This window comes from Antechinus flavipes, chromosome 4 (assembly GCF_016432865.1).
Source record: "Antechinus flavipes isolate AdamAnt ecotype Samford, QLD, Australia chromosome 4, AdamAnt_v2, whole genome shotgun sequence".
Taxonomy (NCBI): Eukaryota; Metazoa; Chordata; class Mammalia; order Dasyuromorphia; family Dasyuridae; genus Antechinus; species Antechinus flavipes.
The window spans coordinates 264,839,036-264,911,124 of NC_067401.1; positions in this window are offsets into that span (position 1 = coordinate 264,839,036).

Here is a 72,089-nt window from a genome sequence, read left to right on the forward strand (position 1 = left end):
CTTCAAACAGCCCTGTGAAGTAAATGTTTTTATTATCTCTATTTTACAGTTGGGGAAAAAAAACAATCTGAGGCAAAGAAGTTAACAAATTGCCTAGGGTCTTAGTTCTTAACAGTCTGAAACCAGATTCGAATTTAGATCTTCCTGATTCCAGGCACTGTCCTTTATTCACTATGATCCAACTTGAAAGAGCTGAATAGAGACTAAAAAGTATTTTTGTTGAGGAATATGGAAGTAATTCTTTTGTTGGAGGTAATTATTTTTTAGAATTACAATAATAAATGATGATGATAACATCTTCACCAGGCATGTAACCAGAACAAGATGAGCAACTTCACAAAACGTCAGACTTAATGACTATTTAATCCTTCTCCACTGTTCCCAGATGGATAAATGATACTTCTAGAAGAAACCTAGCAAACATTAGTAAGGTTTATGAAATCTAGGGCACAACACTACTTTCATCAATCAGGTTGATATAAGAAATTAAATGAGAATTCAAGGGAGTTTGTAGAAGTCAGAGCTGACATGAAAAGGCTAATAGATGATGTTTAAATGTTTAAAATGATGTTTATGTTTAAAAACTCAGAAATGTGTAAAATAGATATATAATACCAACATATTTTATCTTTTAATACACAATAATTCAGATTTCTTTGGTACAAAGAGAAGTCCAAAAATTTTTACTTGGATTTTCCAGATAACAGGGGTGCTGTACTCCCAACCTTCATCATGTGGAAGGGATAACTGTATTTAACAAGTTCTGATAGCACACAGAACATTTGCCTTGATTTTTTAAAATTTATCCAGAAAGGTTTTAAAATACTTCCAACAAACAGTTACCACAGACTGTAACTATAATATAGCAAAAAGAAAGAACTAAAGAGACACAGAAATTCACTTGGGGGAAAAATCATTAAAATTGTAGCCATCAATAAAGCCTATGATGTTGGAGATGGCTCTAATGCCAACTTTCTCAGTTTGGGTTTGATGTTGAGATGAAAGAAGACACTTTAAAATCATCAAGTTCAGTTCAAACAGTTACCAAAAGGCAGTTTACTTTGCTCTAGCACAGCACAGATATGCAGTAAAGATATATTGATACTGAACTCTTGATATAGCCCCCTTAATCTCCAACATTGCCATATGAATCTATTTTAAGATAATTTATATAAAAAGGTACTAAATAGAGTTTGAGAAACAGATCACAAACCTGCCACGCAATCATAATATAGTAGGGATATGAAACTTTCATTATTCAGATGACACTCCAAAAGAAGTAGATTCCCTATTAATCTAATATTTTCTTTGTTTTAATAATGGCTCCTTTCAAAGGACTTATTCAGTGTCCTATCAATGAAATTACAAAAGAATTTATAAATATATAGGGAAAAAACTCATCTGGAACAATAAGAGATTACAACTTTACCTAAAAAAAACAAAACAGGAACAAAATTAATATGTAAGGGAGCCTGGCAAATAGCAATTTATTCTACAAAGACATAATCAACAAGAGAATTTGATGTTGGTTAAAAAAGAGAGAGGAAAAATGTGGTACCAATTATATAGAAGCAAACAAATACAGTAGGTGAGTAGATGTCAAATCTTAAGACTTTGTCTTTTTTTTTTAAATAGCTTTTTATTTATGAGTTATATGCATGGGTAATTTTACAGCATTGACAATTGCCAAACCTTTTGTTCCAATTTTTCCCTTCCTTCCCCCTATCTTCTCCCCTAGATGGCAGGATGAGCAATACATGTTAAATATATTAAAGTATAAATTAAATACAAAATAAATATACATGTCCAAACCATTATTTTGCTGTACAAAAAAGAATTGGACTCTGAAATATAGTACAATTAGCCTGTGAAGGAAATAAAAAAAAAATTCAGGCAGGCAAAAATATAGGAATTGGGAATTCAATGTAATGGTTCTTAATCATCTCCCAGAGTTCTTTCGCTGGGTGTAGCTGGTTCAGTTCATTACTGCTCCATTGGAACTGATTTGTTTCATCCCATTGCTGAAGATGGCCAGATCCATGAGAAATGATCATCAAATAGTATTGTTGTTGAAGTATATAATGATCTCCTGGTCCTGCTCATTTCACTCAGCAGGAGTTCATGTAAGTCTCTCCAGGTCTTTCTGAAATCATGCTGTTGGTCATTTCTTACCGAACAATAATATTCCATAATCACATACCACAATTTATAAGACTTTAAGTCTTAAAACTCATTGTTTGACTAAAAAAATAAGTAATAAAAATTGGTCAGAAAACTTGAAAGGAGTCTGACATACATTACTAAATACCAATTTTTCAAATCATAGAGCCAGACCAACCAAATAAAAAAATAGAAGTAAAATTTAGAAATGAAAGATGAAATCATAAGAAAAAAATTAGGAACAATAAATTACTTTATAGATACATGAGTTTATGAACTAACAAATGAATGGGAGAATTGGACAATTGTGATTACATATAATTACAACTAAATATTTGTGCAAGGAAAAAGCTAAATCAGCTAACATTAGAAAGGATAGAGGTTATTGGGAGAAAAATCTTTGTAGCAAATAACTAAAAGAGATTTCATTTCCAAGATAATGTAAAAGATTGTATCAAATTTGTAAAAAAAAAAAAAAAAAAAAAAAAAAAACAGAAAAGAAAATATATCTTAATTGATAAATACTAAAAATATATGAATAATTATCTAAGGCAGAAAGCAAGTCTTTAATTGTAATATTAAATAAATATCCAAATCTTTAATATTTAGAGGATTAAAAGTTAAGATACTTTTGAGGGTTAACTTTATAGCTATTGAAAACTTATGGGGCTATTGGAAAAGATTTGTAATGATGCCCCTGATAAGGTAAAGTCTACTTTTTGGAACTCCCTATCTGGGAACCAAAAATATGATGAGGTTTAGGTTTTTAAATTCCCTTTTGTAGGGAACCAAATGATAAGGTCTAGATTTAGGGAACCAAAATGAGATTAGGTTTTCTGGTGGTCAAGGAGTTAAATGATAAGGTCTAGTGGTAGGTTCAAGGTTTATGGAACCAAATGAAGAAGTTTGGCTCCTCCACCTCTTGGGATTCAATGCAGAGTTAGGGGAATCCTCTTCTGGTAACGCAGGGATTCTCTGTAAAGGAATTTACAAACCCAAAATCTAGATTGATAAAAGATTTTTATTATAGGGATTGTAAAGTAAGGTTAGAAATCCTGACAGAGAGACATAAAGTCTCCTTAGAGAAATAGGTGAGATAAAGAGTGGCTAACGCTGGAAAAGAATATTACCCAGTGGGCAGAGGCCTCCTTGGCATGATATGGCATAGCATAGCATGTTGAGAACCTCTGCAAAGAGAGGATTTTAGATTGTCTCTTATATAATAGGAGCTTTGGCTACAAGCTGAAGGGGGCTAGTGGATAGAGTTCTAAGTTGGTTTTATCTACAAATTGGGTTTCAGCTTGAGCTGGAATTTGAGTAGAATTGAATGAGTTTCTTTAATTGAATAAGGTTGGAATTCTTTTAGCTCAGGACTGAACTAACCCCACCTAGATAACAGAATGAAACTGTTTATCTTATTTCCCTCTGACAGAGTCCCTGCTGAGGCAGGGTTGAAGGAGATTTTCTCCTTCAAGGAGTTTTAGAGTTTCTGGGTCCCTTCTTCACCCCTATTGTTGGAGATGTACTTTAGTCATTTTGTAAAGCAATTTGAAAATATTCCTCCTCCCCTCTCCCCACTGATTCAGATTTACCATTTATTGGCTTATATTTTTAAAAGAAGAAAAGAAAAAGAAAAATGACCTATGATTATAAAAATACTTATATCTCTTCTTTTTTAGAAATATATAATTTAAAATTGCACATTGTTATCATCTGAGCAAAGACTAAACAAATCATTGTATAAAATAAAGAAATACAATTATAAGAAGCATTATGGCCTGATACATAATAAAGTAGAGATTAAAGTACAATTTATGAAATAACAACATTCTAAAGACATACAATAAAAATCAATCTTGCTTTGCTATGAATATTGGTTATTCTCTATTTGGGATGGGTATGGAAAAGATTAAAGTAAGAAAATTAATTTTTGTTACTAAAATAAATAAAAGAAAAATATTAAGTAATCAGTAAGAGGAAGTTCTCTTTTAGACCTTATACTCACCAATTAGGAGGAAAATGTTGTAGAATATAAATGATAGGGACTTTGTAGGGAAACTGACTAATACTTAGAATGTAACAAAGAGAAGGTTTGGGAAAATAGACATAGTATGGAATCAATCCTAAATTTTCAAAGAGTCAAAGAAATAATATATACTGAAGGTCCACTTTTCCTAAAAATCTGCTGGGAAGTCAGCCCAAAAAGCTCTTCAAGGTGAAATTTTAATTTTTTTTTCCTTTTTCTTCCTCCCTCTCTCCCTCCCTCCCTCTCTTCCTCTCTTCCTTCCTTCCTTCTTTCCTATTTTTCTTTCTTTATTTTTCTTTTCTTTCTTTCTCTTTTGCTGTAGTTGTTCAAGATGCAAGTAGAGAATCAAGGAAAGTATATGACCCATTGTTCCAAGGAAATAGGATAATGAATAGTAAGTTATAGGATCCTAGACTAAGATCAGGAATAAAACCTTAAAGTCATCCTCTCTAATTGCTTCCTAATATAGATTTAAAAAAAAAAAAAAAAAAAAAAACCTCAAGAAAAATAAAGTGACTTGCTTAGGGTTACTGAAATAGACAGAATTCAAACCTATATCAAATCCTGCTTTCCTAGCAAACCACTCTGTTCACCCAAGTTCATCTACATTCTTAAACAATACTAGTCCTGTCTTTTAGTGAATACATATTTCTTAAGCATCTAATGAGGGGCAAGGGTGATAAGGATTAGGATTACAAATAGTGGCAAAACAACCCCTGCCCTCAATGAGTTTACAATTTGATGGGAGAAGATAAAAGCAAACAAATGCATGCAGACAATTTATATATAGGATGAATAAGAAATAATTTAAATAATTAATACTATATTTAAGAGGAAATGAGAATGGCTTTCTCTCTCTAGAAGAAGAAGTTTTCATTGGCATTTGAAGAAAGTCAGGGAATCCAGAGGTTTGAAATGAGAAAAGATAGCATTCTAAACATAGGGGATCAAAACATTTTTTTGAAACTTATAAATGGTGTGTCTTGTTCATGGAATGGAAAGGAAGCCTGGGTCAATAAGTCAAAAAGAATGTGGCAAGGGAGAAAGGTGGAAAAGATCTGAAGGATTGCTTGGAGTCTGTATTATGAATGGTTGAATATGCACTTCAAGAAAATTACTTTGGTAATTGAATGGAAGGAGTGAGCATAGGGATTGGAATAGAAAAATACTCAAGGTAGGCAAACCCATCAGGAAATTCTTACATTCTTACAGGAAATCCAAGCATTGTTTTGCCACAGTTCTCTTTTATTATCCTGACTCAGTTTCCCTAAATTGTCCTGCCTGGGTTTCCCTAATTGTTCTGCCTCAGTTTATAATTGTTCTGCTCAATACAGTAAAACCACCCTTCCCTCTTAATCAGAATATTTGGTAAGGATAAAGATCTTATATTTTAGACTATCAAGATGCCTCTCCCCACTTTGGGGTGCCTTCCCCCATTATGCCATCCCCGTCTCTGGTAGCTCCCCTCACTCTGTCAGAGTCTAGTTCCTGCTCTCAGCACCCTGACTGTGGCCCTGCCTCAGTCTACCCCCTGTGTCTGAGTTTATAAATAAATGTGTGTATATGTCATTGAGAACTCAGATTATTCGCTGGATTCTTAGAGACCATAGTTTCATTCAGCCCTGGGACGGAACCATGGATCCATTTGATCCCAGTAAACCTCTCTCTTTCAAATAAAATATTAAATACTTTCTAATCTGTATCTCGCCTCAGTTTCTCCAGCATTACAGCATGACATGATGCTTACATAAGGGTGATAGCCATATCAGAGGAAAGAGGAGATGGTATAAAGGTGAACTCAAAAGGCCTTAGTGACAAATTGGACAGATTGGATCTGTTTGGGGATGGGTTGAATAGCTGAGAGATAAGAGTAAAGAATCTCTTCATGTGGAGGACTCAGTAAAATAGTCATGCCCCTAACAGTAATAGAAAAGTTTGGAGGAGAGACTTGTCTGTGTTGAAATTTTAATTTCAGACGCAAGTTTAAAATGTCTATAAAAACCAAGTTAAAATGTTTGAAAGATGGAGTTACAAGACCAGAGGTGAGAAGAGAGGTTAGGTCAGGATAGGTAGATTTGAGAATCATCAGCATATAGATACATTAAATCTATGGGAGCTGAGGGGATCACCAATGGAAATAAAAAAGAGGGAACAGAGAGAGCTCCTGGTACAGAATCTGATGGAAAACGTGTGGAGGGCAAGACCTGAGTGAGAAGTCAGTAAAGGAGACTAAGAAGAAGTCAAATAGGTAGAAGGAAAGCCAGGAGAGATGATGTTTAAATTATAATAAGAAGAGAGTATGAAGAAAATAGTGAATAGTCTCAAAAGTTGTGAAGTCACAAATAAACAGCATTGAGAAAAAGCCACTGTATTTGACCTTTAAAAGTTTTTTAGTAAGTTTGAAGAAAACATTTTAGTGGAATTATGTCAGAAACTGAATTGTAAAAAGTTAACAAATATGAGAAGAGAGAAAGTGAAGGAGCAAATTGTATATAGGCTTCTCAAGAAATTCAACCAAAGAGGGAAAAAGAAATAGAAAATGAAAGCAGGCAGAGAAAAATCAAATGAGAGGTTTTTTTTTTCTTTTTTGGGTGGGGTGGGTGGAGAGAGGGGAACAGGCTTATCCCTACCTTCATCTCAATTTCCAGGCATCCAGGTGGTAGTGTGGGCAAAAAACTGGTCTTGAAATCAAGAAGACCTGAGTTTGAATCTTGCTTCAGGCACTCATTAGTTGTGTGTCTCTAGGCAAGTCATTTAATTTCTATTAGTCTTAGTCCTGTCATACATAAAATGGAATGATAACAGCACAGAGTTATTGTAAGGATGAAATAAATTAAACTTCTTTGTGAACTTCAAAGCACTATATAAATCTTATTAAATTCCTAAATAACTGTTTATCGTATGGATGTATGTTGCTTATTATGTGTGTATACATATATGTGTATATATAATTCTCTACTCTGTGACACTGGACAAGTTACTCAACCCTTTTTGCTTCTGCAAAATGTTTAATTATAAATAAGTATAAAATTACAAATCACTCCAAGAGCTTTGCTAAGAAAACCTCAATTGTGGTCATGAAGAATCAGACATGAAGAAGACTAAAACACCTGAAAACAACAAAAATAAAAATGCTTGTCAATTGTCTGATTGACCAGGAAAATTATACTATACTGTAACTCTGTTGTGATCAGTGCTCTTCCCAAATATTATGTTCAGTTCTAGGAAGAACATTTTATTATTTTCATTTTTTTCTTATTTAGTAATTTTATTTTCCCCAATTATGTGTAAAAATAATTTTAAACATTTCTTTTAAAACTTCGATTTTTGGAATCTCTCCCTTTCTCTCTCCCAAACTCCTCATTAAGAATTCAAATAATTCATTATAGGTTATATGTGTGTAATCATGCAAACCATTTCCATAATATTCATGTTGTGAAATAGAAAAAAACAAAAATGAACTCAAGAAAAATAAAGTTAAAAAGTATACTTCAAAAGTATAATTCAATATTTTTGACATTTACTAGCTTCATCCCTTCCCCTTCTCCCCATTCCCCTTGTATGAATAGTATTTTTCATCATAACTCCTTCAAAGTTTTTTTTGATCATTTCTAAGAATAGTTGTCACTCAGAGCTGATCATCTTACAATACTGTTGTTATTTTGTAGTACACAATCCATTTCATGGAAGACTTTCCAGTTTTCTCTCAGAGCATTCTGCTCATCATTTCTTATAGCAAAATAGTATTCCATCAAAATCATATATAACAATTTTTTTAACCATTCTCAATTAATGACAGTTTCCAATTCTTTGTTCGCAGAAAAGAGCTGTTATATATATATATATGTGTGTGTGTGTGTGTGTGTGTGTGTGTATGTATATATTTGTACATTTGTTGATGTACATTTTTTATCTTTTTTCTTTTTTAAAAAAAAATTTTGGGGATACAAATTTTGTAGTGGTACTACAAGATTAAAGAGCATGCATGATTTTTATAGCTTTTTGGGCATAGTTCTAAATTACTTTACAGAATGGTTGAATCAGTTCACAACCCCACCAATAATATATTAATGTCCCATGTTTTCCCACATGTCCTCTATCATTTATCTTTTTCCTTTTCTGTCCCATTAGCCAATGGGTATGTGATAATTTGACTCAGCTCTCCATATGTTCGAGAAATAAGACTTTTATCAGAGAAACTGGCTTCCTTTCTACACACACACACACACACACACACACACACACACACACACACACACACACAAAATTACTCTTGCTAATTGTATTTCCTCCCTATTTATTCTATTCTCTCTCTTCTTTCACCTTATCATTCTACAAAAGGGTTTTATTTCTGATCTCCCTTCTGTCACCCCCTATCTCCTTTCCTTCCTACTATCTTAGAGAATTAGATATCTATACCTAATGGAATGTGTATGCTATTCCATTTTTGAGCCAATTCTGATGAGAGTAAGTTTCACTCAATCTCTTTTAGTTCCTCTTACTCCTTCTCCGCTTAAAAAGCTTTTTCTTGCCTCTTTTGTGAATGATCATTTATTTCATTCTATTTCTCTCTTTCCTGGTCTCCCAGTATTTTCCTCTCTTACCCTTTAATTTTTTTTAGATATCATCCCTTCACATTCATCTAACACCTGTGACTTCTGACTATATGTACTCTTTCTAAATATCCGAAAAATGAGAACGATTTTAAGAGTTACAAATAGCATCTTCCCAGGTAGGAATGTAAACAATTTAAAGTTATCAAATGCCTTTTGACTTCCCTTTCCTGTTTACCGCTTTGAGCTTCTCTAGAGCTTTGTATGTGAAAGTCAAATTTTCTACTCAGTTCTACTCTTTTCATTAATATCTTTCAAAGTCCTTTATTTCATTTAATATCTACATTTTCTGCTGAATAATTATACTCATTTTTTTTCTGGGTAAGTTATTCTTAGGTGTAATCCTAGTTCCTTTGCTTTCCAAAATATCAAATTACAAGCTCTATGATTCTTTGATACAGAAGCTGCTAAATCTTGTGTTATCCTGACTGTGGCTCCATAATATTTGAATTGTTTATTTTTGGCTGCTTGCAAGATTTTTCTCTTTGATCTGTGAGCTCTGGAATTTGGCTACAATATTCCTGGGAGTTCTTATTCCGGGAACTCTTTAAAGAGGTGATCAATGGAGTCCCTCAAATTCTATTTTACTTTCTACTTCAGAATATATTAGTTTCTTTAACAGTTTCTTAAAAGATGGTGTCTAAGTTCTTTTTCTTTTATCATGGCCTTCAGGCCATCTAACAATTTTAGAATTATCTCTCCTGGATCTATTTTCCAAATAAGTTCTTTTCCAATGAGAAATTTCATATTATCTTCCATTTTTTTTTCATTCTTTTGCTTTTGTTTTATTGCTTCTCGATTTCTCATAAAATCATTAATTTAACTCAATTATCTTTTTTAAGTAATTATTTTCTTCAGTGATCTTTTGTATTTTCTTTTTTATTTGTACAATTCTACTTTTTTAAGGAGTTATTTTCTTTAGTGAATTTTTGAGACTTTACTTCCATTTGGTCAGTTCTACTTTTTAAGGGATTCTTTTCCTCATTGGTTTTTGGTACTCATTTACCATTTGGCTTAATCTGTTTAATCTGTTTTTTAAGTTATTTTCTTCTGTGTGTGTATGTGTGTGTGTGTGTGTGTGTGTGTGTGTGTGTGTGTGTGCATGATTTACCAAGTTGTTGACTCTTTTATCATGATTTTCTTACATTACTCTCATTTCTCTTTCCAATTCTTCCTTTACTTCTCTTACTTGATTTTCAAATTTCTTTTTGAGTTCTTCCATTTCCTGACATCAATTCATTTTTTTTTTTTATTGGAGGTTTTGGATGTAGGAGTTTTGACTTTGTTAACTTCTGAGTATATGTTTTGATCTTCCTTGTTACCACAGTAACTTTCTATGGTTAGCACTTTTTTAATGTAATTTACACATTTCTCCAGCCTATTACTTGACGTTTAACTCTTTGTTAAAATAGGGCTCTACTTCCAGGATAGAGGGTACATTGTCCCAAGTTTAAGGGGTTTTGCGTAGCTGTTTTTAGAGTACTTCTAAAGATGTGTAAGGATCTGTTCATCCAAGGTGATATAATCTAAGGAGGTGTGCATTTACTTTTCTCCTGGCCTATGCTCTGGTCTGTGAATAATCAAAAGCATTCTTTTCTACCCTGGGATCTTCCTTACATCATGGCTGCAAACTCTAGTGTGCTAGTGCTCTTCCTCACCCTTGGAATGCCACCTATGACTATGACATGAATCGGAGTATGTGCAAAGCAGCAAAGTCCTGCCTCAGTACTAGCAAAAAGAACCCTGTCACTAGTAGTTTGACACCATTATCTGCTGAGAGCTTGGGAAGCCATTGCTGCTGATTTGATGGTTTCAAATGTTTGTTCCTGGTTTGCTGTTACTATAGCTGTGTTGACATGATCTGTACTAAATTGAGTTCCACTCTCACCCTGATTTGGCAAATCTTTCCTGCTAATCTTGCAAGTTATCTTGGGCTGGAAAATTATTTAATTTCATATTCTTATGGGTCCTGCTTCACTAGAATTTGTTTATAGTCGTTTTTAAATGGAGAGTTTTGGAAGAGATCTTGAGCAAATCCCTATCTTTACTCCTCCATCTTGGCTCTGCTCCTGGAAGCACATTTTTAAAAGTATCTTAATAACTGGAGATATCTAAAAGATGATAATCAGGACATGAAATGTCAGCTGCCTTTGAGAAATTTATTTGCTGATTTTATACATACTTACATACATACACACATATACATGTGTATTTATACATTATAAATGTATTAAATGTATTCATTATAAATACATATACATATGCATTTATATATATACACATATGCATTAGATTTGTTCTTCTTGACTGCCAAATATTTAATTTGGCACAAATGACTTAAATTCATTGAGGAGCACTTTCAGCTTGTCAAAAACAAACATATCTTGGAATTACCCACAAATGAAATATGCTACTTCCAGACAGTGAATTCTTTTCTTTATTGAGGTCTTCACATCCAGTCTGTGTGATGACTTGTTAGATATATTGTAGAAGGTCTAATGCTAATTTTAAAATTTTACCTTTAAATACCTGAACTATGAAATTTGAGGAGTCTGTGCTTATATAAAATAATACAGTGAAATAAAGCTAAAAAAAGTATCTTCAAGTTGGATTGTAAAGAATCCTACATGCTGACATAATGAGTTTGCATTAGATACTAAAAACAATAAGAAACCATGAAAAGCTTTTGAGAGTGATAGTGACATAAGTACGATGAACTTGACATTTTGTGAAGGACTGTCTGGAGATGAAACTGAAAGCAAGTTGTTATGATGAATGATGAAGACCAGAAGTAAATGTAAGAAGTATATAAGTAGAAAGAAAAGGTAAGCAGGACAGATATTTTGGAGGTAAGTTTAATAGAGTTTGAAAACTTTGTAAAGCAAATACTCATAATTGGTTTGATTCCACAAGTATTTATCAGGTTTCTAATATAAATATTAATCCATGCTCTGTTCTGTGCTAAGCTTTTCTAAAGGACAAAAAAGCACATGATAATTCGGCATGATTATAACATACTTTGGGAAGACAGACATAAGAGCACATACAATTGGTTTTAAGTTTGGATTAGTAAAATCACTTCCATAGAGGACACCTAATATGGAGCTTCTCTACACTGATAAAAATAGGCAACTTCAATTTTACCTACATTCTTAATGAATTTACTGGGTACAATGAAAAGTTTAATCATGTTCCCAGGATCACACAACAGTACAGGCAGAAATTAAGTTCATGTCTTCCTTTTTCCATAACTGCCTTTCTAAACTTAGTACTTTGCTACATTTAGTGGGGTAAAACTTCAGCTCCTTTGTTAAAATGCAAACTCTTTGGGAGAAGGTATAGCTTCATTCTTTGTCCTTATGCTTCCAGTAAAGTGGCAAGTAAAGTGCTTGGCACATAGTAAGTACTTAAATATTTATTACTTAACTGATATTTGCAAGTAGCAAAAACTCTGATATACATCTTTGTTGAATGAGTTTTCCAATATTAGGATTTTAAAGATTTTTTTAAAAGGTTTTTTTAAGATTTAAGATTAATAAGTATTTTTAAGATTTCAGAGATGGGAGCAAATAGTATGAATTGAAAAAGGGCTCCCTGACTACATAATTATTAGAATTTTTTAAGGTCAGAGAAGAAAAGGGGGATGTGGTGATTTTGTTCTTCTTTAAAATAATGGTTCTCTCTGGGAGAGAGCAGGTTTCTTAGGGAAGTTTTCTGGAGGCAGCCTTAGTTTCAGTTGAAAGTAATAATCACCTCAAAACACAGCCAGGTAATAAAAGTTCAGATCTTTTATTGTCTTCAATATAGCCCGATTAGCTTAGAGGCCTATCTCTCTGCTTGGTTCCAAGAGCTCCCTCCGAATGTCTCCAAATCCAAAGGTTTGTCCTTCAGCCTCTGCCTCTGCTTTCTTCAGCCTCCAGCCAGCACAAAGATGGAATGAATCTCTTGTCTCCTTCACTTGGGGCTCAACTAGCTTTCTGGCGAGTCTTTCAGACCAGGTTGGTCTCAGTGGGGGAAGTGCAGGAGCCCAGCCACCACAGTGGTGTGAGATGAAGATGAATTTGGTTGTGCCTCTGAGAGGGCCTTCTCAATCTTCAGCTCAGCTCTGACTCGTGGCTTCTTCTGACTATGACATTCTGACATCTCTATAGATATGCTAATTTAATAAAGAGAAAGAATTTGGCTGAATTCTCTCTGAGAGCCTCTGTTTCATATATAAGAGAGAGAGGAATTATGGCATACAAGAGAGAGGGATAATGGGTTTTCTCCCATAGTGCTCTCTGGCTCTAAGAGCTTCAAGGGAGGTGTGAATTCGGCTATCTCATACTAAACCCTGAAATCTCCCAAATGTGTGAACTCCAATGAGTAAAGGTACAAACACAAGCATTGCATCAATTAGTTCTACTTAGTACCTTGTTTCAGGTTCTGACCCAAAACATCAACTCTAATGACTTAGCAGTTTGTAAAGATTCCAAAGGGGGAGGGGATGAGAGAAGGGGGAAAATAGGTTGAGAAACAAAAATATACCTTTAGTACCCCAAAATAGTTTTACTTAAGTCATAAATTTACTTAACAATTAACTAATACAAATAATATCCTATTTTATGGATGTGCCCTTCCATCGAACTTTTAGGGACTTACTGATTTTTTAAAAGTTTTATTTCATCTACTTGCTGCTCTGCCCACCATCATCAAATATAATATACATATACAATTATATTCTTTTTTTTTCTTTTTTTTAAATTTTTATTTAATAATTACTTTATATTGACAGAATCCATGCCAGGGTAATTTTTTTTTTTTTTTACAACATTATCCCTTGCACTCGTTTCTGTTCCGATTTTTTTCCCCTCCCTCCCTCCACCCCCTCCCCTAGATGGCAAGCAGTCCTTTATATGTTGGATATGTTGCAGTATATCCTAGATACAATATATGTTTGCAGAACCGAACAGTTCTCTTGTTGCATAGGGAGAATTGGATTCAGAAGGTATAAATAACCCGGGAAGAAAAACAAAAATGCAGATAGTTCACATTCATTTCCCAGTGTTCTTTCTTTGGGTGTAGCTGCTTTTGTCCATCATTTATCAATTGAAACTCAGTTAGTTCTCTTTGTCAAAGAAATCCACTTCCATCAAAATATGTCCTCATACAATATCGTTGTCGAAGTGTATAATGATCTCCTGGTTCTGCTCATTTCACTTAGCATCAGTTCATGTAAGTCTCACCAGTGCTCTCTGTATTCATCCTGCTGGTCATTTCTTACAGAACAATAATATTCCATAACATTCATATACCACAATTTACCCAGCCATTCTCCCATTGATGGGCATCCATTCATTTTCCAGTTTCTAGCCACTACAAATAGGGCTGCTACAAACATTTTGGCACATACAGGTCCCTTTCCCTTCTTTAGTATTTCTTTGGAATATAAGCCCAATAGAAACACTGCTGGATCAAAGGGTATGCACAATTTGATAATTTTTTAGGCATAATTCCAGATTGCTCTCCAGAAAATAACTCCACCAACAATGCATTAGTGTCCCAGTTTTCCCGTATCCCCTCCAACATTCATCATTATTTTTTCCTGTCATCTTAGCCAATCTGACAGGTGTGTAGTGGTATCTCAGAGTTGTCTTAATTTGCATTTCTCTGATCAATAATGATTTGGGACATTCTTTCATATGAGTGGTAATAGTTTCAATTTCATCCTCTGAAAATTGTCTGTTCATATCCTTTGACCATTTATCAATTGGAGAATGGCTTGATTTCTTATAAATTTGAGTCAGTTCTCTATATATTTTGGAAATGAGGCCTTTATCAGAACCTTTAACTGTGAAGATGTTTTCCCAGTTTGTTGCTTCCATTCTAATCTTGTTTGCATTAGTTTTGTTTGTACAAAGGCTTTTTAATTTGATGTAATCAAAATTTTCTATTTTGTGATCAGTAATGGTCTCTACTTCATCTTTGGTCACAAATTTCTTTCTCCTCCACAAGTCTGAGAGATGAACTATTCTATGTTCCTCTAATGTATTTATAATCTCATTCTTTATGCCTAGGTCATGGACCCATTTTGATCTTATCTTGGTATATGGTGTTAAATGTGGGTCCATGCCTAATTTCTGCCATACTAATTTCCAATTATCCCAGCAGTTTTTATCAAATAATGAATTCTTTTCCCAGAAGTTAGGGGCTTTGGGTTTGTCAAACACTAGATTGCTATAGTTGTCTATTCTGTCTTGTGAACCTAACCTTTTCCACTGATCCACTAATCTATTTCTTAGCCAATATCAAATGGTTTTGGTGACTGCTGCTTTATAATATAATTTTAGATCAGGTACAGCTAGGCCACCTTCATTTGATTTTTTTTTTTTCATTAATTCCCTTGAGATTCTCGACTTTTTATTGTTCCATATGAATTTTATTGTTATTTTTTCTAGATCATTAAAATATTTTCTTGGAAGTCTGATTGGTATAGCACTAAATAAATAGATTAGTTTAGGGAGTATTGTCATCTTTATTATGTTCGCTCGGCCGATCCAAGAGCACTTAATATTTTTCCAATTATTTAAGTCTGACTTTATTTGTGTGGAGACTTTTTTATAATTTTGCTCATATAATTCCTGACTTTCCTTTGGTAGATAGATTCCCAAATATTTTATGGTATCTACAGTTATTCTGAATGGAATTTCTCTTTGTATCTCTTGCTGTTGGGTTATGTTGGTGATGTATAAAAATGCTGAGGATTTATGGGGATTTATTTTGTAGCCAGCTACTTTGCTAAAATTATGAATTATTTCTAATAGCTTTTTAGTAGAATCTCGGGTTCTCTAGGTATACCATCATATCATCTGCAAAGAGTGCATCTGCAAATGGTTTCCTCATTGCCTACTCTAATTCCTTTAATATCTTTCTTGACTCTTATTGCCGAGGCTAGTGTTTCTAATACGATATTTAATAATAATGGTGATAGTGGGCAACCTTGCTTCACTCCAGATCTTACTGGGAAAGGTTCCAGTTTTTCCCCATTGCATATGATGCTTACTGATGGTTTTAAATATATGCTCCTGACTATTTTAAGGAAAAGTCCATTTATTCCTATGCTCTCAAGTGTTTTTATTAGGAATGGATGTTGGATTTTATCAAGTGTTTTTTCTGCATCTATTGAGATGATCATATGGTTTTTGTTTGTTTGGTTATTGATATAGTCAATTATGCTAATAGTTTTCCTAATATTGAACCAGCCCTGCATTCCTGGTATAAATCCTACTTGGTCATAGTGTATTATCCTGGGGACAATTTTCTGTAATCTTTTTGCTAATATTTTATTTAAGATTTTAGCATCAATATTCATTAGGGAGATTGGTCTATAATTTTCTTTCTCTGTTTTCAGCCTACCTGGTTTAGGTATCAGTACCATGTCTGTGTCATAAAAGGAGTTTGGTAGGACTCCTTCAATCCCTATTTTTTCAAATAGTTTATTTAGCATTGGAGTTAATTGTTCTTTAAATGTTTGGTAGAATTCACATGTAAATCCATCTGGTCCTGGGGATTTTTTTCTTAGGGAGTTGATTGATAGTTTGTTCTATTTCTTTTTCTGAGATGGGACTGTTTAGGATATTTACTTCTTCCTCTGTTAGTTTGGGCAAGCTATATTTTTAGAGGTATTTTTCTATTTCATTTAAGTTGTCGAATTTATTGGCATAAAGTTGGGCAAAGTAACTCCTAATTATTGCTCTAATTTCCTCTTCGTTAGTGGCGAGTTCTCCCTTTTCATTTTTAAGACTAACAATTTGATTTTCCTCTTTCCTTTTTTTAATCAGATTTAGTAAGGGTTTGTCTATTTTGTTGGTTTTTTCATAGAACCAACTCTTAGTTTTATTAATTAATTCAATAGTTTTTTACTTTCAATTTTATTGATCTCTCCTTTTATTTTTAGAATTTCAAGTTTAGTGCTTGACTGGGGGTTTTTAATTTGTTCCTTTTCTAGCATTTTTAGTTGTAAACCCAATTCATTGACCTTCTCTTTCTCTATTTTATACAAATAGGCCTCTAGAGATATGAAATTTCCCCTTATTACCGCTTTGGCTGCATCCCATACATTTTGGTATGATGTCTCATTATTATCGTTTTCTTGGGTGAAGTTATTAATTATGTCTATGATTTGCTGTTTCACCCAATCATTCTTTAGTATGAGATTATTTAGTTTCCAATTATTTTTTGGTCTACTTCCCCCTGGTTTTTTGTTGAATGTAATTTTCATTGCATCGTGGTCTGAAAAGATGCATTTACTATTTCTGCCTTACTGCATTTGAGTTTGAGGTTTTTATGTCCTAATATATGGTCAATTTTTGTATAGGTTCCATGAACTGCTGAAAAGAAAGTGTATTCCTTTCTGTCTCCATTACATTTTCTCCAGAGATCTATCATATCTAACTTTTCTAGTATTCTATTTACCTCTTTGACTTCTTTCTTATTTATTTTGTGGTTTGATTTATCTAATTCTGAGAGTGCAAGGTTAAGATCTCCCACTATTATAGTTTTACTGTCTATTTCTTCTTGCAGCTCTCTTAATTTCTCTTTTAAGAATTTAGATGCTACCCCACTTGGTGCATATATGTTTAATATAGATAGTGCTTCATTATCCATGCTACCCTTTAGCAAGATATAGTGCCCTTCCTTATCTCTTTTAATTAGATCAATTTTTGCTTTAGCTTGATCTGAGATCAGGATGGCTACCCCTGCTTTTTTGACTTCACCTGAAGCATAGTAGATTTTGCTCCAACCTTTTACCTTTAACCTCCATGTATCTCCCCACTTCAGGTGTGTTTCCTGTAAACAACATATTGTAGGATTCTGGCTTTTAATCCATTCTGCTAACCGTTTCCTTTTTATGGGGGAGTTTACCTCGTTCACATTTATGGTTAGAATGACCAATTCTGTATTACTTGCCATCTTGTTAACCCCAATTTATGCTTTTCTCCCTTCTTTCCCCTTTCCCCCCTTCCCAGTATTAAGCTTGTGAGCACCACTTGCTTCTCACAGCTCTCCCTTTTTAGTATCCCTCCCCCCGCCTTAGAGTTCCTCCCCCTATCTTATCCCTTTCCCTCCCCAGTTCTGTATTCCCTTCCTCTTAGCTTATTCCTTCCCTTTTCACTTTTCCCTTCTCACTTTTCAATGAGATGGGAGAAGTTTCACCATAAATTGAATATGGCTAAAATTTTTCTCTTAAAGCCAATTCTGAAGGCAGTAAGATACCCACTATATTCATCCTCCTCCATTCTTTCTCTCAGATATAATAGGTTTCCCTTGCCTCTTCATGAGATGTAGTACCCCCACTTTACCCTTTTTCTGGTACAATGTCCTTTCCACATCTAATTTCTAGAACAAGGTATACATGTATTCTTTATACATCTTTATATCAGAAATATAGTTCCCAAGATTAATCTTTACCTTTTTAGATTTCTCTTGAGTTCCATATTTGTAGATCAAACTTTTTGTTTTTGTTTTCATACTTAATTAGAAATCACAATAAATATCTCATAATATTTCTTCTTTGATTTTAAAAAGAAAATAAGAAAAAAGTCTCAATGGTGGCTTCATTAAGCAGAAAAAAGAAAGCAGAAGCAGTATTGATTAGCAGAGACTCAGGCAGATTTATACAAACTTAAGTTATTTGCAGTGATTCTAATCAACACTTCAGTTAACCGTACAAATAATATTAATTATTCTTTTGTATTTTATTGAATTACTAAAATCTAGGAAAACAAAGCTATTTTAAAATGTAGATTTATACAATGTTATAATTTGGATTTAATTTAAATTTTTTTTGCTTTATAAAATTTGTGAATTTTATTTTCAAAATTATAAGACTTTAAAAGTCAATTGAAACAATTAAAATGTATCTACATTTGCAAAAATGTGTGTGTGTGTGTGTGTAAATAAAGCAAACCTAAGTCCTAAGAAAGGGAAAATTAATTGTTTTCAATTAATGTATCCAGGGTGGTTTTTTCTTCCTTTGTTCTTTTTTCTTTTAAATGAATGCAGTGAGGAAAACCTGATAAAAACCTTTTTTTTTTCTTCAGCATTGAAATCATCAGAAGAAATGAAAGAATGCATAACTAAAAATAATGAGACTTTTAGAACATTTTCTATTCAATAAGTAAGTGATGACAAATCCCAGTTTCCAGTATCTCTCAGCACCATCACCCCAACTCCCTTCTGCCCCATTCACATACAAATCATATACACACTTCCAGGACTAGATCAATCATAATATTGTTTATTGGAAGTATTTTAGAGTTGTGTGTGTGTGTGTGTGTGTGTGTGTGTGTGTGTGTGTGTTTAAAATCATTTTAACTATTTGAACCCATTCATGCAGTGAAACAATTTGCCCAAGAGATATGTCCCAGGATAAAAGTATAAAGAACATAGAATAAAGGGATTGGAGTTTCTTGGGAGAAAATATACTTTCTCTACATTTTGTATTTATGTAGCCGTTGTTTTGTTGTTTTTTATTTTTCTTCTCCTCAGTATTATGCAATATCTTGGATAGTATAGACAATTTCATTTCAATTTTTCATAATGAACATAGAAACAGTTTGTACATGATGGGCTTTTTTGTTTTTGTTTTGTTTTCCTTTTTTTTTTTTTTTTTTTTTTTTTTTTTCATCATGTTTACCTTTTCCAATTGACTGCTAACTGTGAGGTTCTTGGAAACAGATATTATTTTTTAACCTTTCTTTTGTCTCCCCAGAGATCAACACAGTGCATGTCTCATAATAAGTGCTTTATAATTGCTTGATGATGGATTGACTGTGGATTGATTGAGCAATTGGATCATTTCCCAAGAGTATTGTGATAGCATATAAATATTGAATTGCATCCTATTGTTAGTGCATTGCACTGTGTTGTGTCCTGTAGTTTATCATATTGATTTAGATTGAAGGGAAGTGAATTGAATTTAAGAATTCCGAAGGAAATAGCTACAGTTTTACCAAGAAAATATAAGGGGAAAGGATAGAGTACAGGTAGTATCCCCTTCAACATTATATTTTAAGCCCTTCACCTGATGAGATGAAAAAGATAGTTGGAGTGCCACTGCTGCTTCATGAATGCTGCACTTTTCTACTACTATGATTATTTTTTTTATCAAATACTTTTATTCTTTGTTTTTTCACTCTTTCCTATCTTGATTACCTCCAAGTTGTTTAAGGGATCATGAGAGAACCTAAGATCAAGCCTAAGAAATACACAATAGTGGATCTGCTGTGGTCATGAATTTGTCTTTGACTATATATGTAAATTACTTCTAAGACTACATGTAAATATATTAAACAATTATAACTTTTTCAGAAGGCATTATCTAAAATAATTATCTACTTAGCCTAAGGAAACAATTTTCTACAGAAAACATGAAATGTTATTTCTTTGTTTTTCAAGTGACTTTAGTAAGAATACACTGTAGAATCTCTGATGAGTCATAGCCCGGAATGAAAGTTGAACATAGCCTAGTAACCTCTGCAAGACAAAAACAACAACAACCAAAAAAAAATGGATTAGATGATTTGGGATATAATAAAGCTGGAGAAAAAAAAGGAAGTTACTTCCTCAAAACTGAATAACTGAGGCTAGTAAGAGATTCTTGGTATTCTTGGTAAAGCAAAACTAATTGATTGCAAGTTTTTTTTTTTTTAATTTTTTATGTAATTGCCTATGGTCATTAATAAAATGTTTTGTTTGAGTATACATTTATCAATACATATGTATATTTCTGAATTTAAGTTTATACAATGTATTACTTTACCAATACATAATGGGCATTATGCAACAAATTTTAAAAGACAAAATGCTACATATATTCAAATAGTCCTGTAATGAAACTTCCAATTTCTAATATGTATCAGGCTTTGTGGATACAAAGAAAGGTAAAAGATAGCAAAACAGGCCCTATTCTCAAGGATTTCACTATTTAATGAGGATGACAACATGTACATAACTACATATGAACAAGTTATATACAGAATAGATTGGAAATAATCACCAGAAGAAATTAATCAGAAGTAAGAAAGATCAAGAAAATTTTATGTGGAAGGTAGGTTTTTGGCTGGAATTTGAAGGAAGCCAGAGAAACATGAAAGGCCAGGAAGTGAATATGAGGAAGAAAAGCCTTCCAGACTTGGAAACCTCCAGAATTCAAAGATGGAATATCTTGGTTAAAATACATCACTGAATCAAAGAGCATTTTGGGGAGGGAAAGAAAAAGTATAAGAAGCTTGGAAATCTTGCCATTGGGAAGGTTTACAAGGGCTTTTAATGTCAAATAAATTTTCTTTTTGATTATAGAATTAATTATAACTAGATTTTTGAATAGAGAGAGTAACATGGTCAATTTTTTATTTATAATTAATTGTTTTAACTTTTTACTAATGGAATCATTGCTACTAACTTTAAGGAAATGAGTAAGTTAGCATTTATTAAGTAATTACTCTGTACCAAACATTTTGCAAAGTTTTAAGGAAATAAATACAAAAGCAAAAGCATCCCTTTCCCCAATGGAGTTTGTATTTTCATAGGGGAAAATAATATATATGGAACCAATGAGCAGGGAAAAGTAGTGTGATTTCAAGTTCTAGGCATAATGACTTGCCATAAGGGAATAGATTAACAGAACCAAGTGGCAATGACTATCAATTTAATTGTAGTTCCAGATCTGAAAAGGGGAAAATCAATCAATTGACAGGCAGAGGAAAAAACAGTGCAAATTAGGAAATAAATGCCCAGGAAATAAATTGTAGCATTGGTGAATCATCAGATGAGGCTAGTTGTGGCACTTATCAATCAGCACAGTTTAGGAAAGGAACAGAGAAGAAAGTCAATGGGAGTCCAGAAGATTTAAGGTCTGGTTGGTAAGGAAACTGGCTGCCAAGAAATTGGCCTAGAGGTAAAGCAAAGTGATTGAACTTATTTCATTATTTTCCAGAATCTTGACTTAACATTTTGTGACATAATATGTCATAATATGCTTCAAGTGATGGTACTACTTTTATCCCTTCTGTGTGATGAGGCATCCATTCTTCCCTCAGGATAAATTTTATAGAATGCATGACACAGGGCTATGTGACATAGGGCAAGTGAGAGCACTAATGTCAAATCTATTTATTAAATATTATTAATGTTGAATGTCTTTCAATTTTGTTTTTCTAGCATTTTTAATCCCCTCCCCCCCACCATGAATACAGGCATCAATCACACCTTACTTTTGTCGCAGCCTTTTAATTAGCAGTATTTGATCTGAAAGAAACAAACACAGAAGGCTAGTTGGAGCCTAGATATTAATATTGGCAGGTGGGTAGCATGGGGAGTGAGATAGCATTTCATTTGCTTAAAGAAGTCAAAGAACTAGAATTCTAAGCTAAAAAGAAATATTGATTAGAATGAACATCTTTAATTTATTATGTCAATTGTTGTCTGAAATATAGTGTAGTAACCTTGCTGGAATACTAATTTGTGGTGAACTTGTAAAATAGCTCCTTTGGGAGGACAGCATTGGAACAATGGCCTCTCTTGCTATATGTCTCCTTGTTTAACCAATCCAAAAAAACCTAAGACAACCCCGATTTTATTTGTTTATTTCCTATTTTAAGAAATTATATTATCCATGTTTTTAATTTTTTCTCTCTAACAGTTTTGGGGATTATTGGTGATTGATTACATTATAAGCTCTTTGATTTCATCACACACAATTTTATTGGAGAATTTTTCTTTTGACCTTCCTGTCTTTCTTAAATTTGTGGTGCTGATATATCTGGAGTGTTAAAGTTTCTATGTTCCTTTTTTATATGAGCATCTATATTTAGGAATATATCTCAGTCTTCATCTATAAAAGCCACATCTGGCAGCAACTAGAGAGTGATTTTATTTTGTTTTTTGATAAGCATTAAAAGAACATGATATTTGTCTTCCTTCACTTATAGTCTGGAAACAACAATTCAATTAAACTGTCCATATCATCTCCATGGTCAGTCTTTCGGCAAAGCAGTTTTAAAGATAGTTTACAGTCCACATGGAGAATTGAGGTTAAAAGAGGTACCTCTCACTTTTCCTCTGAAATTGTGAAGAATAACTTACAGAGCTAAATGTGACACTATCTGACCTCTTTGGTGATTTTTTTTTTTTTTTTTTTTTTTTTTTTTTTTTTTTTGCTGAGGCAGTTGGGGCTAAATGACTTGCTCAGGGTCACACAGCTAGGAAATCTTAAGTGTTTGAGGTCACATTTGAACTCAGGTCTTTCTGACTTCAAGGCTGCCTCTTCTCCCTCTCTTCTATCAGCTCCACTTCTTTGATCCTTTTCTCCTCCTATTTCCCAATTTGGCAAGTGTAGACTAAAATACTCAAATGAGTATTTACCTATAGTCTACTCCCCCCCAACATTTATCTCCTCTATTACAAAAACTTTTCCTTGTTCATCTCTTTCATGTGAGATATTTTTCCCTCTTATTTCTCTCCTTACTCCCTTTCCCTCGTGCATCTTTCTTTCTCATTCCTTTTTCTTTTTAAAGATTAATGTCATCTAGTCAATTCACATTTATGACTTCTATTTGCCATAATAATAGTCCTTCTAATTGCCCTAATAATGATAAAGTTCTTAAGAATTACAAATATCCTCTTCCTAAATAGAAATCTAAATAGTTTAAACTTTTTAAGTATCTTATGATTTCTCTTTCATACTTACCTTTTTATACTTCTCTTGAGTGTTGTATTTCAGAGGCAGAATTTTTATTCAGCTCAAGATGTTTGAGCAGTAACCCTAAAAAAATCATTATTTCAGTAAATGTTTTTCCTTTTTTCATTTCCAGAGATACTCAGTTTTGCTGGGAATGTTATTTTCATTTGGACATTAAATTCTATCACCTTCCAGAATATCATAAGCCAAGTCATTCTCTCTTTTATTGTGGAAAATTGTGTTATCCTGGCAATGGCTTCATGGTATTTTTTTTTTCTTTTTGACAACTCACAATATTTTCTCCTTATTATATGAATTATGGAATTTGGCTTTAATACTCCTCGAAATTTTTATTTGGGGATCTTTTTCACAATGTAATCAATGGATTCTTTTAATTTCTATTTCACTCTCTAGTTCTACAATATCAGGACAGTTTTCTTTAAAAATTTATGACAAATGATGTTTTTCTATTTTTTTTAATCTGGCTTTCAGGTAATTCAATAATTATTAAATTCTCTCTCCTCAATAAGTTTTCAGGTTCATTATTTTCCAATGAGATATTTCACATTTTCATCTATTTTTTCATTATTTTTATTTTACTTATTTTTTATCTTTGATGTATTGTGTGATCCTTCCAATTGCCTAATTCTGCTTTTCAAGGAGCTTTTTTCTTCAGTGATATTTGTTCTTCTTTTGCCATTTGCTTATTAAAATGCCATTTTTAAGGTTTTTGTTGTTGTTGTTGTACCAAGCTGTTGACTTTTTTTTTCATAAATTTCTTACATCACAACATTCTTAATAATTTTCATTTTTTTCTTCTATGTATTTTATCCTATTTAAAAAAAACTTTTAAAAGTTCTTTTAGGAACTCTTATTGGGCTTGTGTGCCATCCATTTTTTTTATGCTTTACTTTTGGTTGTTTGGGCATCATTTTTTTTTCTGAGTTTGTATCTTAATTTTCCCTGTTTCCATAGTAAATTTTTAAGCTTAGCTTGCTTTTTATTTGCTTGTTTACTCATTTTTTTCATCATTTTCTTTCCTTTGATTTTTATGTTAAAGTTGGGCTTTGTTCCAGTGGTTAGGTTCACTTTTCCAAGCTTCAAGTTTTTTTGTACTGCTATTTTCAGAGTTAGTTCTATTGGTCTTTTAGGATTCTATGGTTCCCAATAAGTTGGGAAAACATTTTTACATTTAAGGGTTCTGATAAAGGTCTCATTTCTGGAATATATAGAGAATAGATTCAAATGTATAAGAATTCAAGCCATTCTTCAACTGAGAGATGGTCAAAGGATATAAACACCAATTTTCAGATGAAGAAATTAAAATCATTTCTAGTCATATGAAAAGGTGCTCTAAACTACTATTGATCAGAGAAATGCAAATTATGACAACTCTGAGATACCACTACACACCTGTCAGATTGGCTAATGGAAAGATAATGACAAATATTGGAAGGAATGTGGGAAAACTGGGACACTGGTACATTGTTGGTGGAGTTGTGAATGGATCCAGCCATTCTGCAGAACAATTTGGAACTATGCTCAAAAAGTTATAAAACTGTGCATACCCTTTGATCCAGCAGTATTTCTATTGGGCCTATATTCCCAAAGAGATGTTAAATGAAGGAAAGAACCAACCTGTGCAAAAATGTTTGTAGCAGCCCTTTTCATAATGACATGAAATTGAAAATGGAATGTATGCCCATCAGTTGAAGAATGGTTGAATAAGTTATTGTATATGAATGTTATAAAATATTATTGTTCTATTACAGTTGGGAAGAATACAAGCCTTTTAAGATCCAATGCAAACGACTCCAATGTAATTACCAGATGATGAGGAGAAATCCCAAATTTGGTAAATAGAAGGGAATTAGATTAACTGCTTGGGGAAGAGGATCTGCTTATATTTCCACAGATGGAGAAAGAATCAGATGGCTGACTATGAAACTGTTAAAAAGACTTTTAAAAGCTTCAGGAATCATTGGATTTCCTAACACAAGATGAAACTGTTTTACTTCTTGAAAAACCAGCAAGAATCATTGGGTTCCCTGAGATGAAAAATTGTTGATGAGACTTTTGCAGTACTTCAGGGCTTACAGGAACTATTGGATTCCTGGCACATGAACTAATGGACAATGGAATCCTATTGGACTGTTTCTAGGACTTATGGACATGTGTAAATTCTTAGGTTGATTCATGTTGTTACATTACTACTAGCCTGTGTTATATTGCTATGTACTTATGTAAATTATGTATAATGCCTCCCATATTGATGGATTTATGTATACCATGTATATCTGTTACAAAGTTCTGGCCCATATTGATGGATTTATGTGTACCCCCTCAGAAACCCCCTATGTTTTAAAACAAAAGAAAGGGGGAGATGTTGGAATCCTTACTAACTACTAAGTAATTAGAGTTGATCTAATCTTACAAGAAGATGTTTTGGGCAGAACCTGAAACAAGGTACTAAGTAGAACTACCCATAATTCCTCTCTCTGGAAGGAGCATAAATAGGCCAATGGGCCAGTCGGAGAGTTCTCGAGAGAGCAAGAAGCTACAAGTCGAGATTTCACCGGAATGACATGAAGACTGGAGCTGGCTGGAGGCTGAAGACAGCAGAGGCAGAGGCTGAAGGACCAGACCTTTGGATTTAAAGACATTTGGAGAGAGCTCTTGGAACCAAGCAGAGAGATAGGCCTCTAAGCTAACCAGGCAGGAAGAAAAAGCTCACCACAGGAAACGAATGTGAACTATTTGCATTTTTGATTTTCTTCCCGAGTTATTTTTACCTTCTGAATCCAATTCTCCCTGTGCAGCGGGAGAACTGTTCGGTTCTGCAAATATGTATTATATCTAGGATATACTTCAACATACTTAACATATATAGGACTGCTTGCCATCTTGGGGGGGGGTAGAGGGAGGGAGGGGAAAAAATGAAACATAAGCGAGTGCAAGGGATAATGTTGTAAAAAATTACCCTGGCATGGATTCTGTCAATACAAAGTTATTATTAAATAAAATAAAATTTAAATTAAAAAAAAAAACCCAAGGCCAAACCCTAAAATATATATATATATATAATTGTTCTATAAAAAATGATCAGCAGGATGATTTTTATACAGGCCTGGAGAGACCTACATGAACTGATACTGAGTGAAATGAGCAGAACCAGGAGATCATTATACACTTCTACAACAAGACTATATGATGATCAATTCTGATGGACGTGACTCTTTCCAACAATGAGATGATTGAGACAATTCCAATGATCTTGTGATGAAGAGAGCCATCTACACCCAGAGATGACCATGGGAATTAATGTGGATCACAATATAACATTCTCACTCTTTTTGTTCTTATTCATTTGCATTTTGTTTTCTTACTCATTTCTTTCTTTTTTGATCTGATTTTTCTTGTGCAACACGAGAACTGTATAAATGTTTACACATATTGGCTTTAATATATATTTTAACATGTATAACATATATTGGATTGCTTGCCATCTAGGGGAGGGGGTGGGGGGAAGGAGGGGATAATCTGAAACACAAGACTATGCAAGGGTCAATGTTGAAAAATTATCTATGCATATGTTTTCAAAATAAAAAGCTGAAAAAAAAAGATTCTATGCTTCCAAGGCTATATGATCCAAGGAGCTCTGTGCTCACTACTCTCTTAGTTTGTGCTCTGATTTTTATTCAGAAATGGTCCTTGTTCCTCAGAAAAGGCCACAAGTACTGGTATTGTTCTACACCTTACAACTCAGATCAGGTCTCTTTCTTTGCTGAAGCTACCAGTGCTTTCCTCCTTTCAGCCTTGGAGCTAGACCAGATGCCCTACTCCCTTATAAAAGACCAAAACCAATATTGTCTATCCTGGAACAATGACAAATACTCCTGCTCCCTAGTGGATTCAACTACAAATGCTCCTTTGCCTTGGAACAGAGACTTATAGCTCTAGCTGAACAACACAACAGTGTTCTACAACTAATGCAACAAAGGGTCCCCTGTAATCTTTGACCAATTTTCTGACTCCTTTATTGAGGGATAAGAGCTCCTGAAAATCCTACTACCACTGTTGTAGCTGTCCTATGGCCTGCTGGTGGTGATACCATGGTGGTATTAATATGTCATGTGCTGCACTCTACGCCTAGCACCATCTGGGTGTTACAGACTCCTAAGCTAACTTGGATGGAAAATTGTCTCATTCCAACTTTTTATTGTCTCTTTTATGCCAAAATTTGATACAATTTTTGTTTTTATTGTTTTAGAATTTTTTGATGGGGAATATTGGAAAAATTCAGCTGGGTTACTGCTTCTTCTCTATTATCATGACTCCACAACAATATTTTTATGTTAATAAATTAATTTTTATAATGACATATCTCCCCCCCCCAAAAAAAAAGGAACACATTTCTAGTATACATCCTGGGGTGAGATATAGCACAGCATAATAGAAAAAAAAATGGATCTAGATCTTTGGGATTCTAGAAAAGGTAAATGTTGCTTCCTATTCTTTTTAGTGTTTATAACAATAGTAACAACCACCACCACAATAATAAATAGCCTTGATATAGAACTTTGAGATTTCCAAATCATTTTATAGTTATATCATTTTAACTTTATAATGAAACCTGAGAGCTAGACATTATTGTTACTGACATTGTTTGTTTAGTCATTTTCTGTCATGTCCAACTCTTCCTGACTCCATTTAGTTTTTTTTCTTGCCAAAGATACTAAAGTCCTTTTCCATGTCCTTCTCTTCTTCATTTTATAGATTACAGAAACATCCAAGTTTCAATGATTTGCTTGGAGTCACACAGCTAGTAAATGTTGGAAGCTAAATTTGGACTGAGGAAAATGAATCTTTTTTGATTCTATATCCAGAATTTATCCAGAGTACCCCTTAGCTGCCTATTAGTAATCTAATTTTATAGATGAGTAAACTGAGGTAAAGACATGTTAATTATCCAAGGTCACTCAACTAATAAGTACCCAAAACTAAAGTTGAACTCAGATTTCCTAAGATCAGGCACAGTGCTCTATCTACTATGATACCTTACTTTATCAATTGTATAGACTTATTATTTGGCGCTTGGAACAGCTAGATTGGGGGTAGACAGTAGGTAGAGCTCTGAACCTGGAGTCAGAAAGATCTGAGTTTAAATCTGGTCTTTGTGATTTACTAGCTGGTCTTGATCTTGAATAATTTATTTCATCTTTATTTCACTAGAAGGCAGTTAGGTGGATCAATGGACAGAATGCTGGGTTTAGAGTTACAAATTTAAACCAGGCGTCAGATGCTTTCTAGCTATGTGTCTCTATGCAGGTTATTTAACTTCTGTTCTCCCTAATTCACTGGAAAAGAAAATGACAAACTACTCCACTATCTTTGCAAGAAAAGCCCATGGAAAATGTTATCCACAGGGTAACAAAGAGTTAGACTTAATTGAGCAACAACTATATAGCTATTGTCACAGTGCTGGCTGAGTAACTTTGGACAAGTCTTTTAGACATTGCTGTTGGAGGGAATGCTGGGTTTGAATTTGCTTCTGGTCTCAAATACTCATTTTTTGTGTGTGACTTCTCTTTGCTGCATTTAAATTATTTGTAAAATGGGTATAATAATAGTACCTATCTCAAACAACTATCGTAAGGACTGTAATAAAGAGAGGTACCACCGGTACCATTGGCACCACTACTACTTCTAGTACTACCATTACAACTACATCTACTAGTTCAGTAGGTAACAGAGGAAATTCTCTAAAATTATAGTTTACAATTGAAGATGCTGAACTTAATTGCATTTATAGAAAAGTTACTCACTTTTTACTTCTTATATTGATGAAATATCTAGTTTGATAAAAATCAAATCAAATAAAATTTTGGGCTTAGAACAAATTAATCTTAAGTTCCTATAATTTTTCAGTCTCTTAGACTGCAAAGGGAGAAGTGATATACAGAGTAATGGATCAATTAGCCTTCCTGCTAAGTCAGGAGAGCAGACAATGTAGGTTGAAACAAAGGTCTGTCATTCTGTCTGACTCAGTTAAAGAAAATTGAAGTGACCGACATATTATTCCCATAGTATCCTGTTTGAAAATTTATAACTATCCGGTATAAGTACCATAATATTAATTACTGAGTTTTGTTGTTGCTGTGCCAACAATTATTTTTTCTCTTAGAACAACTTCATGCAATCAATTGCTTATAGTAATAAATTAACCCATATAGAACTGCACATTTGTTTTGGGGCAACAATCATTTAAAGCAACATTTCTATTTTACAATGTTTTAATCTCCCTTAAAGCATTTTTACATATGGAACATCATTAAATATGAGAACAATATAAGACTCCAAAAATTTATGTTTACAAATATAAAAAATCCAAAGACATGACTTGTTCACTTTTTCCATCTTTTTTTTTTTTTTTTTTTGTTTCTTATTGGTTTTCTTTTTTTTTTTCTTTTAATTCTTTACACTTGTTAGTATATAAGGTCTTTGAATATGGAAACTGGTTCCTTTTTTCCCATTTCTAAGATCCTGTCACAATACATTATATATAATAAATGCTTAATATATTCTTCTTGATTCATTGAGAGTTTCTAAAACAGTTGATTCAAGACTGCCCTCCCCCCAAAAAAGAATATGTGAACACATGCATCTCAGATTTTGATGCAATGAAGTTTAATTCTAGGGACATTATCATGATTGCTACAGGATACTACAGGTATATAATTAAATTGGTAAGATCAATTTTAGCCCCTGTCACATGGTGCTAGGTAGAACTATAGCTTATGAGAACCCATTGGTAAATTTCTACTGTGGGAATTTATAAGTTCACAAGCATCAATTGTGCAAATGAAGAAAGGATTTATTCTTTTGTTGATGTTCTAGAGATAAGAAAATTTAATAATATATGTTAAACTTAAAAGTATATATGAGATTGCATTTTTTTTATGGAAAGTCCAGTTGTAAACATTTACTAGTACACCCTTGTATTGATTTATAAATCCTTCTTGAGCTCAGTACAATGCAAAAAGCATAGGAAATAAAGCCATCACTAGTCTTGAAAGATGTTGATTATAGGCTGAGGATCCATCCTGATGACCATGACAGTGATAATGATATTTACCATAGCTATCCTGCTACAAGGTTTGCAAATTCTTCTACAGCAAATTCCTTTATCTCAATTGAGCTTCCTTGATACTTTAGATTAGTCAGCTTTTCTGTTCCTTTTCCTATTCATTCTCAATACTCATTCTCTTAATGATCCAAGACCTAACTCAAATTAGGGAACAGTGTTTCACAGTGAAAGATGTCATGTATGGGGAGAAGTGGCAAGATGCTCCAAAGGACATTCCAGGCATGGATGATGAGAAATGAAAAATTTTATCCTTATAGGGATGGGGAAATCTCATGGGATCAAAAGTGATAAAATACTTGGAGAATACATTTGAAGCCGCTTATTTCTAGTTTTGTCCTATGCCACTAGAAGAACAAAAAGTTGTACAATAAAGAAGCATGCCCTCCTAAATAGTAGCATTCTGGGATAAAGTCCATTTATCTTATGTTGATCATTACCCTATCCATTTAATACCTTTTTAATATTTTTATTCAGTCATTTCTATAATGTTCAACTCTTGGTGACCCTATTTGGGGTTTTCCTGGCAAAGACATTGAAGTAGTTTGCTATTTCCTTCTCCAGATCATTCTATCAATAAAGAACTTAAAGAAACAAAATTAAGTGACTTGCTCAGGATCACATAACTAGTAAGTACCTATGAGACATTTGAATGTAGGTCTTCCTAACTCCAGGATTGGTGCTCTATCGGCTGAGCCACTTTGCTGCCCCAGGACATTTTACCATGGCTAAATTTTAGTACTTGTTACTGTCCAGGAAAAGTCAAAATAGCAGAAGAGATAGAGTGCTGGCTTTGAAGTAAGGAAATTTTGTATTTGAATGTTTGCCTCAGATATTTAGTACGAGGATTAGTTAAGTGACGTTATCTTGAGGATAATAATAACACCTACCTCACAAAGTCCAGTTCTACAGTGGCTAGAGAGCTGATTTTAGGCGGTTATGTTTAAGTTTCCCTTAGATTCATTAATGTCTTTATGATTGTGGTTAAGTCACTTAATTTCTAAAAGTTTTAAGAAATTCTATGTGAATATACATTATAGAAAAGATATCAAAATGTTTGGTGGGAAAAATTTAGCCAAAACTTCTTCTATGAACAAAATCAAAGTCCCCAACCTTTCCTAAAATAATGATAATAATAATAATAATAATGATTAGTGAGATAATACATGTAAAATTCTGTGCATATCTTAAGGTGCAATATGAATATGAACCATTATGAAGTATGAAATCTTACCAACATATATCTGCATATTTTTCTCATCCTCTTCAATAAGAAGAGCTATAGCAAAGATTTATTTTACTTGTGCCAGAAAGAATTGAAGCTCACTTTGCAGAGAGATAATAAAATGCCCTGGAGGAGAATGCTATTTCATTTCCAAATCCCACCTGTCTTCTGTGCACAGCTGAGCTTTTTTCTGGTTGGCAACTTATCAAGTAGAAAAGCCAACCTACAGGAAATAAGATAGGGGAGGAGAGAAAGATACATAACACACACACACACACACACACACACACACACACACACACACAATATTCATGTAATATACTCTGTATCACTACATTACATATAATATATCTCTATAAAATATATATATAAGCATGTCTTGTGCATATATATATATACAAATACAAAGTAATATAATACTTATTTATATACGTATGCAATGTGTAATTTATTTATGCAAAATTTTTGTAATATATTGCATATCCTATATTATGTTTCATATTTATACAATATGTTACACTATGTGTATATGCAAACATTTGCATATTAAAAACTGGTTACCTGGGAATTAAATGTGAAGAAAAATGATGAAGAGGGCAAATAGATATCTTAATTTTGGATAACTAAGCCAAATTACATATGAAGAAGTTGCAGCAGTAGCAGAGTTCTGTCAATGATCTTTGATAAATTATTTAGAATTGTGAAATTACCACAAAACTAAAGATAAGCAAAGATGATGATACTCAGAAAACAGAACAGATTTTTGCATAGGCAAGTAAACTTTTAGGTTTGATTACTGGAAAAATGCCAGGATGTGCTATTTCAAATTTGGTTTGTGTGCATTAAACAATAGAAACACTCATCATTAAGTTTTTCAAACATGGGTTTATCAAAAATATACCATATCAAACTAATCACATATTTTTCCCTCACCAGGTGGCTGACATATCAGCATGATACTTAAGTTTTGTCTACCTAGACTTTAGTAAAATATTTGGAAAAAATGTTTCTTTATATACTTGTGAACAAAAACACAAGAATGTTGTACAATTGAAAGAACATTGGACTTGCAATCAGAAAAGACCTGGGTTTGAATCTTGACTTTGGTATTTAATAGTTGTGTGACAATGGGCACTGAGCCTCATTTTCATCATATATAAAATGGACATGGCAAAATCCTTAAGCATTTCCTTACAAGACTATTGTTAAGCTCAACTGAGAAGAAGTATTTGAATTCTTGCTTTAAATAATTCTACTTGTGTGACTCCAGACAAGTCATTTAACTTCTTAGCTTGAGTTTTTCTTCTACAAAAAAGAGATAGCATGAATTATAGTAAACATCTTGCCTTGCTTTGTTCCAGAGTGTGAAACTCGTCATGAACTAGCTTGGTTCCAGAGTGCAACATTAATTCCTCTCACTTATCATGGGATGTCAATCAATAAGCATTTATTAAACACCTAACATGTTGTAGACATTGTATTAGGCACTGGGGATACAAAAAACAAACATGAAGCAATTCTTGCCTCGATCTCATGTTCAAGAAAGAGAGAGGGAGAGAGAGACTGAGAGACAGACAGACAAACAACAAGTACATAAATACATATAGAACATAAGCAAAATAAATATATGGTGACTTTGGGAAAGAAAGTCCTAGAAGTCAAGAGGATGTGGGAAATGTATTTTGAAATTCTACTTCTTCTAACTTCCCTTTTAAGAAAATGATTAAACTCATTCATAATGATAATATCTTTATGTGTTCTCCAAGGAAATGTAGAAGCACAAATTAGCATATTTGAAAAGGGACTTTTTCCATTGTAAACTCCTTGAGGACAGGGATCATTCTTGTTTTTATTGTATTTATATCACCAGTGCTTAACACAGTGTCTGGTGTATGGAGGGTTCTTTATAAATGTTTAACACAAGACTTCAGAAGCTATCTAGTCCAAACTAAAAAGTCATTTGATTTTTCTCTGTTACAAAAACAAGTGACAGGGGAGATACTATCCTAAATTTGTAGAAGTTTTGCTTATTTTGGAGTTCTGCATGCCATTGAATGAAATCACAGGTTTAATTTCTTGTCACAAAATAGACATAAAGTGTCATTCTTAACATTTCTCTGTATTATTGGTTCCAAATTGCTTTATGTGTGTATTCTATTTTACATAGATTATAATATTTTTTAAGATCAGAGACTATTTCTGTTGCCTCTTTTATATCTTTTATAGTGTCTACTTCAGTGTCTACCACATATTTGAATTTTTAAAATATTATTTGGATAGCTAATTAATCAGTGATGGTGAAAACAATGATGATAAATCTGGTCAATATTGTGGAATGGAAGCATATGCTAGCTAATCTTTGAGAAGTTTTAAGATTAAAATAAAATCCTCTTAGAGCATATAATATTTGAGAAGCTAGCTTTTAAAAACATTTTCTAAATTGGATATATAATTAATATGCTGATGCTTATAAAGTTGAAAATGAATATACATAAATTCTCTAAATAATTTTTATAAGTCAACATTATAGAGTAAATGTTTATCTTTATGGCAAGGAACAATTAGATGGATGTTGTATAAGTTTGAATTTGAAAACCCATTGTGGAAGCAGAGATATTTCCATTTATTTTTTAATCAGGATCAATTCACAAATGTCAAGTTATATAAGTCTACAGAGTATCCAATGTTCCAACAGTTGGCAAAACAACACTTATTTTTACTGTATTGGGCATTGAAAACAATTGCATTTTTGGACTTTTAAATTGCTTTTAAAATTACCTTAAAAAGGCAGAACTGCCACCAATCAAATCCCTAAAGACATTTTAGTATGTCAGGTCTTTGTGGTTTAGTATTATACTTGTCAAACTTAAAAGATTCTGTCACCTGGGCTTTTAGGTATCTTTATCATTTTGTCCTGTGTTTCTAGTAGATGACAGTTCCCCAAAGGTGAAGACTATGTCTTTACAAATGGCTTTCTTCATGTTGAAGAATTTATTATTTAATGAAAATAATTCCCTTTAAAGTTTGTGATTTTTGGTTGGTCCTTTTGATTATCTCTTTCTTCTAGTCCTTGTCCTTTTTTGGGATCTGCTGCATTTTTTTCATTTCAAAAGTACAAGCATAGCAGTAGATGAAATGGCACTCATATATGCATCTGGGTATATGTCATATTTCCCACATTCATCTGCAAATTCAATGAAAGAAGGGACATATTATAAATTTTATTTTGTTTTTATGTCCCTGCTCCCTAGTTCATTCAATAAATCTGAACAAAATTGGCACCTAATAAATATTTTTGCTATGACCAGATAGCTCTTCCCAATTAAAAGAAGCAGGAAAATCCCTAAGTCCCAAGAAGGATAGAGAGTGATTATTAAAACTCTCTGAAGAAAGAACTGGAACCTAAGGCTTTAAATCCCATCATCTGTGCTTTGGTGAATATATCCTCTCTGCCATAGCATGATGTTTTTGATCATAGGATCTATCTCAAAATAATGTAATGAATCAGATTTTCAAAGTGATAATGAATGAATAAGAATGCAAATGTGCATGTTTATCCACACACATGTACATATGAGAAGTGATTGAAAAAAGGAAAAGGAGAAATAGGAGAAAAGCACATGAGAATATCATAGAAGTAATGGTTCAGTTCAAGAGAAAGAGCTTCTACTTTGCAAAAAGCAAATACATGCTCCCAAGTTATAGTCTTTATGTCAATGAAATCTATTACAAAGCAAAATCCTTATCTCATTTGAAAAGCATGAATAACCAAAATTCTCTGAGGAAGTCTCACTTCTCAAAGAATGGATTGTTATAACCCACAATTAAGAAATACCTTCAAGTAAATAATTATTTTACCACCAGGAGCTCATAGTTCATATATTTCTATTTGTCAGTCAGATTCTGAATTTGAAATTAGTTAGTGTGTCTTAAAATCTGTGCTAGAAATAAAGTCACGAGAGGCTCAACCAAATATAGCCAAAATCTAAGGTTTTCAGAATTTAAAATTAATCTCTTTATTTCACATTTCTCTAAAATAATGCAAAAATTATCAAGACAGGATATAGTGCTACTTTGAATGAGTTAGCCATAAAGATTTCAAGTGAGTTTATAGGGAAGAATATACTAAATGAAATTGGCACAATCAGAGGAATAGGTAGCTCACTAAACTACAGGTCAAACACTTTGACTGGCTGTCATTTTTTTACTGTGAGACTTTGAGTGAATTATTTAACTTTCCTTGTCAGGTCAATAGAAGGCATCATGCCTGTCACATTTGTTGTGGTGATGTTGTGAAACCTGATTATAGAAAGTGTCGAAAATGCATCTAATCCTTTCCTAGTAGAATGGAGCTATAACAGCACAGGATAGTTTTTCTCCCTGGTTTTATTTAGAAATGCCACCTGCTTATTATGGCAAGGAAGTCCAAACTTGTGAGTTTCATAGAGATTAAGCTTCATGGGATCAAACATTTCTTCATTGGAAAGCATGAAAAATATACTTATATGTATCTGGGTATTTTCTAAAGTTGTATTTTGAGTCTAACACATAAAAGCTACCTGGGTTTATAGAGCTTATTCCAATGTAGCTCTTACTAATTTGGAAAGTTTTATAGTAAATTTGAAAAAAGTTACTGTTCAAAATATTGGCCACTACATAATGACATTAAGGCCATATCAACTGCTTAGGAAGACGTTCTAGAGGAGCTTCCTAACATAATCTTTGCCAGCGAGAACATAGCTTTTTTGATGGTAAGCACTATATGTGTACTGCTTTTTTTTAGATTTTCAAAAATCTTATTTAGTATCTTTCCCAATTACATATAAAAACAATTTTAACTTTTCCCCCTACATTTTGAGTTCTAAATTTTCTTTCTCCCCATGTCCCTTTTAAGAAGACAATCAACTTGATATAAAAATATACATGGATTGTCATGCAAAACACATTTCCATGTAAGTCATTCTGTGAAAGAAAACAGATTAAAAAACAACAAGAGCTATAAAATTAAAGGAAAAAAAGTGTCTTTGATCTGCCTTCAGATCCAAGTGGTCTCTGGGGGATAGACAGCATCTTTCATTGTAAGTCCTACAGAATTATCTTGGATATATTGTATTGCTGAAAATAGCTAAGTTATAGAAGATCATCATATAACATTGCTCTTGCTATATATAATGTTCTCCTGATTCTGCTTATTTCACTTTGCATCAATTTGCATCAATTCATGCAAGTCTTCCCATGTTTTATTTTTAATTTTCTGAGAGTATCCTGCTCATCACAATCATATACAACTTGTTCAATGATTCCTCAATTGATGAATAATACCTCCTCAATTCCCCATTCACTGACACCAGTAAAAGAGCTAATATAATATAATAAATAAAATAAGCTAATATAAGCTATAAAAAGATCTATAAAATAAGCATAGCTTCCTTTTCTTTTTTCTTTTCTTTTTTTTTTCTTTTTTATCTCTTCAGGATACATAATCCCAAAATAATGCTATTACTTGGTCAAAAGCTATGCATGATTTTATCACCCTTCAGGCATAGTTCCAAATTGTTCTCCAGAATGGTTGGTTCCACATATAACATCACCAATAGTACATTAATGTTTTAATTTTCCCCATCCCCTCTAACATTTTTTTTTATCTTCCTTTTCTGTCATATTAGCCAATCTGACAGATTGGTGAGATAAAAGTTCAGTTTTTTTAAATTTGCATTTCTCTCATCAATGGTGATTTAGCACTTTTTTTTCATATGATTGTAAACAGCTTTGATTACTTTGAAAACTTCATTTGATTATTTATCATTTTGAGGAATATTGAGGAATGGCTATATTCTATATAAGTTTCATATAGTTTCTATGTATTTGAAAAATGAAATGTGTCTTTATCAGAGAAAATCACTGTAATTTATTTTTCTCAGTTAATGATTACCAATCAACTATGTATTTCTCTTCACCATAACCCCAAACATTTATCTTCTTTCCCTCTCCCTCTCCCTCTCCCTCTTCCTCTTCCTCTCCCTTTTCCTCTCTCCTTTCCCTTTTCCCTCCCTCTCTATCCCTCCTCCCCTTCTCTCCTCTCCCTCTCAAAGCACCAGAACACCCAAAAGAGAGACTAGAACATTTTCCAGATGAAAAGAAACAGGGGTCCTCAAACTTTTTAAATAAGGGGCCAGTTGACTGTCCCTCAGACTGTTGGAGGGCCAGACTATAATAAAAACAAAAACTTTGTTTTGTGGGACTTTAAATAAAGAAACTTCATAGCCCCGGGTGAGGGGGATAATCGCCCTCAGCTGCCACATCTGGGCCGCGGGCTGTAGTTTGACAATCCCTGAATTTTAGAAGGTCAGCAGAAAAAGTCTGTGATACAAGTGGGAGTCCAGCATGCAGTCCCAATATAGGCTGCACAGTACAGCTCTGGCTCCAGTCCCAGCCCTGACTTCCAGCTTGATTTCTGAATCAGAGACAGTGCTGGTGGCTTCCAGACCTCTCAACTCAGAGACACCAAAGAGTACCTGGAAGGTGCAGAAAAGGGCTGTGGAAGCAGACTGTACCAGCACAGCCCTGGAACCAGTGTTGGCCCCAGCTTCAGCTGGGCCCCAGGATCAATGAGGTGGGACCTCTGAATCAGCAATAGTGCTAGAAGCTTCTAGACTTCTCTCCCCAGGAACACCAGGGAAGACTTGAAAGGTTAGTGGAGAGAATAGGTGAATGGGCATCTGGTATGCAGTACCTGTGTAGTTCCAGTGTAGACCATGCGAGCACAGCTTTGACCATAATCTCAATGCCCTGAGAATCAGCAAAGCAGAACTTTTTTGGCTCAGCACACTAGATCTTACAGATACAGTGGGGCAGGGACAGTTCCAACAGCTCCAGGATAGAAAAGAGTGCTTGTGATCAAGTTCCTCTAAGCATCTCAGAAAAGCTGCAGAAAACTCTTGGATCTTGAGGCAGTATGCCTTCCATCTTGGAAAGAGCCCTACTTTAACAATTAAAAGCCAAGCATTAGGTTAGGAAAATGAGCAGACAACAACAACAAATGTTTCTGATTATTGAAAAGTTATTATGGTGACAAAGAAAATCAAAACATACATTCAGAAGATGATAACAAAGTCAAAGCTCCTACATCCAAAGCCTTCAAGAAAATAAGAATTGCACTCAGGTCAAGGAAGAGCTCAAAAGTGATTTGATAACCAAGTAAGAGAGATAAGGAGAAAATTAGGAAAAGAATTGAGAGTGGTGCAAAAGGAAATAGAAAAAGCTAATGAGAAGAATGACTTAAAAAGCAAAATTGGTCAACTAGGAAAGGAGGTACAAAAACTCACTGAGATAATTAATTCCTTAAAAAATAAATTGAGCAAATGAAAGCTAATGATTTTATGGAAAATCAAGATACAATGAAGCAAAATCAAAAAAATGAAAACAAAAGAAAAAAAAAGTGTGAAGTATCTCATTAGAAAAACAACTAACCTGAAAAATAGATACAGGTAAGGTAATTTAAAACTTATTAGTATACCTGAATGTCATGATCAAAAAAAAAAAAAAAAAAGGAAAGAACATCATCTTTCAAGAAATTATCAAGGAAAACTGTCCTGATATGCTAGCACCGGGGGGTAAAATAGAAATTGAAAAAGTCCGCCAATCGCCTCCTGAAAGAGATTTGAAAGAGATTCCCCCAAAAACGTTCCAGGTTTTCCTAAGAGATCCCAAAATGAAAACTCCCAGGAATATTATAGCCAAATTATGGAACTCTCAGATCAAGGAGAAGATATTGCAAGGATCTAGAAAGAAACAATTCAAGTGTAGAGGAGCCACAGTGAGGATAACACAAGATTTAGTAGTTTCTACATTAAAGGATTAGAGAACTTGGGATATAATATTCCTGAGAGCAATGGAGCTAGGATTACAATCAAGAATCACCTACCTAGCAAAACTGAGCATAACCCTTCAGAAGAAAAGGTAAGTCTTTAATGAAATAAAGCATTTTCAAATATTTGTTATGATGATTTGATTTTCAGATATTCCTGATGAAAAGACCAGAACTGAATGGAAAATTTGATTTTCAAATACAGGATTGTGGAGAAGTATAAGAAGGTAATCAGGAAAGTGATATTATAAGGAATTTAAAAGTTTATCTATTTACATCCCTACTTGGGAAGATGATACTTGTAACTTTTTAGAACTTTCTCATTATTATGGTACTTACAAAAAGTATATATAAACAGAAGACATAACTGTGAGTTGAATAATGTACTAAAAGAAAAGGAAAGGGAGAAGTGGAATAGTCCAAAAAGCTTTTACAATGTAGGGGAAGAGGGCAAGAAGAGGGTGAGAAAGTAAACCTTATTCTCATTAGGACTGGCTCAAAGAGAAAATAACTTACATACTCAAAAGGGATATAGAAATCTCGTTTGCCCTGCAGAAAATAGGTGGGGAATGGCATTTGGGAAGGGGGAAGATTATAAAAGAGAAGGTATATTGGAGGAGGGAGTGATCAGTACCAAAATGTTTTGAAGAGGGACAGGGTGAAAGGGGAGAGAGAATAAATAGGAGGGGAGAATACAATTAGCAACAATAATTATAAAAACTTTTCGAAGAAAGTATCTCTGATTAGGACTCATTGCTTAAAGTCAAATTTATAAAAAATAAAAGCCATGTTCTAATAGATAAATGATCAAAAGATATTATCTGTGCCCAAAGGTTATAAATTCATGCATATCTTTTGACCTAAAAATACCATTACTTGTCATGCATAAAAGTGATTAGAAAAATAAAAAGTGAAAAGGATCTATATGTATAAAAATTGTTCACAGCAGCTCTCTTCTCAGGGCAAAACAAATGGAAATTCAGGGGTTGCCCATGTTTTGGGGAATGGCTTAATAATATGTGTATTTATGGCATGTGCTTCTGATGCAATATAATTATTCTATGGGAAATGATGAATAAGATGCTCTCAGGAAGAAAAATAAAACCTGGAAAGTCCTCCATGAATTCAAGCAAAGTAAAATGTAGTGTATACAGAGTAATAGCAATATTCTTGGATGACCAGCTATGAGTGACTTATCTATTCTCAGCAGTACAATCATCCATGACTACTCTGAAGGACTTATGATGAAAAATCCTATCCATATCCAGAGAAAGAACTGACTTTGTCTGAATACAGACTGAAGTATTCTCTCTTTCCCTCTGTATCTCTTGCTCTTTTTTTAAACTTATTTTTTCTTGAGGGTTTTTTTTTAATTAATTAATTTTTTTTGGGGGGGGTGGGAGATCTGTTTTGTTTTGCTTTGTTTTTTTCACAATTTGACTTTTATGGAAATGTTTTGCATAACTTCACAAGTGGTTTCTTAATTGTGGGTCAGGATAAGGGAGAGAACCTAGAATTCAAAAGTTTTAGAAACCGATATAAAATATTTTTTGTTTTGTTTTAAATGTAACTGGAGCAAAACATTAAATAAATAAATAAAACAAAAAGAGACAAAAGACAGGCCTTACCCTTAAGGAGCTAACAATCTAATCTTCAAGTTAAGAAAGACAATATAAAACAATATCTCTGCTGTCCTGGTGTGCAGAGTCCAGTAGAGGAATAAAACAAACATGCACATCAGCAAAACTTTAACATTAAAAAAATTTAATCCATAAAACTGCCAATATGCTATTATTACTCAAGCATTGGTCTAACTGTATCACTTCACTACTTAAAAATCTTCAGTGATTTCCAATTACCTCTTTGCTTGACTTTTAAAATTCTTCACAATCTGCCTTCACTTTAATTCCCCAGACTAATTCCATACTCCCCTTCCTCATGCCCTCTTTTTTCCAGTAAGACTGGCTTACTTTTTGTTCTTTCTATATATTATTCCATCTCCCCCTGCTGGATACCTGAGTTGCTCTATCTCTTTTTCCTTGAACTTGCTTTTGAGGCAGCATTCTAATGGTAGTCCCCCTTTTAAGATTTTTTTCTCATTTCTGAAAATATTTATACTTTCTTTATATTTACCCCAACAATTTTATATATATATAGTATATATCCTGCATTAACTTACTATTGAGTAAGTTTTATCTCTGTCTCTCCTCCCATTTAGTGGATGCAAACTCGATGAACCTTGTTTTTTTTTTTTCTTGGTAAGACATAATAATTGGTTGATCTCTAATATTTCAATGGATCTGATATCAAATAAGATAATATTTGTATTTAGTACAGTAACTGGTACAAAGTAGACAAATTCTTGGTCCCTCTCTTCAATGATATGAATACTCCTTCCATTATTATAGTACTTAATACATCCATGCTTGTCTATCTTGTCCCTTTTCTGTATAGTCTAATAATCTGTAACTAAGAATTCAATCAATATTCTGATACTCTGGCCTTTTTGTGAACATTCCACACATTGCCAACCATTACTCCATAGCAGACTAATCTGAAGACTGCCTGTAGGATTTTAGTAAGTATTTGCAATGCTCAGATCATACTCAAAGGAACTTCCATTCTAAATGCTTTCTTAGAAGCCTTAGCAAAATAAAATCTAATTGATCTTTTTTTTCTTTTTAAAGGAAGTTTATTTACAATGGGGAATGTGAACTTTACTATTATTACTGGTGATTTATGAAGAAAGCACTTATTACAATGGCCAATTTTTGTTTTGGGGGTATGACTTAATTATCAGGGGAAAAAGTAATCAAAAGATGTAACCTTCTGTTTCTATTTTTTTTTTTTAATAAAAAGACTATGCAAGCAATCCATTGAAAACTTTGATAAATACCTACCCATTTTCTTTCTAAAAAGGTGTATACTCTTTGGGCTATTTTTAATAGATACATAATTGAATTCCATTAGATATAGTCATTCACAGTTAAGAGTCTAATAACAGTGAACTCACAGTTAAAGTCTAATCACATTTTAATTTCATTATACCCTCTAACTACAACTAGCAACAGCAATGGCTAGTTCTTAGGATTCTCTCCTGTGATGTTTATATGCAAAGTCTTAAGTTTCATTTTGTCAGAATTTATTCTGCTTTAGCTTCTCCCATAATCTAATATCATGCAATAATTAAAGACAGTTATCTAAAAAAAAAAGATAAGTGCAGTTAGCAAAAAAAAAAAAAAAATTAAATTTGACTCCCAACTACATAAAAGAAAACCAAAATCTTTCCAGTCTGGCAAATGAAATTTTCTAAATGTAGGGGAATGACTTTTCTAAAGACATTTATATATATATATATATATATATATATATATATATATATATATATATATGGCAATTGGGGTTAAATGACTTGCCCAGGGTCACACATCTAGGGAATCTTAAGGCTTTGAGACCATATTTGAACTCAGGTCCTCTTGACTTCAGGGCTGATGCTCTATCTACTGCACCAAATAGTTGCCCCAAAACATTTATATTTAATTCAATTGAACCCTTTTCTATACTAAATAGTTCTTTGGTCCTCAGTTTTGTGAAGTGACTATTTATTCATTCACTCATTATTTAGCTATCCCTTAATCTATTTATTCATTCAATACTATTTTTATTTATTTATGTGACTATACATTTATTGGTTAAACTACTTCATTTTCTATTATATGAATAAATACTTGTTTGTAATGTGTTTTATGCCTAGACATACCTACAACAACCTTTTTTCAAACTTCATTTCCTAGAACTTTTTGTAGCCTCTGATGTCAAAGATCTTCTTTCCTTTGATACTATCTTCTTTTTACTCAGTCTTTTTCTCCTCCTACCTATCTGAATGCTCCCCAGTCTCCTTTGATGGATTTTCATCTGGGTACTTTTTCTGGGACTCAATCTTGGGATTTCTTCTTTTCTTCCCCTCTGTTATTTTGCTTAGTTATCTCAACAACTCCCATGGATTAAATTATCATTCCCCTGTCAATTATTTTCAGATCAAATTATGTAGCATAAACTTCCTGATTCTTATCTTCAACTGCCTATAGACATAGCAAACTTGAGATCTCACAGAAATCTTATCCTGAATGTGTCTAAAATGTAACTTGCTATCTTTCCCCCAAGAACAACCTCTTTTTTCCAGGGACAGCACTATCCTCCAAATTGCTGAGGCTCAGAACCTAGATGTCATCCTTGTCTTCTCTCATATCCATATCTAATCAATTGATAAGTTCTGTCTATGTTAATCTTCAGAATTTCTGTCAAATAGGTCCCCTTTTCTTTTCTGAAACTGTCACCACACAGATGTAGGCTATTATTAAGGAGATAGTTTACTAGATAATCTTCCTGCTTCAAGGCTCTTCCTCATTTCAACTTAGCCTCCATTCAGTTATAAAATTAAGTTTCCTTAAATGTAAGACTATGTGGTCCACTTAATAATTTCCAGTGGTTCCTTATCACCTTTAAGATAAAAAACAAAATTATCTATTTTGTATTTAAAGTCCTTCACATCTTGGTCCTTTTCTAACATTTCCAGATTTCTCACACCTTATTTTCCCATCATAAGCCATAAAATACAGTAAAGTTTGCCTTTTTTGCTGTTCCTCAATGAAGACACTCTATCTTCAAACATTATCACTGGCTGTCCCTCCATGACTAAAATTCTCTTCATCTCTATCTCCTGGCTTTCTTCAGTCCCTAGTTAACACAAAGGGGAAGGGAGGAAGAGATGGAGAGAGAGAAAAGAGAGAAAGAGACAGAGAGACAGAGATAGAGAGAGAGAGACAGACAATGAGGGAAGGAGAGAAGGGGAGAAGGAGGGAGAGAAGCAAGAAAGGAGGGAAAATATTGATGCTTGTGTCAAACCAACAAAACTGTGATTTCATTGATGAAGGGCATCTCTGATATTTAACTTCTTTCAATTCATACCTGTAATTTCTCTACAATATTATAGTCCATCTAGAGCTCTAAAAACTGAAATTAATTACAGTTTACATTAGAAACAGTACTTGAAGCTAGATTCTCTATGTCCCAAGGCCAACTGTATATCCACTATTTGGATGTAATCAGCACAATGTGATTGACAATAAGGGACATAGGACATATATTATTACCAGTGAGTGACAGGAGAGTGATTTCATCAATATCAATATCTCTTCTAGTGATGCAAATTGCTACTCAATAATGATAAATATCCCATGAAACTATGTGTCCTCTATATACATATATACATAGATGTGTATATAAAACATATTCATATATGAACACACACACATATATACATACATATGTATAAGTAGGTACTTGTTTGGTCTCACTGCACAATTTATTATAGACTGTCATTTTTTTAAGCTAAATCAGATAGGTAGTGAGAGAGAAAAAATGAATTCCTTTTAATGTTTCTTTTAAGTAGAAAGTAGAGAATAGTGGTACTAAAAACATTAAATAGCACATGAACTTTCAGATGTGTATTCAGCTTTATTTATTTATTTTACTTAGTTAAAAGAGACCTCTTAGGAAGTAGAAGTAATTCACATGTTTAATTTTTAAAATATCAGTAATACCTTAAAAGTTATTTATAAATTAATGATGGACATTAAAGAGACAACAAAGTTAAATAAAGATCTCAAATGTTGGAGCCAAAGGACCTGGATGATCTCTAAGAATTTTTCTAGGTTTTCCATGATATTTGACAGGAGAATGAAAAAATGACTTTAAGCACACATTTAACCTCTATCACAAAAGCACACATATGCTTTCTATAAGACTTACTTTTACTATAATACTCTGCTCTTGCCCTACTTCCCAGTAGTTAGATTTTTGGCTATCAAGTGTGAAGGAGGAATGATTTAGCATCTCAATAGCCCAAATAAATTTGCCTCATGAGAAAAAAAAAAATAAATGTTTTCTCAGAAATAACTTTGGAATTGTTGTATAAGTCTCCCCAGTAACCGCTTTGTGATACCTTTTACCTGCAACAGGTCACTCTACTATACCTTCAATTAAGGATTTTTTTTTTTTCTGCCAGCTGTCTCAGGAATAATTTCTGCTTCTTTTTCCACACATATAATTTCTTTGTTATAACTCTGGTTTCAAATAAATGGAGGTTGGGGCTAAGCATGGAATATAAAATGGTTTTAAAGCATATAGTCAATTAATTATGTAGTATGCATTAACTACCTTCAGTATTGTAAATAGAGTTCTGAGATCTAGAGACATGTATAAAGAATGAAACACTAATCACTAAACACTAATCATAATGTTTGGCAGCTATTTTCTTATGGGGAATGATGAAGATTGAATAGTCAAAAGTTACTTCTGGGTTTTGAGTCAGAGGAACTAAGTATATGTTTTTTAAATCATTCTTTTAAATTTATTTTTAACACACTACTTTGTGAATTATGTTGGGAAAGAAAAATCAGAGGAAAAGAGAAAAACCATGGGAGAGCATAAAGGGCTAAAACTATGAAAAGGGTGTACTTGATTCAGACAACCAAGCATTTAAGGCTAATTACCTATTTGATATGAAACAATGACTTTATTAGCATATGTTTGGATAAATAGCTCTTCTCCCAGTTGATGCTGGCTCAACGTTTGATGTTAAGATAATAGTAGGCAAGGATTAGAGGGTGGAGTGAGAGAGGCAAGACTTTACTTGGCAGCAGGAAGAGGAGGAGAAAGGTGGAGAGTTTGGACTCCAGAATCAAGAAGAGATCTTTGGCAAAACTCCTGGCAGTTTGTCTGCTTCTTTCACTTCTCCCCCTAAAGACCAAGGACTTTTACTTATCCTGACTCTGGCTGATCCCTCAGTCTCCACGGAGTTAGCCTGGACTTAATAGGAGAGGGAAGAACAACAATAACAACAACAACAACAACAGAAAAAAGAAGTGAACTTAGTTCAATATGTTGATTTACATTCATTCTCCTTAGTTCTTTTCCTGGTTGCAGATGGCATTTTCTGTCCAAAATCTATTGAAATTGCTTTGGATCATTGAACCACTGAGAAGAACCAAATCTGTCGTAGTCGACCATCACATACTCCTTTTCCAATTCTTTGCTACCACAAAAAACTGCTACAAAAGTAATGCTGGAGAAACTGAGGCAAGATAGTAGTTAGAGAGTTTTTGATATTTTATTTAAGTTTCTGAATGAAAGAATTTTTCTGGGGGGCAGATAAGAATCCATTTGTCCCCCTCAGAGATGAATTGGACTTTTATCTCAAAGAATTCATTATTGAATGTGAGATTCCAATGATTTTTATATGACTTTAGAGATCAGGGGAGACAAAGGCAAGGGATGTAATCCAAATGTTGAGGTCTAGCTTTGGGGTACCTAAATGAAATTAGGGTTAAGGTCTAGTGGCAGGTTTGGGGTACAGATTCGACGCAAGGGGGTCTAGTAGCGGCGCGAGTTCCCAATAAAAGCATTTATTGGCCCAGAGAGCTAGATTGATAAAAGAGGTTTATTATTAGATAAGCAAAGTTAAGGTATAGGCGAAGGTAGAGATAAGGAGGGCACTGGACAGAGGGTCCAGTGGACAGAGGGTCCTCACATGGTAGCCATGTTTGGAATCTCTGCAAAGAGGGGTTCCCAGCCTGGCCTTTTTATAATAGGAAACTTAGCTCGAGGGGCTTTCAAGTGTAGCCCCAAAGTTGGCTCATATCCGGGTGGGGCTGGGAACAGGTCAGATCTATTGAAATTCAAAGGGACCAGGATTTGTGAGTTAAAGGGCAATTTACATTATTAAGTAGGAGAGGGTGGGAATCTAGAAAGGAAGCTTTCCCGCATCATTCCCCCCTCAAGCAGTTGGAACTTAAATTCATTTAAGGAAAAAGAAATAGGGCAAAGTTTCTTATTGAGACAGAATTGAAGATTTTCTCCTTCCAGGATTTTCCAAGTTCAGGGGTCCCCTCTTCATCCCCCCCCTCAAGCAGTCACCTCCAAAGGCATGTGGGAAAAGGGGCGCCGATCTCTTAACTGCTTCGAGCTGGCAAGGGTCGTAGAGATTTGGGGGTTCATGCCAGGAGGTGAGGCATGAGGTGTGGGGTTTGGGGATGACAGGTGTGCATCTAAGGGGTATGTGTCCCGGTCAGTCATTCCCAGTCAGTTGTCCCATGTTCTCCAGGCTGAAGGGCGGTTGAAGAGTCCAAAGGTTGAAGCCCAGATCTTGGGAGCAAGTTAAAACCGGGGTGTCAACCAGAGTGGCGATGACGACAGCAGGAGATACATCAGGTCCCTTCTGTGGGCTGCCTATAAAAATGCTGATGGCCCATTTAACAAGGAGAAGAAAGGAGAAAATGCTGGGAGCAAAAGATTATTTGTCTATAGTAAAAAGTGTTAAGTAGCCTCGAATTTAGCCCTTTCTCTCTTAATTTCCAGGAAATAAGCTAATTTCTCTTGGTGTTGGTCCAGGGTGTAGACTAACAAGTCAGGAGAAAACTGGAGGACTATATGTCTAATCAAAATAAGAATGCAATTTAAGCTCTTAGAAATCTTTTAACTGTGCTGCCTTTCTTTAAAAAGAGTTGGTTCCTCAATAAGCAAAGATTCTAAGCCTTCCCCCCCACTTTCCCCACTCTTATGGGGGAGGGATGGAAGGGGTCAGAGGGAATGCAAAGTATCTCAGCACTGCCAACCCAGCTTACCGGCCCCTGACGTGTTGGGACTGTCCTGGGATAAAAAGGGAAACAGGGCCAGACCCCAATTCCCTACCGGGGAGCAGGACGCCGGGGGCCAATTCAGCCCCTGTGGTGTGACGCAGTTTTTCCGTAGTTCCTCCTGCTCGAACTCAGGACAGAGACTAGGGTCTCCTCGGACAGTTTCAAGGGCACCTTCGGGCCTAAGTCTGGGAGAGATTTGTATTAAACGGCGCTTCCGCTCCAAATATTTTTCAGGAGGCAGAAGTTGCCCTGAGAAAAGAGCTCAGTGTCTCAGGTTAGAGTTAAAGGGAAACCAACAGCTGTTAGCAGCAGAATGGAAGAAACATTGAGGTTTGGACCCCGAAAAAGTTAAGATGGTGGGTGGGTCCTAGGTTTCACTAGGCTGAGTCAGCTTTTAAAGAGACAAGAGTGCTGGGTGTGTTTTGGCTCGCCTCTTTTGCCTGAGGGCATAAGTGTCAATCAGTCCCAGGATTAGAAAGAAAAAAGCTAAAGGATGGACTTGTCCAGAGAGATTGGGAATTCAGCTAATCTATTCAGATCTGAGTTCAGGTGTTGAGAATGAGGCATTTTTCTCAAGCCCAGAGTTTGTCTCTGCATTAAGAGACAGCTTAAAATCTCCATAGGGATGGGGTGTGGACAGGTAAAAAAAACTTTTATTCTTCCAAATCTTTGCAGCCTCCCTCGTATCTCTTAGAGATAGAGCCGACAAAAGGCCTTTTGTCAATCCACAGCAATTCTTAAAAGAATTGTGCCAGAGCTTAGAGCTCCCAACGACGACCCAAGCCCGACCCGAGGGCTTTGGGTGTCCACTGCAAGATAAGGAAGGAAAAAAGTCTTTTACCTTGTCCAGAATTAAGAAAGCTAATTCATGGCAAAACCCTAAAACTTTCGCATTCTATAACGTAACCTTCCTAGACGTCTCTAGAAGGTGTCACAAAGGGCCCTCCCAGAGGACCGTTTGCCAAAACAAAACAGGATTTCGACCTCACAGCATCCTATGAGCGACAAATCCCCCCAAGACTGCCAAGAGTCTCCCAGCGAGCTCAAATTAGCCCAGGCATTTGAGCCGCCCCCATTATAGAAGCATGACATGGTGGGTTTGTCTCAGTGGAAACCTCCTAAGAGGGCCACCAACATTGAGGGCAAGGTAGCAAAGGAGAGATGTGGTAGGAGTGGGTGTGTTCTCTTAACACTAGACAGTCTGCATATTCTATAGCCCTGGGCAACTTGAACAGCAAGTCAGGGGCCTAGCCCTGCCTTCCATCAACATACAGTATAAAAGGTTCTAGGCCCAAGCCTAATCAGGGCCATGAGATTCCCAACTTTCTCAAAAGGCAAGGTGGGAGTGGCCCCAAGTACTTGGGCGAAGTAAACCTTTAGATAAAGGAACTCTAGCCCCAGGAAGTAAAAAGCTTAGCAGCAACCATAGTGTGGCCACAAATTACAATAGCTACTTAAGGCAGTTTTACTTCTGGTCTATGCAGTCACACCTGAACTCAAAACTCCCAGCAAATATTAGCTGCAGTCCCAAAGGATTTCATCTTCTACATCAGTTATCATTAATCAAGGACTTCAGATGAATCTAGTTCTCAAGAATCACAGTAAAGGGTTTACAGCTTATACAGCTATCTTTCTTATCTAAGTAGACAGTTTTAAATTTAACATTACACAGATCTTGAAGTTCACAAGTAACTGAACCAAACTTCATATAACTTATAATTGCCCAACAGAGATGACAAATTTTAAGGCATAACTCGGTTACAAATTACCCAATACCTCTAGAAAACATACCACCTAAGTAGGAAGGTAAACTATCCCATCTTAGTCCCTCAGCATCTCAAAGAATGGGGAAGGGAAAACAGGGAACAAGTCTAGAGAACATGAGAAAAGCACACGGGAAAGACAGACTTCTTTCCTAAAGGTATTCACCGAATTCTTGAATGGCTTCAGTTTCTCCCATTAACTCATTTCTTGCTGCAGTCAAGGAATGAGGGGAGAAAAGAAATAAAAAGCCATCTTTTAAAGAATTTAATTTGCCTTGACCTGAAATTTCATTCCCAGCCATCATTCCAAAGGTCTTTCTTGAAGCTGCAACCTGGCCAGGGTTGGAGCCCAGGAAAAAACCCTTTGTTGGCAGGGACATAGAATGCCAATCCAGAAAAGAATAGAACCAGTGTGCTAAGAGCAAAAGGTCTTAGGACTAATAAAATTAGGAGCAAATGAGTTCCCACCTGTAGGGTTAGGTAGGAAAACGTGAGACAGACAGACCTAGCCTGGTTTACCTAGGTTATCTCTCCACAAGCAGCTAAGAAAGTTTTAAGTATTGCCCTGAGGCTAAGAAAAAACCGAGAGCAGTTTAAAATCCCGTCTTTGTAGACAGCCTTGTGAGCGTGCAAAAGCGTAATTCTGAGGCTTCTACAGACGCAGGATGACCAAATCAGGGAAACTGAGTCCCGTTTAAAATGTATGGGACGAGCACACGTCCTGAGGGCTAGAAGCTGCGGCTTTAAGAGCCAGGTAAAGGTCTGGAAGGGGCAAGGCCCACTTGTCCAAATTGCTAGCAAATTTCTATTTTAAAAGTTGGTGACATCCTTTCCGGAGATTTGAGAAGATTTAGATTGAGTCCCCAATCTCCCCACTGTACAGTAACCCCGAGAAGGGGACTGGATAGGAGCATTTAAACGGCAGGTTGCCAAGCCACATGGGAGAGGTCCGAACCAGGCCTCGAGTTCTACACTCCCCACTCCATGGAAAAAGGGGAGGAAAGGCCAGAATGAGGGTGGGGGAGGAAGAGATGCCATCTTACCCAGCGCAGTGCGTCTTGAATGGCGAGGGCTCCTCTGGTGATTCCATGCTGGAACTTGAAGGCGGGGCAGCTCATCTAAGCCCCCAAATCTTGCTGGGAGAGCAAAACCTGAAGGGAAGACCGCTTACCCCTGTCCAGGGAGTAGCTGCCGTGGGCAGAGACATTCTCTAAACTCACCCCAATTCAGTGACCTTTCTCCTCGTGGCTACAGCCTGACCATTAGAGACTCCATTGCATTTAACAGTGGAGTGGGAGAAGGGCTCAACACAGTCCTCTTACATTTCTCCGGTTATCTCCCCAGAACAGAGCAAAGAGAGCGCTGGCCGGGGACCCCCGAGAGGGGTGGGGTCCCCAGAACAGCCACATGACCACTCTTTGGTCTGGGGTGGTGTTAAAGAGACACTTCCTCTCGTGTCTCAGCAGTTCCTGCTGGAGAGCAGGACTATCTGGTGACGAGAAAAAAAAGATTAGAAATGCATTGAGATGCAAAGGAAGGGCCTTTCTCTCTCCAAAGGATTTGGTCAGTGGGAGTTTGTTCAAGAAAGCATCTGCTCCAGGAAAGACTTTAGAGGCAGGGGAGTGTCTAGATCAAAGAAGCCTTTTCACCTGAAATGGAAGTAGGGTGAGAGGGAACACAGATATTCTCCCCACTACCTTTAGAGATAGAGTGAGACCAAAGAAAGAACGCAGATTCTTCCCGGAATAATACTGCCTGAACAGCTCAAAACCCAGATTGGTTCTGAGTGCGCCCCGAAAAGGTGGGGTCCAGTTTGATCGCCAAATTATCTAGCTTCCGGTGTTCCCGGTCAGGGAACCAAATGTTGAGGTCTAGCTTTGGGGTACCTAAATGAAATTAGGGTTAAGGTCTAGTGGCAGGTTTGGGGTACAGATTCGACACAAGGGGGTCTAGTAGCGGCGCGAGTTCCCAATAAAAGCATTTATTGGTCCAGAGAGCTAGATTGATAAAAGAGGTTTATTATTAGATAAGCAAAGTTAAGGTATAGGCGAAGGTAGAGATAAGGAGGGCACTGGACAGAGGGTCCAGTGGACAGAGGGTCCTCACATGGTAGCCATGTTTGGAATCTCTGCAAAGAGGGGTTCCCAGCGTGGCCTTTTTATAATAGGAAACTTAGCTTGAGGGGCTTTCGAGTGTAGCCCCAAAGTTGGCTCATATCCGGGTGGGGCTGGGAACAGGTCAGATCTATTGAAATTCAAAGGGACCAGGATTTGTGAGTTAAAGGGCAATTTACATTATTAAGTAGGAGAGGGTGGGAATCTAGAAAGGAAGCTTTCCCGCATCACAAACACTAGTAAGCATGGGAATTTCCAGGAATGGACCATCAATTTGGTTCTGACAGGTTGGGTGTAGGACCATAGATTCTGATAAATTGGGAGTGAAGGTGGTAGTCAGCTAGAGACAGAAATTCTGGAACAAGAAATGTAAGCATATCTCTAAGTAACTTATCTACCTATGGGATGCTAATGATCAGGGCTCCCAGCCCTAATTATTTCAGTCCTAATGGTCAGGAAAGGGGTTTGCAACCAGGGGGATTGAGACAGAAGAATTCAAGAACTGGGGCAGGAAATTTAGGGGAAATGAGGCAGGACAATAAAAGGAAATTGTGGCACAACACAAACATTTTTGCATATGTGGTTCCTTTTCCTTCCTTTATGATTTCCTTGGGATACAGACTCAGTAATGGCACTGCTGGGTCAAAAGGTATGCACAGTTTTATAGCCTTTGGTGCATACAACTGGGTATATGGTAATGGGAACAGAAATAAGCAGGAAGATAATGTTCAGAGAGTGAGAATAGATAAGGTGATGAATTTATTTTTGGTCACAAATAGTTTGAGGTTTCAGTAGAGAATGTAAAGGAAAGTGTCTAGGAGATAATTAAATGTGTAGATCTAGAGGTCAGTGGAGCAATGAAGACCAGATTTAAACATTTGAGAGCTAGATGAATAAGGATAATAAATGGATATATTAAAACATTAGAGCATCAAGCAAGAAGGGAAGAAAAGAGAAGGGAGGAGAGAGAAGAGAATGGAATACAAAATAAGAAGATATTGAATAAAGGGTTAGGCTATACCCATATTCAAGTATTTGGGGGGAGGATTAAAACTAGGGAAGGAGGATAGTATTTATGTGTGTAGGATAGTGTATCAAAAAGGATTGGCATCATTGATGTACATTGATACAAGAAGGTCAAGAAAAATGAGGACAATAAAAAAAAACACACTTTTGATTTGGGTTTTAACAAAGCACTGATGTCCTTTGACAGAAAAGCAAATTAGGATGTTGAGAGTCAGAAAGGAGATTACAAGGGATTTAGGAATGAGTGTTGAGAGTGGAAGTGTTGAAGGAAAGCACCCCAACCATGTTAGGGGTCCCCAAGTCAGTGTGGCAAGTATGGTGAAAGAATTCACAAACTCAGTTTGTCTCCAAGTTAAGGTGCAAAGATTTATTATAGTGACAACAGCAGGCTAAGTTCCACAAGGGATTAGCAAAGAACCAAAAGAAAGAAGATAAATTTATACTTCATGTTACTTATTTGCTAATTTTATGGCTTACAGTTAGGGCTGAGGGGTGGTATATTCACTATTGTCTCAGGAACTTGGTTATCACTGACCAACAGATTTGTAGGACTATTGTTAAGGGCAGAAGATTTTTACAATAATTGACAGACAGATTCTTAGAATAATACTGTTTTATGGTCAGATGGTCTCAGGATCACTGATATATCTTCCCTAAAGTCTAAGGGAAGAAATTTTATTATATTCCTAGGCCAGAAGACTTTTAGAATTATTGAATGACAGATTGTTAGAATAGCACTCTAAGGTCAGAGGATCTCAGGATCACTTATTCTAAAGCCAGAAGACTTTAGAATCATTGAAAAACTTTCAGAACAGAAGCACTCTAAGGTCAGAGGACCTCATCAGTGCAATGTTTCACTAGAAACTGTCCCCAATCAGAAGCAGCATGAATATTGTCCATGTTTATATGTGCCAGAATCAAGGGAAAGATAGGGAAGTTCTGAATATTTCTAAATATTATTGAGGAGAATTTATATAGAGAAATGGTGAAGATGAGAGAGAAGTATTAATTTTGGTGTAATAAAAGAATTCCCAACCTTTAGCCTTTTTAAAATTAAAAGAGTACATGAAGGAACTATGACTTTTGTCAATAGAGAGATTGCCCTGGAGTAGGAACTCTATCATTACAGATTGAAAATCACAAATTATAAAGTAGTACATAAGTCTAGGAAAACTGGGGACACAAAGCTTATCAGTGATAGAGATAGAATTTGAGACTAGGTATTTCTAGCCACTATTTTAGCTATTAGCAAATATATGATATTGCCGCTAATTAGATTCTAAATTGGTGTGAAGAATAGGTTGCCACCATTCAGTGATTAAAGCTAGGTTGTAGTTGAAGCAAAGAATCTTCCCTTTTATCTAGTACCAAAAAAAAAAAAAAAAAACAACTAAATAAATAAGCAAATAAGTGAATGAATCTGGGAGAGGAAGACCCTCAGGATTTCTAGCCAAATAGAAATGATTGCTATTTACATTAAAAATGAACTGAAACAATGACCAAATGGGGCTTGGCTTAGCACCTATTGGTGGCAATGAGAATCAGATTAAATTTGGTTTAAAGCTTGGTCCTTAAGAAAGAAATCTAACCACTAAACCCCAAGATATCTTGAGAGGATTCAAAGGTAAAAGTGTGATCTCTACCTTAAAATTTAATATAAAATAAGATAACTCTATCTTTTAGCTAATGATCCTTCTGTTAGGTCCTAGCAGTCTGGGAAGAAGACATAGCTCAAAGTTGATATGGGATTCACAGTTTCTGGGATAAGCATAGAATGACTTAAATTTAGAATTATGAGAAAGATACAATCCACTTTCATTTTAACATTTTTTATTGGTTTTGTATTCATGATTTTCATGTTAATATTTCCAAGGTATTTAATTAGACCTATATTTCCTCATGGAAAGAAGTTGAGGGGATGGATTGACATATATATTCTCAAACCAAAAATTCCAGAAAGTGTATATTTAATCTTGTGAACATAAACATAAGGTCTCCTTTCCTTTCTCTCTCTCTGTGTCTTTGTGTGTCTCTGTCTATGGATCTGTCTCTGACTCTCAGTCTCCCTCTCCATCTCTCTTTTGTGAAAAATAGATGTGTTGAAGAATAAAGCACCCCAACAATGTTAGGGGTTATCAGGTTAGTGATGCAGGTATGGCAAAATAATTTGCAAACTCAGTTTGTCTCCAAATTAAGGGGCAAAGATTTATTATGCTGACAACAGCAGACTAAGTTCCAAAAAAGATTAGCAAAAGACCAGGAGAAAATGTAAATTTATAGGACAAAGAGAGACCAGAGCTTCATGTTACTTATTTGCTAATTTTATAGCTTATATAGGTAGGTTTGAGGGGTGGTCTGTTTACTATTGTCTCCAGAACTTGGTTATCACGGACCTACAGATTATTTGTCTGATGTCAGTAAAATTTGTAGGACTATTCTAAGGCCAGATGACTTTAGAATCATTGACAGACAAATTATTAGAACAGTAACACTCTAAAGTCAGGGGACCTCAGAATTACTGCTATATTAGCCTAGAGGCTGTACCCCTTAATATTAGCATTTGTTTGGTTTCCATAATTGTAAAGGTTGAATTGGAGTAATGGGACTTAAATTGGAGAGTTGAAACACAAAAGGACATAGGTGGGTGATCAGTGTAGCTGTTACCTCTCTCAAAAGAATATAAGAATGTAAGCTCTTTAGGGGCAGGGACTGGAGATAGTGGCCAGAGATTAGAAAGGCATATTTTGTTCTTTGCTCCTAGCTTTCCACTATCCTTACAGTAAATTCCCATTCTTGCATCACATTTCCTCTTGTGACTCAAGATAAGGCAAAGGCTAGGCTATAAATCACCACAGCAAAAATCCAGTGTACTGAAAACTTGCTCCCTCCCTGGACCCCTCCCTGGTGAGCAAACATCTTTGCATAACACTTTTTTGTTCTTGTTCTTAGAGAAAGTTCCCCATAAACTCTGATGTCCAGCCAATAAAAGGAAGAGTCAGGGAGTGAGTGGGGACTTTGTAGGGTCTCTATAAGGGTCTATATAAACTTGCTGAGGACTGCTCACCTTTTCATTCCCTTGCTGATGCCACTTTGGTTGACACTGGGTTTGTCCTTCCTCATGAGAAAGCAATAAATTCTTTTTTGCCTCTTAAGACAAGTCTCTGATTCATTAAAGGGGGGCTGGGGGTGGGGGCAGTGACCCTTACCATATATCTTCCTCTCTCTGTCTCTTCATCTCTCTTTTCCTCTGTCTCTCCATCTCTTTTTTTGTGTCTTTCTACATTTATTTTAAGTTCTCCATCTCTCTTTCTCTCCCTCTCTCTCTTTATATATATTTCTCAAACACATTCTCTTTATATTTTAAGTAAAATATGCTAAGATTCATCCCTATTAATAGTTGAAAAATACTGTTTTTTAGAAATTCTCTATTTAGTTAACTAATATGGAGAACAACCATATCAATATACTTGTAAAGTTCTCTGATATCCCTCACCAGAAGAAAACAAGATCAAAACCAGCCTTTGTTCCATTGCTCAGGTAAAACTGATATTTAATAGAATATTATAAATATGGGAAGAAATCTCTAGTGCAGCATCATGACATTTTATCCTTTGCCTTATGTTAAAATTTTCAAAGTACGAACAGCAAATTCAGTATTTGAATGTAACAGTGGTAGTGTCCTGTTTTCCAATTTTCAATTATTCCAGAGATTTTCTTTTGGATAATTTCCAACTGCTCCTCAGATCTCAAAATGAAATATCACAAAGTGGATAGAGAATACTTAAAAAAAAATCCCAATCAAGTATAAAGTAATTTGGAGAACAACAGATGACTAGACTGATGTACAAAAAGTATCTCAAAAACATTTTTTATATGGAAATATAACAAAGGCACAGAACCAAATGAACTAATAAATATAAGGTAGATAAACTTGATGGGGGGACCCCAAAACTTTTCTGACCTGGGCGGGAGCCATGAGGTAAATGCTTGAGAAACTCCTTGAAGAGAAGAAATTCTCCTTGAACTCTTCCTTCTGCTAAAAACCCACCCCAGGGAATCAAGATGAAGTGGTTTCATTTTGTTATCTTGGTGGTTATGGACCTCTATTGAGCTGAAATTAGCTCAGGACCACTCCCAATAAATGGTCCCATTCTACTGGAAATCTAGGCCTGGGGGCAGTGACAGCATTGAGGGAATCTCCTTTGGTTGAAACTTCTGTCTCAGATTTCCTTATAAAAAGGGCAATTTAAAACTCATTTCTTTGCAGAGGGCCAAAAGCAGGACCACGCCAGGCCAAGGTATAGTTGCTGTGAGGATCCCCTGCCCTCTGAGAAGACATTCTCTCCTCAGCATTAACACCTCTGTTTATCTCTCTCTGCCAGGATTTCTCTGCTAGACTTTTACTTCTCTGTCAGGACTTTGTCACTTGGAAGTCAGCCTCCTAGCAAAAGCTGACTTCTCAGTGCCAATAAACTTCTTTTTGCCAGTCTTTTCTGGTTCATAAATTCTTTCATGAAGGAAGTGGTTCCCACAGCTCTCTGCCCTGTGCCAACCTATTCAAACTTAGGGTTGAAATTTAGTCAAGTTTATATATGTGCATACCCTCTGGAAATTTTGCTTAGGGAAGACAGAATTCGAATTTGACCATAAAACTACATACAATTAAAAAACAAAACAACCACTGAATATATAGGCTAAAAGTAATCCATTCTGTCAATTTTAATTCACTCAAGATTTCTTTTTGAAGTAGATCCACATATATGAGAGTAAAATTTGTGTCACATATTGATATTTGTAGACTTTCCACAAGGCAATAATGAGTGGCAAATTGTCCTTAATTAAAATCCAGGGACTTTTAAGCCACAATGATACTTGTATGTTGTGATATGGGAGCCAGTGGCTCCTGGACGTCTAACTCAGACCTGTAGAATGGATCTCTTCATATGACAGGATGATAATGATGATATAAGGAGACTGAGAGGCAGTTGCATTCTCTCACTTCTCTCCTCTTCCCTCTTCCCTCCAGTTTATTTCATTCTCAACCCACAAGGAACATCTGTGAAGGCTGCTTTGCAACTCCTTTAAGTGTTATGATTCACAGCTATGGAGGCTCTCGAAGAATTGACCTACCCCTTCACCTAGGCATGATCTTTACACTTGTAGGCAAATGGCTTCCTGAAAATCCCTCTAAGGAATGGACAGAGAAGAAAAGGAAGGGAGGAAGGGAGGAAGAGAGGGAGGAAAAAAGGAAGAAGGGAGGGAGGAAAGGAGGAAGAAAGGAAGGAAGGAAAAGAAAAGGAATTTTAAAATTGTATAAATTTTGTAAGAAAAATAAGGTGAAACACTTCCTCAGCTTCTCAGTGACTTCTACTTAGAGCTAAATTGTTTATAAACAGCAGTTGTTCTATAATTGATTTCATTCTTAACAAAACTTCAAATTCTCTTGTGAGGGGAGAAATAAACAAAGAAAAGTAAGATTAGCTAAGGAAACAGAAGAAACTCTATGTCAATGATTAAAATTGATGCCTCAGGAATTAACCAGGCTTGATGTTTCCCTGGATTTGTAGCATTTCATTTCTTATTGCCATAAGTGTTCCCTGCTTTGGGGAGATTGAACAACAGAACTGTTGCATGGCTTACCCTGATCAGAATCCAAAAATCCCTGAGCATGTGGACTTTTCCTTGCAAAATCTGCTTTAATAGGATTACATGGATAACTACCTTGTGCATTTGTTCCTTTCATAAATCAGCTAGGCAGAATTTTTGTGGCATGTTTAAATGTTGTCATACTGTGTTTGAAGACAAGTGCACCTGGGCATTTGCACATACTGGGGGAAAAAAAAGCCTGCTTTTGCCTTGGGAAGTTTCTTGGAAGCTAATAGCTAATTTCAAAACATGTAACACAATGTTTGTGTAGTAGATAAAATAGTTGGGATGATGAAATGCTAATGTTGCATAATGACTCAATCTCCCTTCCCATCTGGAATAAAATTAAATTGGAAGAAAGCATCTTAAAGTTGAGGGACTTTTTCCTCTAGATTTTCTCCCATTGAAAGTATGAATGATGGCATCTATTAGATTTATAATATATCACCTTTTTTTTTCCAAACTTCTCTACTTCTCTCTCTCTCTCTCTTTCTCTCTCTCTCTCTTTCTCTCTTTGTGTCTCTCTCTCTCTCTCTCTCTCTCTCTCTCTCTCTCTCTCTCTCTCTCTCTCTCTCTCTCTTTCCCCTTTACTTTTATATACACAAATAAATAACAAAAGAATAATTAAGGAAAGTAATGAAATTAAAAATGTATGTACACATATGCATAAACATACATACAAGAAATGTATGTGTATTTTAGACAGTAAGTCATTATCCTTACTTTCAGGTGACCAGAAAGTTATTAAATAACAAGCAATATTCTTCATTAGGTTACCTCAGTATCTAATTCTCTTAAGAAGGGCATTTCTTTGACTTTGAATCTTAAAGTTAATTAAAAGTCATGGCAGACCCATAGATATTAGAAAATGAAGTTAATCTTACTATAACATTTATTCCCATCTCACTGATATATTAAAAAAAATAATTATCTGAAAATATGTCCTATATAAATACTCTTGTCTCTTTTTAGAGTCATGATTCATAAAGAGTTAGAGATTGAAAGATTTCATTTAATCTGACCTCACTTTACAGGTGAAAAAATTGAAGTTTATAGAGATTGGATAGAATGTCCAAGGTCACATAATGCAATTCTGTTAGAGCCAAGACTGAAACAACAATATTTTGCCTAATAGTCTAATAGTCTTTCCTCTAATAATGAACCCCAAAATTACCATGTAGTTAGTATATTGTATCAGATTAAAACTCTATTCTACTGTATTTTAATAGTGCAGGTATTAGATATATTTGTAGAAACATTTTCAAGAGTCACTAAATTTTCCTGATAATTAAATAATTGCACCTAACTAGAACTAGAGCATAAATCTCTCAAATGTTTTAATATAAATGAAAAGGAAATTTGCCAACTAAATATCCATGGTTAAATAATGTCAGGACTTTCCCAAAGACTACAGAGTTTGCTTACAAATCTTGATTAATGAAGGTTTTTTTATTTTTTTATTTTTGGCTGCAAATTGATCTATTAACCAACAAATTATTGTTATTGATATTTTTTATATTTTGTTATAAATGGAGAAATAAAGGTTCTGAATAAAGTCATTTAGTCAGAGAGAAAAATATTAGACATATAGAGTACTTCTAATTCATAAGTTATAGGAGTGCAGTGAGACTAATATTAAGAGCTGGCACATGATAGAGGGTATCTGGAGAACAGTATGTAGTGTAAAATGCTTTGACAATCAATTGGAAGCTATAAGGATTACTGTCAGTAGTAAATCCTGTGTGCACTTCCTATCGCAAGAGATGAAAGTTTCTTTGTTCCTTCCCACAGTTCAAATTGCCCAGCATCAATTTACATTTTTTAAAAAAGAATTCTGACTAGTTCCCTCGGTCTAGTTCAGCAGTCACATATTTTTGGACCTTCTCTGTTTTGGACTGGTACCTTAAAGACTGGTCCACTATTAAAATATTCCAATTTTATAGATCAAGAAACTGAATATAGAAGAGGTGAGATGATTTATTCATGGTTCCACAACTAGAATTCAAATCCTTTTGTTAAGTCCAAAAGTATTTCTACTATATTACCTCAGTCTAAAAAAGTGGATGAAATGATTTAAGCTAAGAAAAAATGAACATAGAATATGCAAATTGTCAAATTTGTAAAAAATTCACAATATTCACACTGAAAACAGGAAAGGCAGTTCAATAAGAGGTAATCATAGCTTTCAAAGTGGGGAGAAGTACATTGTTGAACCTTAAAACGAATTGTTGAGAGAGCCTACTATAGGGGGAGATGTGTTTAAACATCAAGGCTCTTTGATAACTAGATCTCAAAGGCTCTGTAGGAATCATATCCCAAATTAAGCCTTAAGTAAGATGTATGAAATTCAGACTACAATGAATGAAATAGAAGCAATCATAATATCCATAATATAATCATTTCAAAATTTCAAGGGAACTCTATGGCCATATAGGCCAAGCTACCCTCCAAAGGAAAACACACTAAAATATCCATACAAGAACTCATTTAGCTAGTGCTTGAAAACTCATAAGAAAATAAAAACTACCATACTCTCAGTTAATCAGTTCCATTTTTGAGCCTATATGAGTTCTTTATATAAGGACTTTTGTTTTTGTTTTTGTTTATTCCTGGCATGACATCTACTTTGGTAGTGTTATTGCTTCTGGCAAACTATCTGGAATGAGAAGAATCATTCATGGGAAAAGCAGGACTTCTAAGGGTCAGGAAACATTGACACTGCCAGGCATGTTATAAAATGAGATCATTTGAAATGTAAATAAAAAATAAAGTTTAAAAAAAGAATTTTGGAACTGCCTTCCTGAAGAAAAGACCCTAGACTTAGAATACATTTTGAAATAGATTCCAAAAATACTTAATACGATTAGGATCTAAGCAAATCTATACTTATCTTTTTTAGAAGCTTGAGAACTTTATACAGGATCCAACTTGGAAAAGTTTGAAGGAACAGATTTACAAGGATAAGGATTAGTCAGTGAAAAGGTAAAGCTAAGAAATTCCAAAGCCCAGCTTCGTTTTCATTGTTATCAGAGATAAAAACCTTTCCATTAATATACAATTTTATACTTATATTTTAAGATTTTCCTTTTGGCTTCTTATTTTAGACTTCTAGATTTATTTGTACATATTAGAACTCAAATCCCTAAGAAAGCCTAAGAAACAGTTGTGGGCCCAAAATAGAAATGCTACATTCTATTAGGAAAGGCCTAGGGCAAGTTTTTAAAAGCTTCAAAACTTTCTTCAGGACAGATAAGTGAAAGTATCACATTATAAAAGGAATGTCAACAGAGTTGAAGAGGGAAAAAAAAAAAAGGGAAACAGGAAACAAGTTTAGGACCAGGAAGTGATTATTTGTGGGGGATGCAAAAGGGAGGGGAAAAAAAAAAAACAGCTTGTGTACAATTTTTGTCTAAGGGAGGAAAATATTATCTTTAGGCATTGGGAATTCAGAAGAAATCAAGTGTAATTCTGTAGTGAAAGAATTCACTTATCATAGCACAGAGCTTAATTCTATATGAAGAACTAAAATCAAATAGACAAATTTCTCATTGCCTCAGTTCTGAACTGTGATATTCATTCTCTTTTCCTGGATATGTTCCATAATAATTGATTTGTCTATCCCACAAAATAATACATACACCCTCAAAATATAGTTTTAGTGCTTTAATTATCTCCTCAACTGGTGGAACTTCCCTCCTGTCCTCCCAGCTACTTTTGATTTAGATTATATTTTATTTATGATTATATATGTTGTTATTACCTTCACCAAAAGAATGAAAGCTCTTTAACATCAGAGAATTGTTCCATTTTGCAAAGTTTTTAGCACAGTGCCTGGTACATAGGAAAGCTTAATAAATACTTGTTTCCTTTCTTGTTCCTTCTCAGTACCCAACAGAGAATAACCCAGAATATTGCTTAATAAAGTTTTGTTGATTGATTGATTGATTCACTAATTCATATATAGCATTAAAATTCTCTAATTATTTCCATCCTTATCATACCCCAACAGATCAAAATATCAGAGAAAGCAAATTTTCTTTTTACATTGATATTTACCGCAATTGTTTGAAATGCAAAATAAGTTGATGTCAACATATATATGTGTGTATACACACACACACACACACACACACACACACACACACACAAAGACATGTGCTTTTTTTTTTCCTTGGCACATTAAGAATCCTCACTCTATTACCAAAGGTACTACTAGAAAGGAGTTTGCATAAGAAAATTACTGAAAATGGAGAATGACTCAAGGCAAAAGCAAATTAAAAATTGTATGCAATGTAAGGTCTTTATAATTAGTGCTTGTAGCTGATAATCAGGATAATAAGGAAGCTTAAACACCCAAGAAAGAAAAGAGCTCCAAGCTTCAAAGTTTAATTTGCAGTTTCCCATTTTAAACACTCCTGTTCTTTTTGCTTTCCCCCCTTTTTTTTAAATAAACAAATTTAAACAAACATACTAGAGTTACAGAGAAAGATATTAGAAGAATCAAATATTAGTAATAGTTATAGGAAATCTATGTATTTTGTAATAAATCTCCAGTTTATTGGAGTGAAAGCAGAAGATCCCATTGATAGAAAGTTAGATAAAGCATCAAAGGGAAGGGACCTGACTCTTCAGCAAGCAGAGCCCATGACCAAATTCCCAAAGCAGAAGCTTGTCTGTTTAAAACATTTGTAGATTAAAAAGCAAAATAAAAAAGAAATAATCAGTTCAAATTCACCCCTTTCCCAAGAGAAAAACAGGTTTGTGGAAGTGTGACTAGAATACCCTACACTCATTTTTATCAAGGAAAGTCTCATGTTTCTTTGTAACCAAGGCAATGCATTACTCCAAGACTGCCAGTTGGGCTGCAATTCACAAATTGAGGGGGTGGGGTGGGTTAGAGAGGATGGGAAAATTAGAATGCAAAAAAAAAAGAAAAGAAAAGAAAGGATATGGGGAAAATGATTTTTAAAAAGTCTTCTTAAGGGAAAAATGGGGGATATGAACTTTTCTATAAGACAGATAGGTGAGAATATTTTAGTATGGAAGATATGTCACCAGTGATAATAAGAGGAATAAACTAGGGGAAAAGATTTGAAAGGGGAAAAAGTAGGAGATTCCCTCCATGAAAACACAACCCCATACAACTTTTGCCCTAGGGAGGAAGTATTTCCCTGAAGAAATTAATCTCCGAAAGAAAAAAGCTAATAGGCTCTTCCACCTAAAAATAGAGGGGAAGGAATATGATAAATTAAATGACACTTTAGACAATGTACATTCCAATATCCTATACAGTTGAGTCACTAAGTATATTGACAAAGTTCCACTAGAGGAATAAATAAGAAGAACATTAGAATGAGAACCTGAAAACTTGAGTTCAACTCTTAATTTTATGTTGTACTAACTATCAACCTTGTATAAGTCTCTGATTCTGTTTCCTTTCCATTAAAACAATAGTATAAATTTATCTGTCTATTTAATGAAGTAAAAAGATCAAGCCACATAGCGTTTAGTATAGTATCTGGCACATAATAGATAATAAATATTTATTGGCTGACTGACATGAAGCCTGCTCTTAATAACCAGAATGAAGTATAAAGAGTAATCTAGTTTTGTTAATGTAAGGTCTGTGGGTACCACCATGGAATTTAAATCAACAACAATCGGTGTTGATTATTCAGTTTGCCAGAAATTCATGGACTACTTTGACAGATGCCACTGTTATAGATACTCCTTGTACTGGTACATTGAGCAATTTATCCATACTTTCTTAAGGTGTGAAATTTTTGTATGTAGCTTTCCATCAGAGAAAATTTGATCCCATGAGAGACATGGATTTTTCTCATATTCTTTTGATATGTCATGAATAGTAATGCTCATTTATTTTTTCTATGTCATATTCCTTGCCACAAGGCATCAAGGTTATTATGATGCTCTTCATCTAAGTTGTCTATGAGTAACTGCCTTGGCTTTGGATGCCTAAAATTTTAATTATTTTAAAGTGGTGTGATTTAATATTTCTTTTTAAATTTTTTAATTTATTTTTCTCTGGTTATACAAATACATTCTTAAAAAATATATTTCCTTATAAGTCCTATTGGGAGAGAAAAATCAGAACAAAAAGGAAAAAGCATGAGAGAAAAAAAAAAAAAAAGAGAACATAGCATGTGTTAATTTACATTCAGTATCCATAGTTCTCTCTCAGGATGCAGATGGAGTTTTCCATTCAAAGTTTATTGGGATTGCCTTGGATCACTGAATCACTGAGAAGAATCAAATCTTTTATAAATGATCATTGGACAATCTTGCTGTTACTGATGGGGTGCAGCTTCTAGAGGGAAATGTCACAATAACTCTGGGGTCCCCTAGTATTAAGAATTCTATAATAATATAGTTACATATTTCTTACCTTAGCTTCTAGGGAAGATATAGCAATAATACTGACCTTAGGAGTGCTTTTGTTCTAACAATCTGTCAATAATCCTAAAGTCTCCTGGCCTAAGGAATACTATAGTATACTCCTACAAACATTGCTGACTGTCAGATAAACAATCTGTTGGTCAGTGATAACAAAGTTCCAAAGTGAATAGCCCATCCCTAAAATCAATCTGTAAGCATAAAACTAGCAAATAAGTAACATGAAACTCCAGGCTTCTTTAAATTTTTCTTACAAATTTATCTCCTTTCCTGAAGTCAGGAGGACCTGAATTCAAATCTGGCCTCAGACACTTGGCACTTCCTAGCTGTGTGACCCTAGGCAAGTCACTTAAACCCAATTGTTTCATCAAAAAAAAAAATTATATATATAGCCTTGCTTGTGTTTTTTGGCTAAATTCTTTTGGAACTTAGCCTGCTTCAATTGGCCTTAGAATTATAATAAACTTTGACCCTTGACTTGAAGATGGGTTCAAGCATGTAAATTCTTTTGAGACATCACATGATATAGGCCTGAAACTCCTTTGAACCTCAACATTGTGTACAATATATTCCTGGTTCTATTTGTTTTGCTTAGCATCAGTTTGTGCAAATCTTTCCAGGCCTTTCTAAAATAAATTAGTTCACCACTGTTCATAGAATAATAATATTTTATTATTTTTATGTACCATAATTTATTCAGCCATTCCCCAATTGATGGGCATCTATTCATTTTCCAATTCTTTGCCACCACAAAAAGAACCTCTACAAATATTTTTACCCATGTGGATCCTTTTTCCTAGTTCATAATTTCCTTGGGATACAATAGGGGCAGTACTAGATCAAAGGACATGCACAATTTTATAACCTTTTGGACAAAGTTCCAAATTGCTCTCCAGAATGGTTAAATCAGTTCACAAATCCACCAACAATGTATTAGTATCCCAGTTTTCCTACATCCCCTTCCAAAATTTATCATTATCTTTTCCTGTCATCTTAGCCAATCTGAAAGGCATCATGTGGTACCTTCAGTTGTTTTAATTTGGATTTCCCTAATTATGTAGCTCAGAATAGTGAGTGACTACCATATAATAATAATAATAATAAAAGCTGGAGATATCTCTAGAAGCAAAATGAAGGTTTTTAATTACACATTCTCGTACAGGCAAGTGTCCCTTCAGTCAAACAAGCAATTGAAAGGAGGAGGCACTTCTGAGACAGGTCAGCAGTTTAAATAGCCCCTAATGCAAATTCCCTTCCCACCAATGATGTTCATCCTTATTGGCTGAGGATCTTACATTCTAAATGTGGGAACTACCCCAGAAAACTGAATTTTGGCCAATAGGTACATAGCTGGCCATATTTAATTGAGGTAGGAAGAAAATAATGTTATGGGAAGATAGCAGGATGGGGAAGTAGATATGTCCTTGGGTCAATACCCAAAGACTACTTTCAGACCTACTTCAACTCTGAAGTAGATGAAGCCTTACTGAATCTTTTTTTGTAATCAATAGTGATTAGAGCATTTTTCTGCTACTTTTTTTTTTTTTTTTTTTTTTTTTACTGAGGCAATTGGGGTTAAGTGACTTGCCCAGGGTCACACAGCTTGGAAATGTTAAGTGTCTGAGGTAAGATTTGAATTCAGGTCTTCCTGAATTCCACTGTGCTACCTAGCTGTCCCAGAGCATTTTCTTATTTTTATTTTATTTTTTTAAATAACTTTTTATTGATAGAACACATGCCAGGGTAATTTTTTTACAGCATTATCCCTTGCATTCACTTCTGTTCCGATTTTTCCCCTCCTTCCCTCCACCCCTTCCCCCAGATGACAAGCAGTCCTTTACATGTTGAATGGGTTACAATATATCCTAGATACAATATATGTGTGCAGAACCGAACAGTTTTCTTGTTGCACAGGGAGAATTGAATTCAGAAGGTATAAATAACCCAGGAAGAAAAACAAAAATGCAAGCAGTTTATATTCATTTCCCAGTGTTCTTTCTCTGGGTGTAGCTGCTTCTGTCCATCTTTGATCAATTAAGGCTCTCTTTATCAAAGAGATCCACTTCCTTCAGAATACATCCTCAAACAGTATCGTTGTTGAGGTATATAATGATCTCCTGGTCCTGCTCATTTCACTCAGCATCAGTTCATGTAAGTCTCGCCAGTCCTCTCTGTATTCATCCTGCTGGTCATTCCTTACAGAACAATAATATTCCATAACATTCATATACCACAATTTACTCAACCATTCTCCAATTGATGGACATCCTTTCATTTTCCAGCTTCTAGCCACTACAAACAGGGCTGCTACAAACATTTTGGCACATACAGGTCCCTTTCCTTTCTTTAGTATCTCTTTGGGGTATAAGCCCAGTAGAAACACTGCTGGATCAAAGAGTATGCACAGTTTGATAACTTTTTGAGCATAGTTCCAAATTGCTCTCCAGAATGGCTGTATGTGTTCACAATTCCACCAACAATGTACCAGTGTCCCTGTTTTCCCACATCCCCTCCAACATTCCCCATTATCTTTCCCTGTCATTCTAGCCAATCTGACAGGTGTGTAGTGGTATCTCAGAGTTGTCTTAATTTGCATTTCTCTGATTAATAATGATTTGGAACATATTTTCATATGTCTATAAATAGTTTCAATTTTTTCGTCTGAGAATTGCCAGAGCATTTTTTAAAATGTAACTATAGATGACTTTAATTTCTTCATCTGAAAATTGTCTGTTCATATCCTTTGACCATTTATCTATTGAGGAATGACTTGTATTCTTATTAATTTGACCCAAATATATATGTATATATATTTTAGAAATGAGGTCTTTATAACATTAAACATTAGTTGTAATTTACCCTCCTTAGCTTTGTGCTTCCCTTTTAATCTAGTTTGTGTTATTTTTGTTTGTGCAAAAACCTTTTAATTTAATTTAATCAAAGTTGTCTACTTTGCATTTCATAAGATTTTCTAGTTCTTCTTTATTCATAAATTCCTCCCTTCTCCAAAGATCTGATAGGTGAATAAACTATCCTTTGTTCTCTTAATTGGCTTATGATGTCACCTTTTATGCCAAAATCATGTTCTCAATTTGACTTTATTTTGGTATGGGGAGTGAGATATAAGTCTATGCAGAGTTTCCATTATTTTCCACACTTCCCAGGAGTTTTTGTGAAATAATGAGCTCTTATTCCTGTAACTGGAGTTTGGGTGTTTATCAAATCCTAGATTACTATAATCACTTTCATTTTATGAGAGAATTCATCCCATTCACATTAACAATTATGATTACCAGCTCTTTATTTCTCCTACACTCTATTTTCTCCCCAGTATATACTTTTGTTCTCTTTTATCATCTTATCCCTTCTTAGTAGTCTTTTGTTTCTAACCCACCTCCACCCTCAATCTGGCCTCCCTTCCATCATCCCTCCCTCTTTCTCCTGTTTTGCCTTTCCTATCGAGCTCCTCCTTTTCTTTTCCCTTTTCTTCTTCCATTTCCTTTTTAGGGTAAGATAAATTTCTAACTGAGTGAATGTTATTTAGTCTTTGAGCCAAAAGTGATGAGATCAAGCTTTAGACAATGCTCACCCCTGCTCCCTTCTTTCTGTTTTTTTTTTTTTTTTTTTGGTAGGTGGTACCTCTTAATGTGCCTAATTTGTCCAATTTTACTTCCATTTTTTTCTTCTCCCAGTACGATCCTTTCCCCACCCCTTAATATTTTTTTATATTATCACATCAAAGTCCAGTCACAACCATATGCACAATCCATTTGATTTACCCCTAATGGCTCCAATAACAGATATGGTTCTCAAGAGTTATATTTGTCATTTTCCCATTGAAGGATGTAAACAGTTTAATCTTTAAATTATATACATACACTACACACACACACACACACACACACACACACACATTTCCCTTTGTTTATCTTTCTATTCTTCTCTTGAATACTGTGTTTGAAGATCAAGTTTTCTGTTTTTATACACACACACACACACACACACACACACACATTTCCCTTAGTTTATCTTTCTATTCTTTTCTTGAATCCTGTGTCTGAAGATCAAATTTTCTGTTTTGTTCTGTTTTTTTTCCATAGAAATGAATGAAAATTTCTTACTTCATTGAAGATCCATCTTTTCTCCTGAAAAATGATGGTTGATGGAGGAGAGTCAATTACCTGCTCCTCATGTGGGGCTGAAGTTGCCTCAGATTCACCCCGCCCTTGAGCCTCACTTAACTCTCCCTGCCCTGTGGGAATATGGCCATTAATCTGTTCTTTGTCTTCCTCCTTTATCTCAGGCTTCCCCCTTTGGCTATTCCTAGAGTTTTTTCCTTTTCTCCTAGAACCAGTAAGGTATTTTAAGGCCAACTGTATCATATTGTATAAATAGAATACTTCAATGGAAACTGAACGAGGACCATTTTCATTGTTATATGCGGAGATCTGTTGACCAACCAATGCCCAGTTTTTTAGAGAGATTTGCTCTTCCTCTAAGAACCAAGGGGAGGTGCATTTTAATGTAGCCAGAAGTCTAGCTGCCTGTCCCCAAGTTACAAGTAGCCCTTGATCTTCTATCAGCTTAAGCAGGCTTTCTATAGCATCACTCCTGGGTGGGGCTGGGGTTTGTGGGATTGGGGTGGGGGATGGAGAATCTTTACCTAGGATCTGTCCCATTTCAGCCAAAAAAGGTTGTACTCACTCAGTTACTGGTCACTGGAGACTTCTTCAGTGAAAGTAGGGTCCCTGGCCCCACGTTGGGCGCCAAAATGTTATGAGTTCAAATGTTGGAGTTCTTGATTGTAATCCAAAATTCTTTTTCTTTTGGAATGTGGTATTCTAAGCCCTCCAATTCTTTATTGTAGAAGCTTCCAAATCCTAGGTAATACTGACTATTGTTCTTTGATACTCGAATTGTTTTTGTCTGGCAGCTTACAGTCATTTTTTCCTTTAGATTATAGTTTGGGAGTTTTGCAACAATATTCCTTGGACTTTCCTTATGGGATCCCTTTCCAAAAGTAATTGATAGTTTCTTTCAGTAATTATTTTTTCCTCTAATTATAGTATACTAGAGCAGGTTTTCTTGATGATCTCTTGAAGAATGCTATCCAAATTCTTTTTTTTTTTTTTTTTTTTTTTAATCATGGCCTTCAGGTAGACCAATAATTTTTAAAATTTTATCTCCTGGACCTATTTTCCATGTCAGCTGTTTTTGCAATGAGGTATTTAACATTTCTTCCATTTTTTCATTCTTTTTAGTTTGTTTGACATTCTTTTTTATATATCCATTAATTAATTAATTTATTAGTAAATATTAAATATTTATTATGTAATTTATTGATTAAAGCTGTATATTTTCAAAACATATGCATAGATAGTTTTCATCACTTATCTTTACAAAACCTTGTGTTCCAATTTTTTTCTTTCACTCTCTGTACCACATTATCTATATGACAAGTAATCCAATATGTTAAATGTGTAATTCTTCTATACATGTATCCATAATTATCATGGTGCATAAGAAAAATCAGGTCACAAAAAAAAATGAAAAAGAAAACAAAACAAAAGCAAACAACAATAAAAAAGGTGAAAATACTCTGTTATAATACATACTCAGTCCCCACCCTCTATGGGTACAGATGGCTCTTCATCATAAGACATTTAGAGTTGGCCTGAATCACCTAGCTGTTGAAAAGAGCCACATTCATGTTTCACTGATTTTTGATGTCTCATAAAATCAGTAGCTTTCCTTTGCCCCCTTCTAGTTTTTAATGTGTGATTTTCTTCAGTTAATTTTTATATCTCTTGCTCTAATTCTACTTTCCAAAGTATTGTTTTCTATAGTGGACTCTTTTATTTTAAATAACAAACTTTTTCATTGGATTATTTTTTTTTTCTCATTTGGGAAATTATATTTTTTTAAGTAATTGTTTTCTTCAGTCAATTTTTGTCTTTCCTTTTCCAAGCTGTTGACTTTGTCTTGCATACCTCTCATTTCTTTTCTCATTTTTTCTTCTACCTCTCTTATATGCCCTTTAAAATCTTTTATGAGGCCTTTCAAGAAATCTTTTATGAGGGCTGGAGATCAATATATATCACTCTTTGGGATTTACATTGGGGAATTTTTGTCTTCATCTGAGTTGGTGTTTTGCTCTTCCCTGTCACAATAGTAGCTTTCTATGGTTAAGGTTCTTTTTTGTTTCTTGCTCAGTTTATTTCTTTCTCTTCCCATCCAATTTTGGTAAATTTTATGATCAAACTCTGCTTCTACATACACAAGGTGCTATCCCAAACTCCTGGTACTGCTCTGAGACTTCGTTTTAGAGGTCTGAGGTTTGAGCCAAGATGTCAAAATTAAGCCAGGAATCTGCTTGAGCTTTTCCAGTTTCTCTGATAAACCACATAAAAACCAAGCCTCTGAACAGAGTCTGATAGAATGAAACCACTCTTTATTTCAAGATAGGCTGGAAAGGCTTCAAGAAAGGTCATTCTCACTGGGGTGAAAAGGGTGTTTAGGCCAGCTCAGATAGATTTTTGAGAAAGTTGGTGAAAGGGTCTTAACTACAGCAAATCAGCAACTAAGACTCTCAGTCCTGAATCAGTAGAGGAGCAAATCAGTGGGGGAAGTTTCCAGTCCCAGCTCAGAAAGCAAACTATGGGAAACCAGG